Source organism: Panthera tigris, chromosome B3, assembly GCF_018350195.1.
Source record: "Panthera tigris isolate Pti1 chromosome B3, P.tigris_Pti1_mat1.1, whole genome shotgun sequence".
NCBI lineage: Eukaryota > Metazoa > Chordata > Mammalia > Carnivora > Felidae > Panthera > Panthera tigris.
In genome coordinates, this window is record NC_056665.1 from 61423234 (window position 1) to 61484710 (window position 61477).

The 61477-nt window shown below is 41.6% G+C and overlaps 1 protein-coding gene across 1 annotated transcript; it reads right to left on the minus strand.

The window, feature by feature from the left end:
* Positions 1-827: 827 nt before the first annotated feature.
* Positions 828-49674, minus strand: RTF1 (RTF1 homolog, Paf1/RNA polymerase II complex component). The gene is made up of 18 exons (XM_042989116.1): positions 49477-49674; positions 37633-37743; positions 24001-24148; positions 21494-21698; positions 16413-16527; positions 15612-15723; positions 8549-8684; positions 7883-8060; positions 6842-6924; positions 5425-5512; positions 5224-5331; positions 4564-4641; positions 3748-3869; positions 3496-3553; positions 2988-3065; positions 2410-2505; positions 1350-1461; positions 828-1094 (listed from the first exon to the last, which is right to left on the minus strand). The coding sequence occupies exons 1-18, from the start codon at positions 49672-49674 to the stop codon at positions 988-990; spliced, it is 2133 nt and encodes a 710-aa protein (XP_042845050.1). The 3' UTR covers positions 828-987.
* Positions 49675-61477: the final 11803 nt, after the last annotated feature.

The following is a 61477-nucleotide window of genomic DNA, read 5'->3' on the forward strand; positions in this document are numbered from 1 at the left end:
ACCTGCACTGCCTTCTCTGCTACCTGGCCGTGGGCTTCCCTCCCACCTGCCAGGACACAGCCTACAGGGCAGGGGGCAAACTGGGGTGTTTTCTCTGAGGTGGGGGAGGTGGGGGGGGGAGAGGATGTGGGGGAGGATATGTTACACAGCTACAGCAGTCAGGCCTGTTTAGTAAGAAGAATCACATTTAATGAGTTTCTTTCTTGCAGTTTCAGATGCTCATGTACAGCTGAAAAAAATCTGAAACAGCTATAGACCCATGACAGACTGATACAAAGAGTACTGCATTTTAAAAAAATGATAAAAAAATCCACGCACTTACAGACACACACAAACACACACGTACGTACACACACACACACACACACACACTCTCTCTCTCTCTCTCTCTCTCTCAAACAGCCCCCCCTCCCTCCCCACAAATGTACACTTTTTGGAAACTAAATTGGATTTGAAAACCTCTCTTCTGCAGAGATGGGAAGAAGAGAAAGATGAGGAGAGAGGGAGGAGGGCTGCAGGTGCCCAGTCCCCACTCCCTCCACAAGTGTCCGGTGCCAAATGTTCAATGGTTGGGTCCAAGGCAGCCCGCGGAGGAGGCCGCCCAGTGCTGCTGCTGTTGCCCCCAGGGGCTACAGCAAGAATCCCAGCTCCACGCTAATACTGAATGTGTGCAGAGTGGCCAATGAACTGTGCTGGTTTTTTTTTTAAAAAAAAAAAAAAAAAAGGCAAACACAAATCTAAAGACATGGATAAAACCCAAGAGAGCCCAGGCCCACACTGGGTGAGAGGCCTGGGGGGTTGGTGGGAGATGGTGCAGACAAGGGAGGTCTATACAGCAAATGGTTTATATTACAGATGACTGGCAGTTTAGAGTCTCTTCCCAGTTCTACTGCTGCTCCAGCCCAAAGAGGGCAAATCAAAGGAAAAGAGGAAAGGTGGGACACTGTGATGGGGCATGCAGGGTCAGAAGCAGCAGGCTGGGTGCGCTCAAATAAGCCCTCGCCGTTTTTTGTAGTCTTCCAAGTTTAGAGATCTCCTTGGAGCCCCATCTTTGGCTGGTGGAGCCTTGGAAGTGATGGCCAAAGCCTTTGACTCTGTGGGAAAGAAGAGCAAATTGGCATCTGAGGCGCCTACGAAGTCCTTTGAGTCTCCTGCTTCACTCCTTCCAGTCGGGTTGACTGTCCCTGCTCCCTCTCAAAACATGCCCACAGCCCCGCTTACTCTGGCCTCTATAAATAATGATGAGTAGACACCTGCACTTCTTCCCTAAAATCAGGCCTCCCCCTGACCGAGAGAGCCATGTTGCCATCTGGTCCTCAGCCATCACCACTCCCCCCACCTGTACCTACCTGAGCTGGGAACTTGTAAATCAATCTTCACATCGAAATCATGTACTTTGAACAAATCTTCTGAGAGGTCACTGGCTGACTTAGAATTCAAATCTTTATCCTTTCCCTGACCCTGCAATGTGAAGAGAAAAACTAACTATAAAAGCATAAATACAAGAGGACTTCAAGAAGCAGCGGCCACTAATAGTAAAAAAAAAAAAAAAAAAAAAAAAAAAAAAAAAAGCTAAGGCCCTTTTCTGATTCCTTCCCTCAGAGGGAGGACAGGAGAGGCCACTAAGGTGGTTTCTTTTCTGAAGCCTGAAAGAGGAGAGGGAAGGCTCATGTCTGTGGTGTGGGGCAGAAAGGATGGGCTTAAGACAATAAGTTACTTTCTGACCCAAGATTTCAGGAATTCCTGGGACAGTGTGCACTCCACAGGAAAAGACCTAACTTAGGCAAAAATCTGCTTCTAAATTGGCAGTTTCTCTGCTTAACATTCTAGTTTTCTTTTTTTAAAAATTTCTTTAAAGTTTATTTATTTATTTTGAGAGAGCGAGCCAGTGTGAGAGGGGCAGAGACAGGGAGAGAAAGAATCCCAAGCAGCTCCACACTATGAGCCTAGAGCCCGACTCAGGGCTTGAACTCATGAACCATTACATCATGATCTGAGCCGAAACCAAGAGTTGGACGCTTAACCAACTGAGCCATCCAGGTGCCCCTGACATCCAGTTTTCAAAGAGCTTTCACCTTTACAACGGTCTGATGCTTATGTGTCATCAGTTCCTCCCAGTACCCTGCGGAGCAGCAGGATATAGAGTATTATCCCCATTTTACATAGGAGAAAATGTGGCTCAGAGGGCTAGATGTCAGTTGCCTAAAGCTGTAATCAAGGCCTTAGTTAAGTAGTGGTGTTGGGTTTAGCACTTAGGTTGTCTGACTAAAATTCAGTAGCTGTTTATTACATTTGTAAACAATCAGGATGGGGAAAGGGCTGCAAGTGAAAGGCTATGTTCTTCCAGGTGGGAGAGATCAGGCCCCAACGAAGCCAAGCGTCTAGCCCACAGGACAGTGCTGCACTTGCCTTGCTCATTTCCTTTGGAGCATCTGGTAACACTCCAGAACCGTATTTTGCATTCAGCTGGGCCAATATGGCAGCTTGAACAGCCGGGTCTCTGGACTGAGAGAGAAAATCAAGTTATTTTAGAGATTTAAAGCTCACAGAGTCCTACCCGCCGACCACCACTAACATCACAAGCACCACAGTGGACCCATCAGCAGCTCAGTGGGGTTTTCCTCAAGGCAGCAAAAAAGAGGCAATTAAAAGCTTTGAAGCCCAGCCCAGGCCAGCCTGGCCCTAGGTGGCCCAGCCCACACATTCCTAACGTCTGCCACATTGGTAAACCCACCCTGCCAAAGAGGGGTTAGTCCAGACGTTTCTACAAATCCATGCCAGGTTTTCACTACCTATAGGTCCTATAGCAAGATAAAAAAAAAAAAAAAAAAAAAAAAAAGAGAGAGATAGCCAGACCCAAGAGTTTGAGGCAAGCAAATCCCACTAAGACAACATTATTTTTAACTTCCTTATTAATCTCCTAATGGAATTCATTTTATGTCCTAGAATCTAGGTCCTAACTAAAAACGTCCTCTTTAGGCACTCACATTAGAAACGATGGTAGGTTTGCACTGCCGCCTGGTAAAGGGATCCATCTGTTGGTTTTTCATGTTGTGACTTTCAGCCTGAAACAGAGAGCATGCGTTACAGGACTGCGTCTCCTTCCCCGCCTTCACTTATCCTAGCTTACACATACGTAACAGTCTTTGCAAGAGCTTAAAAGAGTCAAAGTCACGTATCATCCTCTTCTCTTCAAGAACACCAGACCAGATATGGGAGCAACAACAAAAGAACAAAACTGGAAACCGAGAAAGACGAACACCTGTGGAGCAGAATCTATGGGATGGGGAGGGATAAGAAGGGCAGAAGAATGCTGCTTTTCACTATAAATCAATACATCTTATGGGTCTATGTGTGCACACAAACACGTGGATGTGAAGAGTACATGTTACTTCAATAATTAAAAAAATTAACTGGAGCAAGATGTATAGAAGATTTCATATCATTTTATTAATTAAAATGTCTTCAGGGATCCAAATAAAGTTGTTTACTCACCACAAGGGCCTTCTCAGACTCTACGATGTTCCACTCCCGGTTCCGCTGGTTGATGTAACTGTGGGTGAGTAAAAGGGTGAGTCAGTCGGTTGGGGAAGGAGGGAGGGAACCACTGAGCCCTGACCCCTGACCCCGGAGCCTCATGCAGCCAGTGCAAGCACAGCATGTGCAAGGCCACGGGCTCACCTGATAACTGTGGCGAGGTCTGTGGGTCCAGGATAGGAGCCCAACCAAAACAGATCAGTAACACACCTGATGGCAGATATGTTCTTGGTCCGCTGGCGGTCCAGGGCCTCTGCCCGTTCCTCTAGCTCATTCAGCTGGTCTTGGATTTGTTTGGCCTTGTCCTGATCCCCCAGGTCCTCAGCCATGGCCTGCACAAGAGAGAAGTGTGAGTTTTTGGCTATGACTGGCTCTGTAACAAGTATCCCCTTACTTTCAGCACAGGCAAGACATAGCCAAGAGTTTTTGGCTATGACTGGCTCTGTAACAAGTATCCCCTTACTTTCAGCACAGGCAAGACATTTGTTCACTCAGTGAACAAATGACAGGAGATATGAAAGAACGCTGAAAACAAACTTTACAAATGCAAGGTATAATTCTTATTACAGTAGTAACACCTTGTCATATAGCTATCTGGCTCTGGGCCCCCGGTTGCAGCGATATCTAACATTAACCTTGGAACCCAGGCCCCATGGGGCTGACTCACCCTAACAAGGCTCACCCCATCGTGATGTGAAGAATGGAAAGCCACCCACCTCAGCTGGGTTTGGCAGTATCATTTGTTCAGACCCAGTGCTCATATTACCCTGGGTTCTGTCTTATTACACACGAAACTAAAGGGACTTTCTAGAAAGTAAGGGGAACAGAACAGACACAATCAATTTCAATTTATAGAAAGGAAAATGGCCAAGGGATGCTGCCTCACTGCTTGGAAAGCCCTGTGTTGCTTATGCTGGAGCCCAGCATTTACCTCCCATCTTGCCACCACTAACTTAGCAGAGGACACACAAGTCTGATTTCTACACCTTTCAGGATGAGGAAAGAGGTTCAAATGCAAGTCCTCACCTTTTCCTTTAGCAGCTGAGTCTTCTTCATAGCATAGTTGGGTGGAGCTTTCCTGAACCTTTCTTTCTCTTTTACAATCTGTACCAGAGAGGAGATACCAGCAGTGAGGTATTCCTAAACTAGTTTTGTAGACAGGCTAAATGAGCCCATTTTGGAGGCAAGCAGCTAGTTAAGAGGGGGCTGCTCTTCCTACAGCAGTGTCATGCCCCAGAGAGAGAAAGCGAGTTCATTCCAAGGGATACTATGCTGCTTCCAGGGTCACGGAGATTCTTCTGGGACAGTCTGAAGGAACATGCACCAATAAACAGCAGCAGCCCAGGGACCTGGTACTGTAAGGCTAGCCACTGTCCAAGAGAACAGAGATCAAAGAATTTTACCAAAATGTTTTGGAGAAAGGAAACTCATGAAGGACCAAGCCTAGCAGAAAACAGATCCTTGAACTCTAAATACACGTCTTTACTCTAGGATTTCAAATGAGAGCGTATAGAGAAAATCTTAATGAATTATAAATAAAGTAGTAATATCAATATTCTCTCATCCTTATTCAATCCTTACGCAGAGTTAAACATATCAAGATATAGGGAAAGAAAAGAAAGTCATGATCTTCTCTAACACTGGTTCTTACTGAACCTCCAATCTCTGGGGTACCAGGTTTCTTACCTCTTCAATGTCCTGATCATTGAATTTATAATTAAGAGCTTCTTTAATAGACAATTCCTTCTTATTGATTTCATCTAGAGTGGGCAACTGCATGCCAGCAGAGAACATCTAGACCAAAACATGATAAAAGCTTATTAAGGGATTTTAGAGACTTTCTCAGGGTCTTCACGAACAATTGGTAGGTGCTATCTATCCACTTACCGCCTCTTTCCACTTCATGAATTCACTTTCAGTGAATTCCTGGTTTGAGACAAACTCTAGGCGGAACACTCGTTGGTCATTGCCATGCCTACATAAAAAAGAGAAAGCATCTCCAAGAATGGGTATGTTAACTGCAGTACCAGCAAAACAACCCTACCAGACTGTGAACCACCTATCTCTGTGGTTCTCAATCCTATCTGCCCCTTAGAATCATCTAGGAAGATCTAGAAATTCCAATCATCTAATCATCTAGGAAGATCTAAAAACTCTAATGCCAAAGCATCACTCTAGCTCAACTGGAACAGAATCTCTGGGAGTAGGAACCAGGCAATGAAATTAAACAAACAATACCTCCCAGGCTGTTTAATGGGCAGCCAGGATAAAGAATCACAGCTACCACTGGAAAAAAAAACAACAACAAAACGACTTGGCTAGTGCTTCAAAAGTCCATTTATAATAAAATGTTACAATCAACTGGCAGTGAGAATATGAAATACTATGTAGATATTTGAATGACAAGGAAATTCCATTCCTTAGAAAGAAACTGCTTTAAAAAAAAATTTTTTTTTAATGTTTACTTATTTATTTTTTTTGAGAGAGAGAGAGAGAGAGACAGAGTGAGAGTGGGGGAGAGGCAGAGAGAGAGGGAGACACAGAATCTGAAACAGGCTCCAGGCTCTGAGCTGTCAGCACAGAGACCAACACGGGGCTCGAACTCACAAATTCTAAGATCATGACCTCAGCTGAAGTCCGATACTTAGCCGACTGAGCTGCTCAGGTGCCCCCCAACTGGCCCTTTTCAAGAAGACCAGGAAAGATGACAGTGCCAGGAGAAGAGAATGGAGACCACAGAGACCAAATTAGGCCAGGCTACAGCTGGGTCTATTATCTGTTATTTTCGGTGATCCTGGCAAACTACTTCTATTCCTTTTCATATAGGGTCTCTAGAATTTTCAGGCTCTAAGAGGGCAGGGATTTTCATGTTTTTACTTTGTTTCTGCCTCTATCCTGATGCCCAGAACAGTGGCGGATAGCAAGCACTCAGCAAATATGTTACTGAAGAGAAACGAAGTCCTGAAAGGTGGCTTGACTTGTCAGAAGATGAGGTTAGTGACAGCCAGAAATAGAAGCAAGCCTCCTGACCACGGTCACCAAGGAAATGCCTGCAGGGCTCTGGGATGAGGGGAGCTTGACATTTTCCTTCTCTACGTCCCATCACGTCTTGTCCTGGATCTCCCCTGTGAGAGGGAGACACCCTACCTTTCCTTACGGGCAAAGGCAGAATATAAGTTTCCCCTCTAAGTCCCCACTGGGCACAACAGAAATTTACTGTAACAAGAAACGTCACACTGGGAGAGAACAACAGCTCCAACAGACAGTGCCTGTGCAGAGGCTGCCACCGCCGCACCTCCCCTACCGTAGCTGTAGCCCTTTGTTTGTTCTGGTGCCACCAAGCTGGTAGACCTTGGCGGTTTCCACAACACCCGTGATCTCAGCCACCTAAGTGAAAGGACAGAGACACCAGTTAAAAACAGACTCTTTCAGAGCTCTCCACACCACTCTCTCTGGCTCTCCTGACCTAACTACAAAGAGTGACCCTGCACTAAGAGGAGCCCACAGCTGCCAGACGTTCTGGGCACCTTCCTCAGGTTTACAACCCAGATGGCCAAGCACCAGGCGCCCCACGCACAGAGTGAGTGAGCGCCAGGAGAGGAGGTGGTTAGCCTGGCAGGGCCCATTAGGAGCTTCCCCTCTGACCCAGTCCTCCCTTACTAAGGGGATACACTTGGGATTTCAGAGGTCAGTGTTATCAATCAAACATGAAGACCATGGAGGTCAGTTTCTGTTTGTCAAGCTTTCCGGGATGTGGCATGGCTGCTGGTCCTCACAGAAGGAGGTAAACACATATTAAAACCATACAACCCAGGATAAAACAAACAAAAACAAAAAGAAAAAACATCAAACAGCTATGTTCCAGCCATCCAGATCACAGAAGCAGTGCCAGAACTCACAAAACCACCTCTATTAGGTCAGAGGGTGGTTTTTTTGTGTTTTTGTTTTTAAACCTCAATATAATTCTGTTTCAGAAGTCTCTTGGTATGTAACATGGAAATTTTTCATTTATTTATTTTTCAAATGAACAAAGCTTCCAGATTATGTAACAACCAATGAATACTCCCTTCTTGCTGTTTCCCTTCTTGCTTTTATATGGAAGGGAAAGAAAATTATTCTAAATCCAAACCCCCCCCACCCTTGGGCTCCAAAGACCGTCAATAGTTCATGAAGGATCTCTGGTCACCTCAGACTGTCATTATTCTATGGGCGTCTCAATTAGAGTCTATTTTCCCATCAAATGGTGGCAGAAAAGTGACAGATCTGTGTCATTCAGCAGCTCCTATTCCAGTTGAGAATCATTATATTTAAAACACGGACAATTGTCCAGGAAAGAAACACCAACCCGGTAAACTGGTTTGCTGTTGTGGTTTCCAATGCCGATCCGTACAAAACATCCTGTGACAGTTTTAGCAAAGAAGGGCATGTGACACCAACGTTCCAGCTTATGCCGTGATAATCGAACCCGATTCAATTCCTCGGGTAAGGAGACGGGTTGTGATTTGGGAGGGATCTCTTCTTTCCTGTGAGGAATAAAGGACACTGAGAAAAGTGTTCCTCATAAAAACAGATCAAGATACATAAATACTACCAGTTTCTTAAGACTTGACTTGACCAAAGTACATGTGATTAACCACCGAAGAAATAAATGAAGCAACAGGAAACAGTGGTAATAGAATCCTGTTCCTAATGGTACTGTGAACTGTCTTCAATGACGTGGTCATCCCAGATAACCTATCAGAGTAAGAAAACAAATGGAAGCTCCAAGACGGTCTGAGGATGACATGAAGTCAGTTCCTACCTGCCAGGCCCAGACAAAATGTCCAGGGGTGCAGTTAGCTAAGAGCCAAAGGCAGGAGCATATTTTTTGGGGAACTCAGCTCTGCAATTGAAGGTGCTAAACCAAATCAAAGTTCACCATCCAAACAAGACGATTTTGGAAACTACACTAAGCTTCTTCCCAAAGAACCCACCTAATCCTGACTACTAGACCAAAATATACACAGCTTACTCCTCTTCTTCATCAGATGACGATGTTCTGGATGAGCGGTCTGACTTTTCACTGGACTTGTCATCCTCTTCCTCTTCCTCATCATCAGAGTACACCTCACTGGTTTTTAATGGCTGTTTTTTAGCGAGGAGCTCGGCTAAAATCAAAGGGGAAATGTTTACCCATGTTCTCTCAATAAGAAACTGAAACATCTTTCATCCCTGAAAAAGAACTGGGACATGGAGCCCTGTCCTCTGTGGATTGCACTGTGATTACTTGGGTTATATACAGAGGCGAGTTAAACTAGAGTTAAATCATTCAGGCACAAGCCTCAACAGACAAAAAAAGGGGCTGGATGCTTGTTGCTAAGTGGGCAGAAAGCGTCACCAACTCTATGCACAGGTGTCTGTTATTACACTCAAGACACCTGAAGACGGGCAAGAAAGATGGGGAAAAATTTTATGATGTCTTTAGAGGGTCTTGGAGAAAAACTTTACTTTCAATTTAAAGTGGTCTTTTGTAACAACCCAAATGTCTGCACAGGGGAATGGCTGAATCACCTCTAGTACAGCCACCCAAATGGACCACTATGCAGCTATAAAAAAGGAACAAGCCATCACACTAAATCCTGAGTCAGAAAATATTTTTTGGAGGGGCAGACAGCAGATACTTTAGGTTTGTGCTTCATGGGGTCACTATTTCAACTACTCAACTTTGCAGCTGTAGATAAAAACCAGCTATAGATGGAGTGCCTGGGTGGTTCAGTCAGTTGAGCGCCAACTTCAGCTCAGGTCGTGATCTCATGGTTTGAGTTACAGCCCTGCACTGGGCTCACTGTTGTCAGCCCAGAGCCTGCTTCAAGTCTTCTTTCTATCTCCTTCTCTCTCTGCCCCTCCCTCGTTTGCACGCTCTCTCTCAAAAATAAACATTAAAAAAAAAAAAAAAGGCAGCTACAAACAATTATGAAACAAATGGGCACTGCTGCTTTCCAATAAAATTCTATTTATAAAAATAGGTAGTCTAGGGGTGCCTGGCAGGCTCAGTCAGAGGAGCATGAGACTCTTGTCTCAGGGTCATTAGTTTGAGCCCCATGTTGGGTGCAGAGATTACTGAAATAAAACTTGAAAAAAGCAAAACAGGGCACCTGGGTGGCTCAGTCGGTTGAGTATCTGACTTCAGTTCAGGTCACGATCTCACATTTTGTGAGTTCGAGCCCCAAGTTGGGCTCTGGGCCTGCTGAGGATGCTCTGTCCTCCTCTCTCTCCCTCTCTCTGCCCCTCCCCCGCTTGTACTCACTCTCTCAAAAAATCAATAAAACATGAAAAAAAGAAAAGTGACCTGAAACAGAAGGAAAAGAACTTTCAAAAACAAAACAAAACAAAACAAAACAAAACAAAACAGGTAGTCTACCAAACACCATGTGACATAAAAACTAAGGAATAACCTCTAAGATCTATAGTTAAGTGAAAAGAGCAAGGTAGAGGAAAGTATGTATAGTGAGCTACCATTAACTTAAGATGGAAGGTGAATCTGTGTTCTTTTATTTAAAAAAAAAAAAAGGAAGTGGGGCGCCTGGGTGGCGCAGTCGGTTAAGCGTCCGACTTCAGCCAGGTCACGATCTCGCGGTCCGTGAGTTCGAGCCCCGCGTCAGGCTCTGGGCTGATGGCTCGGAGCCTGGAGCCTGTTTCCGATTCTGTGTCTCCCTCTCTCTCTGCCCCTCCCCCGTTCATGCTCTGTCTCTCTCTGTCCCAAAAATAAATAAAAAACGTTGAAAAAAAAAATTAAAAAAAAAAAAAAAAAGAAGGAAGAATGTAAAAAAAATTTTTTAAGTGGTTGCCTGTTACAGAAGTGAGGCCAAGGGTGAAACAGAAAGGTATAGATGTTAAACTTCTTTGAATATACCTTGTTTAGTAGCTTTGACGCCTTGATTTGGAACCTTGTATTTCTTTCCTTCTTTCAAATTTTTTTTAGAGAGATAGCATGCACGTGAGTGGGAAGTGGGACAGAGGGAGAGAGAGAGAATCTTAAGCAGGCTCCATACTTAGTGTGGAGTCCGAAGTGGGACTCAATCCCATGACCCTGGGATCATGACCTGAGGAGAAATCAAGAGTAGGACGCTCAACCAACTGAGCCACCCAGGCACCTCCCACTTTTTTTTTTTTTTTTTAAAGTAAGCTCTACACCCAACGTGGAGCAGGAACTCACAACCCTGAGATCAAGAGCCATGCTCTACTGACTGAGCCAGACAGGTGCCCCTAGAACCTTGTATTTCATGTAATCATGGAACAAAATAATAATAAAAAGTTACCTCTACGTATCACGAGCAAAATGAAATACAGTATTCAACTGATAGCACAATCACACAAATAGGAACTGTAACAGGTAACTTTATTTTTTTTTATTTTTATTTTTTTAAAATTTTTTCTTTTTAATTTTTTTTTTTAATGTTTATTTATTTTTGAGACAGAGAGAGACAGAGCATGAACGGGGGAGGGGCAGAGAGAGAGGGAGACACAGAATCGGAAGCAGGCTCCAGGCTCTGAGCCATCAGCCCAGAGTCCGACGTGGGGCTCGAACTCACGGACCATGAGATCGTGACCTGAGCTGAAGTCGGACGCTTAACCGACTGAGCCACCCAGGCGCCCCATGTAACAGGTAACTTTAAAATGAATTCAAAAGACAGACATATAGATCAATGAAATAGCCCAGAAAGAAAACCTTGCATATATGGTCAAGTGATTTACGACAAGGGTGTCAAAACCACTGAATGGGGTTGATACTTTTTGAAAAGTGGTGCTGGGAAAATTGGATATACCATGTGCAAAAAACCCAAAAAACCAAAAAAACAAAACAGAAAGAAAAGAAAATGAAGTTAGATCCTTACTTTACACCATATGTGAATCAAAGGTAAATGTAAGAACTAAAACTATAAAATTTAGAAGAAAGCATAGGGGAAAGCTTCATGACCTTGGATTCGGCAATGATTTCTTAGATATGACACCAAAAACACAAGCAACAAAAGAAAAAAATTTAAGATAAATTATACTTCATCAAAATTAAAAACTGTATCCACTTAAGGATACCATCAAGAATAAAAAGAAACCGGGGCGCCTGGGTGGCTCAGTCGGTTAAGTGTCCGACTTCGGCTCAGGTCATGATCTCAAGGTCCTTGAGTTCGAGCCCCGTGTCGGGCTCTGTGCTGACAGCTCAGAGCCTGGAGCCTGCTTCGGATTCTGTGTCTCCCTCTCTCTCTGCCCCTCCCCCATTCATGCTCTGTCTCTCTCTGTCTCAAAAATAAATAAACATTAAAAAAATTAAAAAAAAAAAAAAGAGTGAAAAGAAACCTAAAGAATGGAAGAAAATATTTGCAAATCATACATCTGATAAGGGATTAATATTCAAAACATTTGAAAAACTTACAACAAAAAACTAAGAACCTGATTAAAAAATGGGCAAAAAGGGTGCCTAGGTGGCTCAGTGGGTTAAGCATCTAACTCTTGTTTTTGGCTCAGTTCATGATCTCACAGGTTTTGAGATGGAGCCCTGGGCATGGACCCTGCTTGGGATTCTCTTTGCCTCTCCCCCATGCCCATGCTCTAAACAAAATGAAACAAAAAATGGATGAAGGACTTGAACAGACACTTTATCAAAAAAAGATACCCTAATGGTCAATAAGTGCAAGAAAAGATGCTCAACAGCACTAATCATTACGAAAATGCAAATCAAAACCACAATGAAACACACATTTTTTATTTTTATTAAAAAAATTAAAAAAAATTTTTTTTGTTTTATTTATTTTTGAGAGACAGAGAGACTGAATGCGAGTGGGGAAGGGGCAGAGAAAGAGAGAGGGAGACACAGAATCCGAAGCAGGCTCCACGCCCGACACAGGGCTTGAACTCACAAGCTGTGAGATCATGACCTGAGACAAAGTCGGATGCTCAACCAACTGAGCCACACAGGCACCCCCAAGAAATTTTTTTAATGTTTATTTATTTTTGAGAGGAAGAGAGAGAGCGCGAGCTGGGGAAGGGCAGTGAGAGAGGGAGACACAGAATTCAAAGCAGGCTCCAGGCTATGAGCTGTCAGCACAGAGCCTGACGTGAGGCTCAAACTCACAAACATCGACATTATGACCTGAGCTGAAATCAGACGCTTAGCTGACTGAGCCACCCAGGTGCCCCTGAAATACCACTTTATACCCACTAAGATGGCTATATTCAGAAAGACAATCAAGTCCTGGTAAAGATGTGGAAAAAGTAGAACCTTTATACATTGCTGGTGGGAATGCAAAATGGTGAAGCCTCTTTGGAAAAGAGTCTGGCAGCTTCTCAAACATAGAGCTACCATATGCTTCAACAATTCTACTCGTAAGTAAATACCCAAGAGAAATGAAAACATATGTTTACCCAATGACTTATACTCAAGTGCTTACAGAAGCATTATCCTTAATAGTCAAAAAGTGGAAAGAACCCAAATGTTCATCAACAGGTGAATGGATAAACAAAATGCATATATTCATTAATGAATCAATGTATATTACAACATGAATAAATCTGGAAAAAATTATGCCAAGTGAAAAAAGCCAGACACAAAAGACTGTATGTCATAGGATTCTAATTATATGAAATGTCCAGAATAGGCAACTCTACAGAGACTGAAAGCCAATTACAGGTTGACTAAGACTGGGGAGTGATAGGTCTGGGGGTGGTGATGGCTAAAGGATACGAGGTCTCTTTTTGGGGTAATGAAACATTGTAAAGTTTATGGAGTTTTATAGCACAGCTCTGTGAATATACTAAAAGCCACTGCCTGGTACACTTTAAATGAGTAAACAGTATACCACCTTTGTTATATCTCAATAACACAGTTATAAACAAAACAAAACAAAACAAACTTCTGCTTTCTGATTCTGAAATGGACTTATCAGTATGAAGCTCACAAGGATAAAATTTATCTTTTAAAAAAGATCCAACCTCTGTGTACTGAAAAGGCTTAGAAATCACCACCAACCCAGTAGCATGAGCACTCATGAGGAGCATAAGTGGGGGAGAGGGGGGAGAGGAGGGAGAGGAGGAGGAGGAGGGAGAGGGAGGGAGAGAGAGACAGAGAGAGAATCTTAAGCTGAGCATGGAGCCCGACGTGGGGCTTGATTCTACAACCCTGGGATCATGATCTTAGCTGAAATCAAGAGTCGGATGCTCAGCCTAGTGAGCCACCCAGGTGACCCTAAGATGGGACAATTTGAGAATACATAATTGCAATGGATTAAAATACACAAAAGTATGTTTAAATCCATTAGTTCACAAGGATATTCAAAATAAGCAAACAAACCTCGTTGGTCACCTCTGGAAGTTGCTGAGGTACTATCTCAATCTGTTGAAAACTAGTAAATAAAGGGGGAGAAAAATCAACCATTTATTCTGCCTTTCCTATACAAAATGTACCTGATGATAACTAAAGAGCTGATAAGTTTACAGAGGTAAGTGAAGAAAGAAGACAATAAATGAAGAAAGAATAACAGATTAGAATATCATTATTTTGTAACTCATAATGAATTAAAACATCTAGGTAATGATTATCAGTGGCTGTGGGGAAAGAATGTACGACTATTTCCAATTCTTCACCCTTCTCTGTACCCATGCCCTTTGCCATATGTCTTGATAGTCCTCCCAGCCATTAATGATGGGCCTGGTCATGTGACATGCTTTGGCCAATAAAACATGCACACACCTGACACTGTGTCTGCCAATTCCAAGTCTAAGGTCTTAAGAAGCATCTCATGTTTCTGCCTGCCCCTATTACACTTCTGCCATCACCATAAGAAGAATGTGCCCTAGGTATCATCATCATGAGAAAAATGTGCCCGAGGTCAGAGGAAAAACAGATAGGTATAACAGACCTGGTCCCAACCTGCAGCCTGGAGACAATCCAGGCTAACTTGTACATCAGGCAACCCTCTCCTGAACTGCAGATGCATGAGCAGGAGCAAATGAGTACTTACGAGTTTGGAATAGTCTTTCATTTCACATTATTGTGGTAAAAGCTAAGTGATAGAGCTGGTAATATCATAAAATGAGACACAATCAGATATTATGTGTCTCCTGATGGAAGAATGTAGCACCACCTAAAACTTAGCCTTCCCCCGAAAAACAAAAACAGACACAGAGCAAGTCTGAATTTGTCCAGTTTTCTAACTAGAAATTACAGGAAATTCAAGAGATTAGAGCAATGCATTTAATACCACCGATGGGATGTACCCAACATCTGAGAAACTATAGAACAAATGACCTAGTTTCTTCAAAATAGGCTGCAAGGGGGAAAAAAAAGAGATGTATAGGAATATCTATACAGATTAAGTGACTTCAGGGACATATTCACAAATCACAATGTGTGGATTTTGTTTAAGATCCTGATTCAAACAACCAAATTCGTATTAATGATATAACAACTGAGAAATTTGAACACTGACTAGATAATTGAGAATACTGAGAGTCACTGTTACTATTTTTTACATGTGATAAGGATATTGTAGTATGCTTAAAACAAGAGTCTTTATCTTTTAAAGCCACATGTGGAAATATTTATGGGTGAAATACAATGATGCTGTGATTTACTTCAAAATAACCCAATAAAAGAGGGGAGTATAGATTTAACAAGATTGGTGATGAGTTGATTGTTGAAGCTGGATGATGGGTTCATGGAGGTTCATTATACTATTCTCTGTATGTGTTCAGCATTTTCCATAATAAAAAGCTAAAACAGGGGGCGCCTGGGTGGCTCAGTCGGTTAAGTGTCCAACACCTGCTCAGGTCCTGACCTCATGGTTTGTGAATTCGAGCCCAGCATTGAGCTCTCTGTTGTCAGTGGGATTCTGCTTGGGATCTTCTGTCTTCCTCTCTCTATCCCTCCCCCCCTGGTTCTCTCTTTCTTTCTCTCTCTCAAATTAAAAAAAAAAAAAAAAAAAAAAAAAAGCTAAAAAGGGGGGGTGTCCTAAAAGGGGGAGACATAAAAATGGGCACCAAAAAGTCAAATCATACAATGAGAGACACAAAGTAGCCATTACAACATTTTCCCCACTGACCTGTTCTGTTCTTTCGTTTTTCTCGCTCTGCTTTTAGCTCTTCCATGGCTTGAGATTTCTTATCTAGTTTCTCATCCCGTTTGGAACGCCGTTCCTTGTTGTGGGATGTTACCTGGGAAGGGAAAAATATGTAGGATGGCTCTTTTTATTAATAGCTAATGACAACATTCTCTATACCTAACGATTAATCATTCCGTTTTCCAATGTGAATCTATACTGGCTCTAGAAACTGAAGCTTGTTTAAGGGGAGAGAGCATCCCCTAGTGGAAAAAGAGAATAGAGCAGTAAAATCAGCCCCCGTCTTACCTGCCCGACAATCAGAAAACCTAAGAATTATAGGAATAAACACTTTCTGGAAGGACGCTCTAGATCACAGCTAATATTTTTTTTTGACACTGTCAACAAAGCTTTTTGTGATGAATGTAGAGACGACTAATTTTCACAGCTACATTTATTACCAAGTCCAGGATGACATACACCTGAGTGAACATCATAACCAATCTGGCTACCTGGGACAGGACATTTATCAACTTTCCCTTAAGGGATGCCCACCCAGCAGTGAGTTCCTTTTTTAAACGCAGACTTGAGTAAACAATTCCTGAGGAATTGAACAGCATAGCTAATGGTGAAATGGTATGTCCAGAGATTAATGAACCTATAAGATGAAGACAAGTCTTGCACTAATTGAACTAGGCTGATTTATATAAAACCATTAAAAAAAATAAAACCATCTTTTACATACACACACACTCAAAGCAGAGGTTTATTTTTTGGGTAAGCAAGAACCACTGAATTTCCTACCTGAGATTCTTGAATCTGTGTCAGCTTTTTCTTTTCCTGCTCCTCTTCTTGTTTTTTCTTTTTTTCTTTCTTTTCTTTCTTTTTGGCTGTTTTTAGTTTTTTCCTGATTTCAAATCTGGTTAAAAGGTATTTGGTTTTTAGATGGCAATGAAATATTTACAAAAACTGATTTCTATTAGATACGAGAAAGGAACTACTAAGGGGGAAGGAGTTAAACTTTCGGTTTCCTCCAAGAAAACTCCAATGTTCCTCATAAGTACATTAAAAATATTGAACCTAAGTACACCAAACATAGTTCAAAGCATTAAGTTGGAATAGACTTAAAATCAGAGAAAATATTTAGGATACTGTTGTATCCTGTTGGTAACACATAGCTCTTCTTCAACCTTCACATAACAGTTGATTTCTGGATAAGTGTAATGATGTCCTATTGGAAACAGAATGAAACCACAGAGAGCCACTGTCAAATTTTAAAGGTGTTCAGGAAAAGGCTGTATCTTAAAAACACCATTCTTGGGATGCCTGGCTGGCCTAGTCAGTAGAGCGTGAGACTCTTGATCTCCGGGTTGTAAGTTCAAGCCCTATGTTGAGTATGAAGATTACTTAAAAACAAAATCTTTAAACAAAAACAAAAGCAAGGGGTGCTTTGGTGGCTCATTTGGTTGAGTGTCCGCCCCTTTATTTTGGCTCAGGTCTGGTTGTCACAGTTTGTGAGTTCGAGGCCCCACATTGCGTTCTGTGCTGACAGTGCAGAACGCTGCTTGGGATTGTCTGTCTGTCTCTCTCTCTCAAAAATAAATAAACCTTAAAAAAGGGGGGCGCAAAAAAACCCCACCACTTTCCATCTTTCATTAGGAAAAATGCCACAACGCCACCTCCATACCAGCAAACATAATGAATAAACATCCTGTTGTCTTTAACAAATGGTAATCTAGGCTCCTTTCCTATAACAAAAATCAGGCTTTTATAAAACAAAACTATTTTTTTGTACGTAAATGTAAGGAACATTATGGAAGGAATAAAGGAATATAAAAAACACTAAACTCTTTCCATAACGCTTTAAAATAACCCCGTCAATTTTTTAACTTAATTTTTAACACAGTACACAAATTTCTTTTGTTATGTCCTTTTCATTCATAATTAAGGCTGTTAATGTACTTTTATAAGGGAATATAAAAGAGAACTGTTAATGAATTTACTGCTTAAGATTCTCTTTCTCTCTTCCTCTGCCCCTCCTCCACTCATACACTCTGAGGTGTGTGTACACGTGCTCTCTCTCAAAAAAATAAATAAAAAAAATTAAAAAAAAAAAAAGAAGATGGTGGCCGGCTGGCTCAATTGGTAGAGCACGTGACTCCTATCTCAGGGTTGTGAGGTCAAGCCCCATGTTGGGTATAGAGCTTACTTGAAGAGGAAGAAGAGGAGGAGGAAGAGGAGGAAGAAGAGGAGGAGGAAGAGGAGGAGAAAAAGGATGAGAATGAGGAAGAGGAAGAGGAAGAGGAAGAGGAAGAGGAAGAGGAAGAGGAAGAGGAGGAGGAAGAGGAGGAGGAGGAGGAGGAGGAGAAAGATTTCAAATCAGTAACTTAACCTGTACCTTAACAGAGTGGAAAAAGAAGAGCAAACTAAATGTAAACCAGGCAGAAAAAAAGAATTAATAAAGATTATGGCAGGAATTAATGAAACATGGAATTGGAGTACAATAGAGATAATCAATGAAACCAGAAGTTGACTATTTGAAAAGATCAACAAAACTGATAAACCTTTATCTAAATTGGCGCAGATAAAACGACAGAAGATTCAAATTACTAAAATCAGGTATGAAACAAGAGACAACACCATCAACCATACAGAAATAAAAAAGATACCATAAGGGAACACTATGCACAACTGTATGGCAACAGTAGGTAATTTGGATGGAATGGGAAAAATCTCTAGAAAGCCAAAAACCATCAAAACCGATTCAAGAAAAAAACAGAAAAATCTAGACTAATCTGTAATAAGAGATTGAAATAGTAATTTTAAAACTTCCCACAAAGAAAAGCTTATGCCCACATGGTGTCCCTGAAGAATCCTCCTAAACATTTAAAAAAAGAATTAACACCAATTCTTCACAAACTCTTTCAAAAAAAAAAGAAGAGGAAACACTTCTCAAATCATTCTGTGAGGCCGGTATTACCCTGACACCAAAACGAGACAATGACATTAAAAGAAAAGGATAGCTTAATATCTCTTACGAATACTGACATAAAACTCAACAAAACAGCAGAAAATGAAACCCAGCAACTTATAAAAAGGATGACATACCATGACCAAGTGGGATTTATCCCAGATATGCAAGGTTGATTCAACATAAGAAAATCAATCATTGTAATATATCGATTATTAATAAAGCACAAAAATTTCGCAACTATCTCAACAGACCCAGAAAATATTTTTGACAAAATCCAACAACCTGTCTTGATAAAAACTCTCAACAAACTAGGAATAGAAGGAAACTTCCTCAAATGGACAAAAGCCATCTATGAGAAACCCACAGGTAATATAACACTTAATGATGAAACACTGAACGCTTTCCACCATAGATCAGGAATAAGACAAGGATGCTCTCACTCTTCCTCCTCAACATGATACAGGAGGACAAGAAAAATAAAAGGAATTCATATTTGAAAGGAAGAAATAAAATTTATTTTTAAAAATTAATTTTAATGTCTTAATATTTATTTTTGAGAGAGAGAGAGAGAGATAGAGAGGGAGAGAGAGGGATAAAGTGTGAGCAGGGGAGGGGCAGAGAGACAGAGAGACAGAGAATCCAAAGCAGGTTCCAGGCTCGCAGCTGTCAGCACAGAGCCTGACTCAGGGCTGAAACTCACAAACTGTGAGATCATGACCTAAGCTGAAATTGGACCGTTAACCAACTGAGCCACCCAGAAGCCCCCAAATTTATCTTTTTTTGCAGATAACATGATCTTATGTATAGAAAACCTAAAGGAATCTACTAAAAACTAATAAATGATCTCAGCAAGTTTGGTAGGGGAAGGATCAATATACAATAATTAACTGTATTTCTATATATTACAAGGAGCAATCTGAAAATGAAACAAAGAAAACAATTCAATTTATAATAGCATCCAAAAGAATACAACATTTAGGAATAAACTTAACAAGTGCTAGCCTTCTACACCAAAAACTGTAAAACAGTGTTTAAAGAAATTAAAGAATACCTAAATAAGTAGAAAGATACCAGGTTCATGGAAAGAGTTAATATTGTTAGGATGGCAACATTTCCAAATTTGATATATATACAGATTCAACACAATTTCCCAACTGTAAAAATCCCAACTGCTTTTTTCACTTTTGCAGAAATGGACAAGCTGATATTACATATTTCATATGGAAATGCAAAGGGCCCCACATAGCCAAAACAATTTTGAAAAAGAAAAGCAAAGTTGGAGGACTCACACTTCCCAAGTTAAAAATGGACCACACGGCTATGGCTACAGTAAACAAAACCATGTAAGACAGACATATAGATAAAAAGAACAGAACTGAGAGGTAACAAATAAACCTATATATGTAAGGACTGATTTTTGAAAAGTGTGTCAAGACTGTGGAAAGGAAGAGTCTCTTCAAGTGGTATTGAGACTAACTGGATGCCTAGATGCCAAAGAATAAAACTGGATGCCTACCTCACAACACATAAAAAAATGATCTAAAAATGGATCAATGATCTAAAACTCTAAGACTCTTGGGGCGCCTGGGTGGCTCACTCCGTTGAGCGTCCGAGTTTGGCTTGGGTCATTGTCTCACAGTTTATGAGTTCAAGCCCCACACTCGGGCTCCCTGCTGTCAGCACAGAGCCTTTTATGCTACCTACACACCCTTAAAAATTTTTTTAAAAGAGGCAGCCCTACAATAGGTGAAGAACCTAACAAGGATCTCATTACTGAACAGAGGATCTCACTACTGGTGCTGTTGGTTATAAAGTGGGATGCTAATGGTGTTTACATATAAAGATCGTTATTAAGATTAAATGAGATCCACATAAAAACTTATTAAGTGAAAAGGAGAAAGTTACTGAGTTACACCACTGCACTGTCATATAGCTAAACAAATGAACTACAAAAAAAAAAATCTCAATTTTCTGTGTATGGCTCTGAGCTTCCATCTTATTTACCATTTCTGTAAACATTTCCTCTAGTCACTAAAAAAAGGCACTGACTCAGTCAATTGCCTCATTCATATAAGGTGAAAAATATAAAAACCAAGCTGGAGATAAGCCACCCCTTACTCTCGAGTTACTATGTGATTTTAATATAGGGCTTTGATGGCCTTATAGAAGACCCTCTGCTCTCTACTGTAAAGAAATACAAACTTTAAGTCATCCCTAACCATCTGGGCAATTCCAGCAGTTTCTTCTGTCCTGTTTGTTCCAAAACAGGTAACCTCAGAAGCATTTATACTCAAAACAAATGTCTATTACTTGCAGCTGACTGAAAGCCAAACATTCTTGCTTAGGATAACTTACTATACTTAATATGGTCTCCACAAGGGAACCCAGGCTCCCAGATGAAATGGAACTAACTGCTATCAGAACAAATTCTGTTTTTCTTTCATGACATTAAGTAGGCAGAAAAGGTTCCTACTTTTGAGGACAATTTTATCTCTAGAGACAAAAAGCACGTTTATTTCTTTAAAAAAATTTTTTTTAAGTAATCTCTACACCCAACATGGGGCTTGAACTCACAACCCCGAGATCAAGAGTCACATGCTCCACTGACTGAGACAGCCAGGCGCCCCAAAGCATGTTTATTTTTACCGTGAGATTCTTTTATGAGATAAGGAAGAACTTTTACCATTTAAATAAGGCAAAAGTAATTCAGAAAACAACGAAGCAGCTTTTGACTATCAAAAAGCAATTTAATGTTTGAGACTTTAAACAAAAATACATAAACCATGCTGAAAAGATGATCAGATATGTAACTCACAAATCATAAGAAGTTCTAAGTCTTGAATCCTGGGATGATGGGCTGCAAATGTGAATTTTGGAGAATTATTTTATCATTAAGAAGTCACAACCTTACCTTTTTTTCAACACCTCCCTCTTCTCTATGCGGTTGAACAGTTCTTGCTCTCGCTCCTTCTCTGTCATCTGCTCCAGACGGGCCCTGTCTTCCTCATCACCCATGAGGTCTTCTCCATAGCCATCATGGAACTCTTCATCTTCTGAAGAAGAGTCTGAATCTGAACTGGAGGAGGAGCTGTTGCTATCAGAGTCCGACACTTCACCTACAAGGCCGAAACGCAAGATTAGGTTATGCTACAGAAGACTAGGGCCACACAGGGGAACCCCCCCCCCCAACCCAGTGTTGATAATCACTATCACCTCTGCTTTCTTCTTTTTTTTTTTAATGATTTTTTTTTTTAACGTTTATTTTTATTTTTGAGACAGAGAGAGACAGAGCATGAACGGGGGAGGGTCAGAGAGAGAGGGAGACACAGAATTCAAAACAGGCTCCAGGCTCTGAGCTGTCAGCACAGAGCCCGACGCGGGGCTCGAACTCACAGACCGCGAGATCATGACCCGAGCTGAAGTCGGACGTTTAACCAACTAAGCCAGACAGGTGCCTCATATGCCATTGAATCTTTGAAGAGTATAAGCCTGAACTATCTAAGAAAATTCTGTGAGGTGATAACGAAAATACTGTCTATCTGAACAGAAGCCACGTGTGGCTACTGAGCAATTGAAATATGGCTAGTACAACTCATTGAAAAACTCAATTTTAAATTTTATTTAATTTTTAACTAATTCAAATTTAAATAAATTCTGTTGTCAAATGTTCTCCAACTTGGGCTGGCTGGTTTCAACAACAAACTATTCAGGTTACGAATTTTTGGCAATAATCCATAAGTGATTTTTAAAGTATCTTTTTAAAATATTTCATCAGGAAGCACCTGACATATGTTTGTTCTATTAGTAGTGGCAGTAATTTGGATTACTTGGTTAGGTAGTATCCCCCAGATTTTTTCCTTTGTAAAGGCACCCTTTTCTCCTTTGAAGTTAAGAAGATACTTTGAGACTGTGTAAACAGCTTGTTCTCCAATAAACTTTCATCCAGTGGTTTTAATACTCACAATTCTTAAGTAAAGCAATTGTTACCATGATGGTTGAAAAACAGTGATCTTCTATCATTTCTTCTACATCTATTAGTTAGTATTAAAAAAATTCAGTGTTTTAATGAGTCATGACACTGACTGGTGAATTCCCAATGAAACTGGATCTTGACAGGATAAGTGGTGATGGAAAAAGGCAGTATACATTACAAATGAGTATAAAGTTAAACTAGCAATTTAATAAGAACTCTGCTTGACTCAATTTGATCAAACCTTCACAGGCATGTGCTTAAAACCAGGTTGGACTAATTCTATACAAGCCAGTTTGTACATACATGTTATTTCTTAAAAGAAATGTAAAGTTTATCATTCTAGTCTTGGAACAAGTTCACCTTCATTCTAGTATTAGCAAAAATTCTGCACTTGATTTCAAAATAAGAACATTAAAAAAAATTTTTTTTAATCTTTATTTATTTTTTAGAGAGAAAGAGAGAGAAAGCAGGGGAGGGGCAGAGAGAGAGGGAGACAGAATCTGAAGCAGGCTCCAGGCTCTAAGCTATCAGCACAGAACCCGACACAGGGCTTGAACTCATGGACTGTGAGATCTTGACCTGAGCTGAAGTAGGACACTCAACCAACTGAGCCACCCAGGTGCCTCAAGAACATTTTTTTTTTTTTTTTTTCAAACAGAGTTTGTATCTGGTTCAGGGATTTTTCTCCCTGGCCAGACTATGCATGTGTAAAGGAAAAGAAATGAAAGGGGCGCCTGGGAGGCTCAGTCGGTTAAGTGTCTGACTTCAGCTCAGGTCATGATCTCGCTGTCTGTGGGTTCAAGCCCCGCATTGGGCTCTGTGCAGACAGCTCAGAGCCTGGAGCCTGCTTCGGATTCTATGTCTCCCATTCTCTCTGCCCTCTCCCGCTCTGCTCTGTCTCTGTCTCTCAAAAATAAAAAACATTAGAAAGGGGAATACACTCAGGGTAAAGTGGGTTGAGACTCTAATGCAGGAAGTCCTCATAGGTTTCCTGGATGGGCTTCAGGGGTCTCACTAACCCTTTGGAATTGTATCTGTTTTCCTTGCTTCATTCAGATTCTCAAAGGATCCATGACCACTGAAAAGGTTATGGACCACTGCAATAAAGACAGGGGCGATGAGGGGCGCCTGGGTGGCTCAGTCGGTTAAGCGTTCAACTTTGGCTCAGGTCACGATCTTGCGGTCTGTGAGTTCGAGCCCCGCATCGGGCTCTGTGCTGACAGCTCAGAGCCTGGAGCCTGCTTCGGATTCTGTGTCTTCCTCTCTCTCTGACCCTTCCCCGTTCATGCTCTGTCTCTGTCTCAAAAATAAATAAACGTTTAAAAAAAAAAAAAAAGACAGGGGCCATGCTGTAATGCAGGCCCCTTTCCCCCCCATTTCTGACTCTGTAGCTTCAACCTGGCAAGAGTGGGGGTTCACCCCCAGGTCTGGGCTGCTTGGCTCACCTTCCTCAGGGGCTGAGCTCTCAGCAGAACTGTCTTTATCCGAACTGCCTGAGGAAGCAGTTTTGTTGGCTTGTTTCTTCATGGTTCCTTTCTTCTCTATTTTTCTGGCCTTTCCTTTCTTCTTATTTTTATTGCTCCCAAATGTCCACTACAAGCAGAAAAGAAAAAGGAAAACTGAAACAGGCACTTTATTGGGAAAAGCTAGAAAAGTCAAGAGTTGAGTCTCTGATATTCATCAAAATGATTACAAGAGTCTCTACTATTTTTGACCCAAAACAAATATACTTTATATGAAGAACGGTATGGATTTTTGAAACCCTGTTTTTAAAACTTCAGAACTCCCAATTTGTAATTTCTGAGAGATAGTAGATAACGGATATAATCAACATAAAATTTAAGTAATGTTATTTTTTTAAAATCACAACAGAAATACAAAGATGTGAAACTTAGGGCAAATCAACTGAACTAACTAAGTTGGTACAAAACACAGCTTCTAATGCTTCCTGTGGCAGAGAGGGAAGTAATTGCTAGGGGCTGGTATGTGCGGGTTTTATACACAGGATGGTTTAATTCTGGAATGGGTCCCAGGAAGGCAGGGAATAAAGCTTGTTAGCAGGAGAAAACTGTACAAAGCACAGAAAGGATAAGGGCCGATCCCTGGCATGGATGGGAGCACTGGTACCAACTGCAAGGAGGCAGAGAGTAGATTGTTAAATATATATACATGTGTTTATTTTTCTTTTTTCAACCTCAATATATAACACTACAACATGATGTTTAAATTGTATCATCCACAGGAGATGTTACGTCTAAATAGAAGGATCTTGAAATTTGTGTTATCAAATAACAGGCAGGTAATACACAATTACCACAAGGCCAATAAAATTGCCTTCATTAAGCACTTTAATTATAAAAGGACTATGTGATTACTTTAAAAATTCACAAATACTATTTGGTTATGTTAAACCATACCTCTTTATTTTATGTACTACAAAAAATAATCCTTGTCTTTCCAGCATCACATTGAATAGATCCGGTATTAATATAAAATGTCTACGTTTACTATTTAACAAAGTCTTTGCTTCTTCTATAATGTAATCATAAATTAATCTCCTACCTCACAACAGTGAAGATCAGAAGTAAATTTATTTTGGAGGTGTATTTTGGGGGCAGGGGGAGGGATAGTTCTGATGGTGTTTCCATCTTAGAAATATTGCTGTGGGTGCCTGGGTGGCTCAGCTGGTTAAGCACTGGACTCCTGATTTCAGCTCAGGACATGATCTCATGGTTTGTGAGACAGAAACCAGCACTGGGCTTTGAGCTGAAAGCGCATGTGTTTGCTCTCGCTCTCAAAAATAAACAAACTTAAAAAGAAAGAAAGAAAGAAAGAAAGAAAGAAAGAAAGAAAGAAAGGAAGAAAGGAAGAAAGAAAGAAAAACGTTCCTTCTGAGCTATTCTTTTTTTTTTTTTTAATATGTATTTATTTTTGGGAGAGTGCAAGTGGGGGAGGGGCAGAGAGAAAGGGATAGAGGATCAGAAGCGAGCTCTGTACTGACAAGGTGACAGCAGTGAGCTGGGTGTGAGCCTCGAACTCATGAACTGTGAAATCATGACCTGAGCCGAAGTCGGATGCTCAACTGACTAAGCCACCCAGGTGCCTCCTTTATGAGCTATTCGTAAGAACCCACACACTGCCAGACTAAAATATTGTGAAGGGGATTTTAATCTTTTGATTTTTTGTTTTAATTTACCCTCATTTTAATTGCTACTTATTTGTGTACTTAAGAGTTAGGAAGAAGGGAAAAGTGGGGGTAAAAAACCCAGCCACATGTTCTAGAATGATATATTAAACGAATGGACAGCAACTCTCCTTTAGAAGTGAATTTACCTCTCAAGCTTTAACATTTCAACACCTACATCACTATTTAGAAAGAAATCCCAATGCTTCTCCTCTGAAGCCTACTTTTCAACCATTTCACATTTTAATCACTCAAGGAAGATAATTTTTAGGTCAGTGTGAAAGAATCCAAAAGAGGCCAAAGGGTTCAATTTCTTAGTTAACTGAGTTAAAATGTATCAACTTCCTATGCTGACAATATGTATCTTTCTACAGGCAATAATGCATAAAACACCTTTTGTACTGTCTTTGGTTATAAGAAATAGCACAACAACAAACATAATAGGTAGTCAATATTTATTGGTTAGTTATGAAACCTCTTCCAGTGTCTTGGCCCTTTGTACTTCTACCACTGAGAATATGAAGAGGCTGAGAGGGTAAAGGTTAGCTACCAACATCACACATGTGTTAAGGGTGGCTAAGTCTTGGGGCACCTGGGTGGCTCAATCAGTTAAGTAACCAACTCTTGATTTCAGCTCAGGTCATAATGTCGTGGTTCATGAGAGCAAACCCCCTATTGGGCTCTGCACTGACACCGTGCAGCCTTCTTGGGATTCTCTCTCCCCCTGCCTCACTCTACCCCTCCCTGGCTTGAGCACACGTGCACATTCTCTCAAAAATAAAAAAGTAAATATTACCAAAAAAAATAGAAGAAAATAAAATGTTTTCACTTAAAAAGGGCTTTCCTGACCTGGCTAAACCTGAGCAAGCAAAGGGAACATCGTTTTTTTCCTTCCTACAATTTCAAAAGAAGTGAGACAATAAAGCGACCTCATCTCCCATGACGCTGACTCAACAGGGTCTGTCATGCCACTGGCGAACAACCAAGTTCATTTATATGTGACAGGGTTTTAGGGGAACTGTAATAACATAGGTGACTTTACTTTAAAAGGTACAAATTCTAGGGGCGCCTGAGTGGCTCAGTTGGTTAAGATCTGGCTCTTGATTTCAGCTCAGGTCATGATCTCACAGTCATGAGATTAAGCCTGTCAGGCTCCGTGCTGATAGCATGAAGCCTGCTTAAGATTCTCTCTCTCCCTTTCCCTATGCTCCTCCCCTGCCGATGTGTGTGCAAGCTCTCTCTCAAAAAAAAAAAAAAAAAAAGAAAAAAAGAGAGATTTTTTTTTCAAAGAACACAAATTCTTACAAATGTGCCTTTCAGGACTGAGAGGCTGGACTAAGGTGTTTGTATATTTACTTTCTAAAAAAGTATCCAATTTTCGATAAATCTTTAAAATCGAATTTTAGGGGCACCTGGGTGGCTCAGTCGGTTAAGCGTCCGACTTCGGCTCAGGTCATGATCTCACGGTTCATGGGTTCGAGCCCCGCGTCGGGCTCTGTGCTGACAGCTCAGAGTCTGGAACCTGTTTCAGATTCTGTGTCTCCCTCTCTCTGTGCCTTTCCCCCGCTTGCACTCTGTCTCTCTCTGTCTCAAAAATAAATAAACATTAAAAAATTTTTTTAAATTAAAAAAAATAAAATAAAATAAAATCGAATTTTATTTTGGGGTACCTGGGTGGCTCAGTCAGTTAAGTGTCTGACTTCAGCTCAGGTCATGATGTCACGGTTTGTGAGTTTGAGCCCCGCATCAGGTTCTGTGCTGACAGCTCAGAGCCTGAAGCCTACTTCGGATTCTGTGTCTCCCTCTCTCTCTGCCCCTCCCCTGTTCATGCTCTGTCTCTCAAAAATAAATAAAGATTAATAAGAAAAAAATTTTTAAACCTATTTATTTTATTTGAGAAAGAGAGACAGCACGAGTGGGGAAAAGGCGGAGGTGTGGGGGAGGAGAGAGAGGGAGAGAATCCTAAGCAGGCTCCATGCCACCTGGCCAGCACAGAGCCTGACTGGGGCTCAAACCCAAAAAAACCACAAGATCATGACCTGAGCTGAAACCAAGAGTCCAACCCTCAACTGACTGAGCCACTTAGGAGCCCCAAAATCTAATTTTAAAAACAATGTATGTTCATTATATGAACCTTTGAATACATAGGAAAGCATTTTTAAAGTTAAAAAAAAAAAAGAAAAAAAACAACAAAAAACACTTGTAGTTCACCACCCAAAGATAAACAATCACTTAAAATCTGGGGGCCAGTCTCATTATTACTCATGTATTATTATTTCATAGAGAAAGACTTCAAATGAGTTCCAATAATCTTCCAAAGATTTTTTTTTTTCTGGAGAATAGATCACATTTATTTTTGTTATTTTATTTTATTTTGATTCCAGTATAGTTAACATACAGTGGTATATTAGTTTCAGATCACATTTGTCATATTTTACATTTACTCTCATAAACCACAGGTTCCTGAATGTTTCCGGTCTAAGCACCTATTTAAAATATTTACTCAGCATCTCTTCTCCCAAGATCACAGTCTCTGATAAACCATAAAGGACAGTGTCAAGGCTTATGGCAAACAACATCAACAACAGCAACATCTGTATTTTTTTAATACAGAAATATCTTAATCCAGTTATATCGCCCAGAGATTGCTCCCCTGTCCCTGCAAAAGCCTTACTCTGTTGACTCTAAGACAGAAGGAATATTCTTTCACTGTCAGAGTGTGGTAGGTAGTAAATGGAAGTCTAAAGAGTAAAGGACAGGATTAAAAGGGATACTTTTAGGCTTTCCCCATCCAGCAGAGAGTACAGGAAATGATGAGGCATTTTAAAATTTGTTTTGGGAACTGTGACTCTACTGAAAGGCAGGCTCTGCTCTGACCCTAAAAATGCCCTAAAATGCACCACACAGAAGGCAAGAACGAGAAGATGAATTCCTGCTGATGGGCATCTGAGTACAAAGGCCAGGGCACCCCCCCAGTGACAGGTGCTCAGAAACAATCTGGGAAAGGGCAAGGATATATATGTTACCAGTCAGGACTGTCATATACATGACTTCCTGTTCTCTCAGGCATTCTACATGGAGGTGGGCTGACACACACCACCAAGAAAGCATCATGTATGCAGGCAGTCAAGAAAACCTAAAACAGAGACTGGAATGAAGGTGTTTTCTGAACTATTAAAAGAGATTAGCACTTTGACTCTCACTGATGTAATAACTACTATAATGGCAGCATTATCTAATGATATAAGGGAGGTTAGTACTACAACCCTGTGCCAGCCTGAGTATGTGAGGGTGGTATAAGCAAGTCCTACTCTGAGAAGCAGCTGACCTCATTGGCACCCAGCTGACAGACAGGAAAGAACATGGGATGGCAAGTGGTTGCTTTGGACTTGGATAGATGGAGAGGCTGAGGACTTTGAACATCCTGAGGCAGAAAAGCAAAGAAACTTCAAGATTTCAGAGAGGCTGGGTACCTGGATGGCTCAGTTGGTTAAGCATTTGACTCTTGATTTTGGCTCAGGTCATGATCTCGTGGTTCGAGAGCTCGAGCCCTGCATCAGGCTCTGCACTGACGGTGCGGAGACTGCTTGGGATTTTCTCTCCCTCTCTCTGCCCCTCCCCTGCTCTCGTTCTCTCAAATTAAATAAATTAAATAAATTAACTTAAAAAATAAATATATTTCAGAGAGGTTATCTCTAACGGGCAAGGAGATCATATTCTAGGTCTCAGAATCCAGAGTAGAAACCACTGCAGGCCAGTTACTCTGAAATGAATTTACAAGTAAAATGAAATACACTGAGGTGAGTAGTATTCAAGAACAGTTGGGCTAGTGATAAACCACACTGAAATTGGGGGTAAATGGAATTCAGCCCTAACCCTCAACCTGAGACTACTTATCTCTAAAGTAGAAATAATAATACTGCCTTGACCACCTATCAGGGTGGTTTGAGACTCAAAGGAGACAGAATAAGAGAAGTACACAGCACACTCCAGAATCCAGGAAGTTCTGTATTAAGGCAGGATACTACTATTTTATGATGGGAAAAGGAAATCAGAACTTCTGTTAGCCTGTTTTCATAAGTGAAATAGGGGAATCCAGATCTCTATGACTGTGTGGGTTTTTAAAGGTGTAGGATTCTTCATAAACTGAGTGTTATACTAAGTCAAAGCAACTGTCTAAAGGATTCTGTAATCATTATTCTAGACCTTGACAGTGGCCAGCAAAGAGGTATATGGGGAGGACATGGTTCCTGATTTATGTTTTTTTTTCCCCCTGAAGGTAGATAAGGGTCAGCAGAGTTGAAAAGTAAATGCAATGTAACAGAATATTAAAGAGTATGAAAGATATAAAGAATATGAAGGATAGCTCGGCTTTCTTTTTCCTTCTACTGTGTAATTAATCCGACAAAGTACAAAAGATACTACTGTATTCTGTAATCAGGCATCACATGTATTTAACTGGAAAACAGAGAATCCCTAAACGCAGTCACAAAAACTTACAGTCTGGTATAGAGACAAAAACAAAAGTGAAACAGAAGTCATAAAAAAAAAAAATGTGAAAGATAATCAGTACCTCCATTCCACTGTTTGGTGGAAGTGTCAGAATGTAAACAAGTCTGAGCAAGTGGTCCATGAAAATCACTTCATTTTTCCAAATTCTAATGATGAGATTTTATGGTGTGTAGATAAAAGAGGTGCTACTGTCTGGTTATCTACATAGCCGAGAACCAAGAAGTATGTTTAAGGGAGGGAAAAAAAAAAAAAAAAAAAAAAAAAAAAGGGTGTAAGCAATCCAAATAGCTGTCGCTAAATTCAAACACTAAAGCAGAGTTTTCCAACCTAAACTCTAGAGGGTCATCTGGTCTCCTGACCCCAGAGCAGATCAGATGCAGGAAGATGGGAGCAGAGAGACTACCAAGAGGGGAGAACGATGGCCACTTCTTACCTACGTTAACAGAGGAGAAAGATAAGGCATAAAATGCATAAACTACACAGCTCAGTTATTTTGGAAGTCCATATTTCACAATACAACTGCCATTCATAATAGTTGACTAAATCAGCAAGAAAAACTTATATACTAATACCTATCAAAAATTTCTTCCTGATCATGGTATCTCCCCTGCCAGGTAAGTATTCAAAAATTTCTTCAAGTATAGTGATTTTATATTTTAAATTTTCAAAGATTTAGTTTCAGTACTGGGGTAATTCGTCTATGTGGAGCATCTTGTTCCAGAGATATGCTGTGTACCAAAACTTCAATAAACCAATATACACACAGGGAAATATTAGCTTAGCAGTGAAGGCCTTTCTTGAGAGCATGTGCTAATTAGGTATTACCTGTATGGTAAAGCGATCACAAAATGCTCTTGGATAGCTAAGTCAACTTCCTAGAGGAGCTGTTACTAAATGAATTTAAAAGTAAATAGTTCATCGTATAGGTAAAAGAACATCATGGGATGCTTGGGTGGCTCAGCTGGTTAAGCATGTGACTCTTGGTTTCGGCTCAAGTCATGATCTTGTGGTTTTGTGAGTTTGAGCCCCGAGTCAGGATCTGTGCTGGCGGCGTGGAGCCTGCTTGGGATTCTCTCTCCCCTACTCACACGGTCTCTGTCTCCCTCAAAATAAATAAATAAATAATTTTTAAAAAAGTAAAAGAACATCAAACTGTTATAGTATAAAAATACTGGAGGGGCACCTGGGTAGCTCAGTCAGTTAAGCGTCGAACTCTTGATTTAGGGTCAGGTCGGAGCTTGCGGGTCATGGGATCGAGCCCCATATCAGGCTCTAGGCTGAGAACACTCTCCCTCGCTCTCTGCCCCTATCCTGTGCACATGCTTTCTCTCTCTCAAAATACATAAACTTAAAAAAAAAAAAAATACTGGAGGAGCACCTGGGTGGCTCAGGAGGTTGAATGTCCAACTCTCAATTGTGGCTCAGGTCATGATTTCATAGTTTGTGGGATCAAGCCCCACATCAGGCTCTGGGCTGACAGCTCAGAGCCTGCTTGGGATTCTCTCTCTTCCCCTCTCTCATGCGTGTGTGCGCTCATGTGTGCTCTCTCAAAATAAACAAGCGTTAAAAAAAAAAATACTGGAACCAGCCAAGAGATAACAGAGTGGGGAAAAAGAGCAAAACTAAATCCAAATGAAAGAACCTGAAAGATCAGATAAGAAAAAAAGAGAAGGAAGAAGCTTCAGAAAGAAATACAGTAGAGCAAAATGAAATGGGAGAAAAGCAAGAAGAGCAAAGTCTTCCAAAAGGCAAGTGGGGGCATAACCACCAGCAGGAAGATGGACAGAAGTTCTGGGGAATAAAAAACAGGTGTGACAAGTACTGAACTACAGGGCTGAGCCAAATGCTTTTATTTCTCAAAAATGTTGAAAACAAGACTATACATGAAACTTTTAAAAATAATTCTTGCTTAGGCAGAGGGTATTAGAAGATAATTCAGCTATCTCCTTACTTTGACTAATGTAGTTTTATTCAACTCTGAATAAAAAAGGATTTTCTTGGTTTTTGATGTGATTTTTACAAGCAAGAAAATTGAAGCTTCCTTATCTAGTTTCAGCTGTTTCTAGGAGATCCACTGTGCTTTTTTAAGATTTTTAAGTAATCTCTACACCCAGTATGGGGCTTGAACTTACAACCTCAAGATGAAGAATCACACGCTCCACCAACTGAGCCAGCCAGGCGCCCCAAGATCCACTATGTTTTTAAAAAGGATTCTGAACTACTTGATTTAGGACTCAGTTCCTCCTAACAAATGGACTTTTTTGTTTGGGCCTTTTTTTTTTTTTTTAAACCTCATCTTGTCAATGAGCAATTGCTAGCTCTCTCCTCCTGACCTTGTTATTTTTCCTCTCTGCCACTCCTGTTTGCACCCTTACTGGCTCTTTCCCTATCAAATGCTTTCAGGGACAGGAAATGACAGCACCCAAACATCACACTATAGCACTCTGACCTACCTACCACTGAGCTGTGCGTTCCAATTTCTCAGCTTGGTCAATATAAACCTTACATAAAGAGTCCTGCTTCTTATTTTTACACGTGCCCCCAAGATATCACTGAGAATAATCTCTTCACCAAAAAATAATACACAAGTATATTCTCTTTCATTAAATTTAGGTTTTCCTCCCTGCAAAGATACTGTATGCGAAACATCTACTACTCCCTCCCTACTTGCACCTTGCACTTAATGTACAACGTGCCCACTTTTTTCTGCATAGGAAATGTCCATAACTTCTCTTTATCCCCCCCGCCCCCACACCTTCCCCTGCCCCAGGTCAATTAGGTAGATACTTTCAGGCTCTAAAGTCAGGGCATGTCTCTTCTTATAACAAACCACCCATTAACCTTCTAACTCAGTTGTTCTTGACCAGTTTTCTGTCTTAGCAAATCTGAGGGGACCAACATACTTCTATCTGTATTCATGGCTTACTAATGACAAGAAATAATAAAAGAGATGGAAGGGGAGAAAGGATGGGAGATGTATTTAAAAAAAAAACTCCAGAGTAGCCTCTGGTACAGAGTTCAGATCATAGGCTCCCCACCTGAGAAATGCCACTCTAACAATCAAATTTCAAAAAAGCTAGGTCATAAGGATATAAGTGCCATAGCAGAAATCAGAAGACATAGAAAATTAGTTTAGTATGTGAAGTAATACAAAGATGTATAAATATTTATTGTGAGAGAGGGAAAAATAAGAGGCTCCATCTCAAACTTCACATTCTAAGGATCTCTCAGAAGTCCCCTACCGACCTTAGAATATCTTTAAGGCAGCCATAAATCTGAGTTCACAGTAATACCACTGAGTTTTCCAGTAGTTGTCAGGATTTAAAAAATATATATTTTAATCTTTTTGGACAGTTCGCTTAACTGTCCAAAATAACGAAATACTCACCCTAACTTTGAGGTGATCTGTGCTAAGCTATTAGCTTGGGTGAAAGACTGATGATAATGCAAACCAAAGTGGCACCTTTCAGAATGACTATGTTATAGAGGCTGCTATTCCCAGTGGGGTGGGGGAGAAAGTGAATGGAGTAGAGTTGCCAGCAGCAGGTGGGCCTGGGACCCGGAGGCAACAGCAAGAATTAAGAACTTTGTGAGGGAAAGTCACTCAAAGTTTCATTCCCCACTGAGCAGGGTGCAGCTTGTGTCTCGGCTTTTTCTCTAATAAGTGCATAAATTGTTGGGTAGCATTCTAAGGTGAGGACATTCAGACTTGGTTAAGGAGCTATGAATGACAAAGGGAACCATAAGCTGTAAAGGTTTTTATAGACGCTGGATGACTCTAGTAAACGTTTTGGACTCCTCTAATGCAGTGGGGTTGACACAGACTCTACCCTCCCGGTAGAAGCAGTTAAAAAGGATAAGGGGACTCCCTACAATAAGTGCATACCTGGGACTCTCATCTAAGACAGGAATATGGAGAACCAAATACCTCAAAGGATAGTTATTGCTTGTATCTTAAGAAAATGCAAAGACCAAAAACATATTACAGGGTATTCCAGACTCAACACGAGTTCAAACTTCACAGGATATTGTCAGGGGGGTGGGGAGTGGAGGTGGGGGACAGACTCACAGAAGCTGACTTTTGAAACATGAAAAATAAAACTAGTTGATGTAGGAATAGTGGGAAAGGGAATTATTTCAGGATTTTCCTGTACTATCTAAATATTTTTTAAGAAAAATGAAAAAGCAAAAACTTATTTCAAAGAGCCCACTGCTTTTCTAACAGATTTATTTTACCAATTTGAGAGGAATTATAGTTCCACCATTAAAAATAAACAGAAAAAAACTCACACTCACTACCTCTTGCTGTGGAAAACAATTTTAGGTCTATTAAATTATTTAAGATTAAGAGAACTTAACTACAGTCGACCAGAATGCAATCATTCCTAATTTAACATATGCAGGGCACTGGTAAACACTGTTCTGTTAATTAAACTTCATTATAATAAAAACATGTTTTACTTTAGTGGAAATTTAAAACAAAGTAAGTACTCCATTAAAAATATTTCCTAGCAGAAAGCAGGAAAAAATCTCTCTGACCTCAGCCGCAGCAATTTCTTACTTGACACATCTCCAAAGGCAATGGAATTAAAAGCAAAAATGAACTATTGGGACCTCATGAAGATAAAAAAGCTTCTGCACTGCAAAGGAAACAATAAAAACTAAAAGGCAGCCGACAGAATGGGAAAAGATATTTGCAAATGACATATCAGACACAGGGCTAGTATCCAAAATCTATAAAGAGCTCACCAAACTCCACACCCAAAAAACAAATAATCCAGTGAAGAAATGGGCAGAAAACATGAATAGACACTTCTCTAAAGAAGACAACCAGATGGCCAACAGGCACATGAAGAGATGCTCAACGTCGCTCCTCATCAGGGAAATACAAATCAAAACCACACTGAGATATCACCTCACGCCAGTCAGAGTGGCTAAAATGAGCAAATCAGGAGACTATAGATGCTGGAGAGGATGTGGACAAACGGAAACCCTCTTGCACTGTTGGTGGGAATGCAAACTGGTGCAGCCGCTCTGGAACACAGTGTGGAGGTTCCTCAAAAAATGAAAAATAGAACTACCCTATGACCCAGCAATAGCATTGCTAGGAATTTACCCAAGGGATACAGGAGGACTGATGCATAGGGGCACTTGTACCCCAATGTTTACAGCAGCACTCTCAACAATAGCCAAATTATGGAAAGAGCCTAAATGTCCATCAACTGATGAATGGATAAAGAAATTGTGGTTTATATACACAATGGAATACTACTTGGCAATGAGAAAGAATGAAATCTGGCCTTTTGTAGCAACGTGGATGGAACTGGAGAGTGTTAGGCTAAGTGAAATAAGTCCTACAGAGAAAGACAGATACCATATGTTTTCACTCCTATGTGGATCCTGAGAAACTTAACAGAAGACCATGGGGGAGGGGAAGGGGAAAAAGAAAAGTTAGAGAAGGAGGGAGCCAAACCTTAAGAGACTCTTTTTTTTTTTTTAATTTTTTTTTTAACGTTTATTTACTTTTGAGACAGAGAGAGACAGAGTATGAATGGGGGAGGGTCAGAGAGAGAGGGAAACACAGAATCAGAAGCAGGCTCCAGGCTCCGAGCTGTCAGCACAGAGCCCGACGCGGGGCCTGAACTAGTGAACCACGAGATCATGACCTGAGCCAAAGTCGGACACCTAACTGACTGAGCCACCCAGGCGCCCCCATAAGAGACTCTTAAAAACTGAGAATAAACTGAGGGCTGATGGTGGGTGGGAGGGAGGGTAAAGTGGGTGATGGGCATTGAGGAGGACACCTGTTGGGATGAGCACTGGGTGTTGCATGGAAACCAATCTGACAATAAACTTCATATTAAAAAAAAGTATTTCCTGGGGTGCCTGGTGGTTCAGTCCGTTAAGCGTCTGACTCTTGATTTCAACTTAGGTTATGATCTCATGGTTCAGCAGATTAAGCGCTGAGTCTGCATCTGCGCTGAAAGTATGCAGCCTGCTTGGGATTCTCTCCCTCCCTCTCTCTCTGCCCCTCCCTTGTGCTCTCTCTAGTTCTCGCTCTCTCCCAAAATAGATAAGTAAACTTAAAAAATATATACATTTTCCTAGACTGCAGGGTTTGAGATTCAACAGAAAGGGGGTATCTGGCCTCTCTCCAGGAAATTACTAAAAGGAACAAAGTACTTACTTACTTTATTTATTTATTATGATAGAGACAGAGCGTGCACATGCAAGTAGGGGAGAGGGGCAGAGGGACAGAGAATCTTAAGCAGGCTCCACACTCATCATGGAACCAGATGCAGGGCTCAATCCCACGACTCTGGGATCATGACCTGAGCCACACTCAAGAGATGGGACACTCAACCAAATGACATACCCAAGGACGCCTGAAAAAAAATATTTTAAATCAAAAGAGGAACATGTAGGAGGGCTTCAAAGAACTTTCCCCTTGCCTCTCTCTTCCATTAAAGTTCTAGATCTTTTAGGGCTTTTTTTGGTGGTAGACAGTTTGGGAAAGTCACCTTGGTTTAAACAATGAACAGCTGGATTTTCTTCCTTAAAAGTTACAACCACCACTCTGAGGGCATCAATTCAATCCATCCAAAGAAAACTTATCTTGCTAAAGTATTTCCCACTAACATATGGCATTCTTTTTTTTCTTTTTTTTAACTTTTTTAAGTAGGCTCCACACCCAACGTGAGGCTCAAACTCACAACCCTAGGATTAAGAGTTGCATGTTCTGCCAACTGAGCAAGCCAGGTGCTCCTAACATATGGCATTCTTGACAGAATTTCTCTTCCAAGGGGGCTCAGTCAGTTAAACGTCCAACTCTCGATTTTGGTTCAGGTCATGATCCCACGATTAGTGAGACTGAGCCTTACACTGGGTTCTGAGAGCACAGAGGCTGCTTGGGATTCTCCATCTCTCTCTGCCCCTCCCCTGCTTGCAAGCAGGCGCATGTGTGCATTCTCTCTCTCTCAAAATAAATGAACACCTAAAAAAAAAATAATTTCTTTTCTAACACGAACATGGAAAGAAAAAGTTGAAATAAATAAATAAATATAAATAATAAAATAATAAATAAAATAAAATAAAACAAAGAGATGAAGACTAACAGGCTGTGCCTCTTCTTTTGCAACAGGGCTAGAAATAAGCAAGTAAACAATGGCCACATGTGCTCTGTAGAGGGGCCCACTAGGTAAATGACAGTACAAGGTAACATGACAATTCAAGAGCTTTCTTTACACCATTTTCTTTCCCTAAGTTCTCGCAGATCTTAGGTAGTAAAATCTCAGGTTAAGGAATAGCGGCTGTCAGAAGCCACCAGATCAGGACCCTCAAATACCACTCAGTCCCTGGGGCCAAGCCCCTGCACACCCACCTCATCATCGCTGTTGGACGTCTCAGAGTCTGAGGAGGCTGCAGGCTGACTCACAGGTGGCTCTTTCTCCTCGGAATCACTGCGCTTCCGCTTTGCCAGGGACAAAAGCTCCTAACAGGGCAGAAGTAGACACATGAATTTTGTTCAACAGAGAAAAACATTCAAGGACAAGAAATGCCCACCTTCCCTAGATCTCTTCTACCTTTTTGTGCTTTCCATCGAAAAATGTCACCATGGGAACTTTTACCACACAAACAGACTAAGTGCCAGTATTCCTAAGCATTAAAGAAATGTTTTCAAAAATCTGCCCCTTTCTTCTTAATGGGAAATGTATGTCTGAAATGGAAAAGTGACTAGAAAACTGAACTGGAGGGTACCCCCAAATTGCAACCTGCTACATAAGCACCAATTCTGAGGAACTGATAGAAGAACCACGTTTTCAAAGGTAATCTGCTCATTGATCTTACTGGTATAGCTAACTAATACTCAAAGCATCCTCTTACTGTAATTCATGCGAAAATTAGCATTTGTGGGCTGTTCTGAATAAGCTGACAAACTCCAAGGTTCTAAGATCATTTCTTATTTTGAATGCTTGAATCAGAAAAAACGAGGTATATTTTTGGTGTTTAACCCCAAGTCTGATAACAAGCAGTAAGTGTGCTGGCTTCTACATGAGAATCCTAATTTGATAACCCAAATGTTTCCATTCACCACCTCTGCCTTGTCCTGGTCATTGTGACAGATTAGAAGGGGAAGGATGGGCCAATAAGTGTCATGACTACAACCAGAATTTGCTCTCTTACATGGTTCCTTTCTCCAGTTACTTCTTGCCAACTCAGACCAGTCACCCAAAAATGCCACGAAAGGAAACTTCTCTGTTTCTTGATCTCTGTAATATCAGTACCAGTCCAATGTTATACTGTACTTACTTGGCGTCAGGTGCTTTTCTAAGTATCTAACATTTAATACTCACGACAACCTTGAGGTAAGTTCTTTTATCATTCCCATTTGAAGATAAAGAAACCAAGCAACAGGAAGGGTTAAGTAACTTACCCAGGTAACACAGCTAGTACATGAGAGAGCCAAGATTCAAACTAGTGGAAGATAGAATCCTAGCTCCTAATTCAGTCAAGGTCTACCAGTCTAAAACATTTTTTCCCTTCTGCCAAAAAAGAGAAAAATACAACTAATAAATACTAGCAGTATTATTTCTTGATGATGATGGTGCTATACAATTATACGTCAAGTGCAAAGATGGATTTTAAAATAATAGACTGCTACAAAGTATCTATTTTCTTCTTTCAGTCTCTTTCTATTTTAGGAGTATACTCTCCTTGGCCAGAATGAGAAAATGACCTTCTCAGATTAACAGCCGACCCGCTCTCTTCTTCATATGCAGTCATGAAATGTTACTCTTCTCATTTCATTAACGAGAGCTAGCATACCAACTTTATGAAAAGGCTGAAGATCGTAAGCACATTCTACTTATTCACTCCAAAACAATAACTTCTATTTACCAAATGCAAATTACAGCAATATGTGTATGTGTTTATGGTCTTTTAAAAAACTTGAGGGGGTGCCTGGCTGGCTCAGTCAGTGGAGCAAGTGACTCTTGATCTCGGGGTTGTAAGTTCGAGCTCCACATTGGGTGTAGAGATTACTTAAAAATAAAATCTTTAAAAAAATTATAAACTTGAGATATAATTTACATAAAGTACACTTTATCCTTTCTTAGGTATACTATGAATTTTGACAAATACAGTTTAACCACTCCCACAATCAAGATATACGGCAGTTCCATCATCCTCACAAATACCACTGTAATTTGCATTTGGTCAACTGGAGTTACAGTTTTGGTGTTAAAAAAAAAAGACTGTTCTTTCAGGAAATTAATGCTCTTTTCAGGAAATTACTGCTCCTCATATCCTTTCCTCCATCCCACAACCACCACAGACCTGTTTTCTGACCCTACAGACAGATCTACCCATTGTAGAATATCATATAAATAGAATCATATAGTATGTAGCCTTTCGAGTCTGGCTTCTTTACTTAGCAAAATGCATTTGATATTCACCCATGGGGCGGTATATATCAATAGTTTATTTCTTTTTATTGTTAAGGAGTATTCCATCATGTGGATGTACCACAGTTTATTTACCAGCTGAAAAACATTTGGGTTGTTTCCATTTTGGCGCAATTCATGTTCATATACAGGTTTTTGTGTAAATGTAAGTTTTTATTTTACTTGGGTATATACCTAGAAGGGGGATTTCTGAGTTATATGGTAATTGGCAGATGGCCTCTACTATTATCTCCCTTGCCACATTACCTTAATGCAAGTTTATAAAATTCAGAAAGATTTCTGATACGTTATCTCTTTCCTGAGGTTCACAAATGCCCTAGAAATCTGTTTTAACACCAACTCACTATAACAGGGATTTGGATACCTAGCAATCAAATCCTACCCTGAAACATTAACTATTACAAGCGGCAGGCATCCATTAAAAGTTACTGTAACTAAAGTGTTAAAATGTTAATACTGCCTTCCTGTTAAAGAAGTTCCACTCTAGAGGCGCCTGGGTGGCTCAGTAGGTTGGGCGGCCGACTCTTGGTTTTGACTTGGGTCATGATCTCATGGTTCGTGAGTTCAAGCCTGGCATCAGGCTCTGTGCTGTCAGTTGGAGCCTGCTTGGGATTTCTCTCTCTCCCTCACTCTCTGCCAATTCCATGGTAGAGTTTATGCTCTTTCATCAACAAACAATTGCATCTGATAGACACAGTCCCTCTTCTCCTAAGACATTCAATACCGTATTAACAATAGTATGGTGACAGCAAAGACCTTCCTAACAGTGTGAAAGACACCCTTTCCACAAGTTAAGAATTGCACAAGAAGTTAATGGGGGAGCACATGGCAAGGCTACTCTACAATTAAGTCCCTTAGTCTACTGAGGGCTTGTCAAGTACAGCTCAACAAACCAAGGTGCAACGGAAAGTCTTTCCAACATGCATACGTGAAGAAACCATCATCAGATTTACTCCTTGTAGGGAATGACGGATCCAAAACATGGACTTAAAAAGCCAATCTAAAACTGACTCATGCACATGCATGGGTCCAGCTGCAGCTCTCTCCTGCCAGCCCGATTCAACTGTACCACGCTGGTTGAGATGTTTCTGTGTGTCCAGTGGTTCTTTCTCACCAATGCCCCTGTGTTTCATCTCATCCAGTGAAAACCTTCCGACTTATCGCAGTATTTGTCTAAGGGGATGGCAGTCACGGGTGCTAGCATGTAATATCAAGTTTAAGATGAACTAAAGATCTGCTTAAATTAAGGCCAATGCCCAACATAGTATACGTATGGCTGTGCAGGATACCACATCTGGCCTCTAGAGCAGTTTCCTCAACTTTGCTTAAAAGCGATATTTAACATTAAATCAGATTGCCAAAACCAAGACACTAAAATAAGGTAAGTCTCACTGCACTAACGTAATGTTTATTAAAATAGCACCATTCCGGTTAAGATTAGAATTCTAATCCATCAATACATGAAGACTCGTAAACCTTAAGATTTCATTCCCCAACCCCATCACTCACACTGCATGTTTTGTGATGTTATGCTGGGATCGATCAGTAACAAAGCAACTTAGCTCTCTCTTACTTACTTAAAGGAAATTAAATCTCCTCTTTTTAATCAAATCTCCCATGATCACATGAAAGTGGGATACATAGTCTGCACCCCACAAGTGAGAATAAAAGCCTACAGGGATAAGCCTCAGAGGTTTTTATGGCTAATTAGCATGCTGAACTCTTTCTCACTTATTCATTCCACAAATATAACTACTGTAAACAATTACTACCGGCTAGTGTGACCAAACATCTTGGTTTGCTCAGGACTGTCGTGGTTTTAGCACTGCAAATCCTGAAAACTCAATTCCTCAGTCCAGGCAAACAGGGACACCCTATTATGAGTACCTATTATGTACCACCAAGCCCTGTAGACAGTCATCAAAAAAGAGGGGGCACTTGGATGGCTCAGTCGGTTAAGCGTCCAACTCTGGCTCAAGTCATGACCTCGTGGTTCCTGAGTTCATGTCTTACATCGGGCTCTCTGTTGTCAGCACAGAGCCTATTTCAGATCTTCTGTCCCCCTCTCTGCACCTCCCCTGCTCTCTCTCTCAAAAATAAGTAAACATGAAAAAATTTTTTTTTAAGATATATAGTCCTTGACCTCATGGAATTTAAAATTGAGTGAGGGAGACAGACAATAAACAAGAAACAATTCACTATATCTTATGATAAGTGCTAAGAAGGAAGTGAATCAAGTGAATGAGGAATGTATCAAGATACGGTGATCTGTGGAGGCTTCTCTGAGGCAATGGTATTTAGGCTGAGACTAGAAACTCTGAAAGAGGAAACAGAGGGGCAGTTTTCTGGACAGAGATCTCCAGATGGAATAGCTAAGGCCCTGAAGCTGGCAACAGCTTGGTGTATTTGAAGAACTGAAAGAGAACCAGTGTGACTGGAGCTTAGCAGGCAACAGGGAGAATGGAGTAGGACTGGTGAGAGGTAAAAAGAAACCAGATCATTTCAAGGTTTATAAAGCAGTATCAGGAGCATGCATCTTATCTGAAGGCAATGGGGAGCCATCAAATTGTTTCAGGGGGAGTAACCATCTTCAGACGGTTTTTAAAAGAGCACTCTAAATGACAGAGGAACAGACCAGAGGGGCCAGGGTGGAAGTGCAGGAAGGAGTCAGAAGGAATCCAGAGCAGTGTGATCAGAGTGGATGGTGACCTGGATAAGGACAGGGAGAAGAGGGAGGACTAGAAAGATACTGAGGGAAGAGTGGTAATTCACACAGGTTTAAATTTGCGATGTTAATTCTTATTCTTTCTTTCCTATCAAAACTGTAGGTAGAATAAGATTCCAATGGTGACACTGGTTTACTTTTCAGGAGTAAGAAATGGAGCCATTGTGTGTATGTATGTTTTTGAGGCAGGGAGGTATTTCTGGTTTGTTGGAAGTGTCTCAACAAGCATCTACCATTTTTTTTTTTAAGCATCTACTATTTTTATTGAAAGAAAACAAATTAAAACAATGAACATATACACCAAAACCCTTCTGAAGTAATTCCAAAGTGGGAGTATAACAATCCTTTATGTTTCTCATGATTGGCACTAAATGTGGCAACGTATCCTTCATATTTCCAGCCAAGTAATTATAACTGTAGATAAAATACTGAGTTCCATATATGTCCACAATGTTATAAAACTAACAAAATCACTTTTCAGCCTGTTCAAAATGTACATTAAAAAAATTCTATTGTTACTTGTTCTTATCTAGTTCCCTCTTCTAATATACTTTCTAAGTAATGCACATTTCTTCTACCCCTTAAAGGGATATTAGTATTAAATCAGAGGGGTTGGAGCAAGAACTCCCAAACTGACACTATCTCCTGTCTCTAACTCTTCTGTAACCAGAAAAGTCAAAAAACTTTCCACTGTGGATATGCCAAGAAGCATTTGCATATTCAACAAAGGTTTATTAAGTGCCTACTCTGTGTCAGGCAGGCATTAATATTATTATTTTTAAAAACCTTCTCTTTAGTGGCACCTGGGTGGCACAGTTGGTTGAGCATCTGACTCTTGATTTCAGCTCAGGTCATGTATCTCAGTTCGTGGGTTCGAGCTCCACATCAGGCTCTGTGCTGACAGTGCAGAGTCTGCTTGGGATTCTCTCTCTCCCCCTCCCTGCCAGCCGGTGTACATGCTCTCTCTCTCAAAACAAATAAACTAAAAAAACAAAAACAAAACAAAAACCCAAAAACCTGGAGAGACGGGAATATAGACAAGATTTTTTAAAATGTTTATTTATTTATTATGAGAGTGGGGGAGGGGCAGAAAGAGAGGGAGAGACAATCCCAAGCAGGCCCCACGCTGTCAGCACAGAGCCCAACGCAGAGCTGGAACCCATGAACCTCAAGATCATGACCTGAGCTGAAGTTGGACGCTTAACTGACTGAGCCACCCAGTTGCCCCTCCAGCTTTTTTTTTAACGTAGGCTCCATGCCCAACATGGGGTGTGAACTCATCACCCCAAGATCAAGAGTCGCATGCTCTACCGACTGAGCCAGTCAGGCCCCAAGCACACATTATTTTCAACTACCCACTTGACATTTCCACTTAAATATCTCACAACTTTAATCTCTACATCCAAGAGTGAATCCATTTCTTCACCTTTTTTTTTTTAACGTTTATTTATTTTGAGAGAAATAGAGAGAGAAAGAGTGTGCCCACGCAAGTTGGGAGAGGGGCAGAGAAGGGGAGAGGATCCAAAGTGGGCTCTGCACTGACAGCGGAGCGTCCCATGCGGGGCTCAAACTCACAAACTGTGAGATCATGACCTGAGCCAAAGTTGGACGCTTAACCAACTGAGCCACCCAGGCACCCCCCATGCTCTTTACCTTTAAACCTGCTCTTTCCCAAGGTTCCCCATCTCAGGCCAGAACCTCCTCTTCCTCACCTTCAACATTCAATCATCAAGTCCTCTCATTTTATCCTTAATATTATGTCCAATCAAATCTCCTTTCTGCTGTCTCTGTAAGTACCATACCAGTACAAGTCAAGCATTCATTTAACAAACATTGACAGGGTATCTGCTGCATACCAGGCACTGTCCTAGGTGCAGGAATACTACAGTGAACAAACCACCTTGCCTACCTGGAACTTCCATTCTAATTGAACTTCTGCTCTACACCATCTCTCACCTGAACTCCTCTCTCTACCACCTAACTGGTGTCCCTTCTCTAGGTTACTCTCCACGTAACAGCCTGAGGAAACTTTTTAAAAGACGAATCTGAACACCTCTTCTGGCTTAAAATCCTTCAGTGATTTCTCATTACATCCTCAGAAGCAAGTCCAAAGTCCTTAAAGTTGCCAACATGGCCCTACCAACAACTTTAAAACTTTTTAACCTGTAAGATCAATGATACCTCATGAGCCAGTATACAAGAAACATAGGTTTCAGAAAACAATACTCCTTTTTACTAAGTCTGACACATGATGTTTTCTTTTTAAAAAAATTTTAGTTTTTAAAAGTTAGTATCTATACCCAACATAGGGCTCAAACTCACAACCCCAAGATCAAGAGTCATGTGCTCTACTGACTGAGACAGCTAGGTAACCCTGATGTTTTCCATTTGATTCAATTTCATTTTCATTTTTAATGCTGGTTGTGATTCATTAAACTGACTTTTCCATCTTCAAAGGGTCCAAATAGAGACTACTGCAGCTTCATTTGTACCTTCTCTCTCCAACTTGTTATATTCCAGTCACTGTGTGTTTCTTTCAGTTTCATTAGGGTGCTAGGTCCTTCCTGCCCCAGTGCTTCTGTGCATGCTGGTCCCTCAACCATGAACACTCAACATGTCTCTGTGCTCTTTGGTCTCCTAATCTTTTCCTTAACACATATTCCAGGTTTCAATTTAACTGTTGCTCCCTCCAGGGTCACACTCTCACAATATCCTTGCTCTTCCCTCATAGCCTCTAGCAAAACTGAGGAAGTGACTCTGAGTGAGCAGTGTTTGCTCTGCCACAGGCTCAGCCCTGCCCTCTCCTCTCCTCTCCTCTCCTCTCCTCTCCTCTCCTCTCCTCTCCTCTCCTCTCCTCCATCCCCCCACCCCTCCCACCCCCCACCTTTCTCTAAGCTCCCTGAAGGTGGAAACTGTTTCCATTTTGTTCACCCAGTAATTGCTCTGGTGCCTAGCACTGTCTAGCACATTTATTGAAAGATAAACAATCTCTGCCCTTGAGGAACTTATAGTCTAGGAAGGGAGCAATAAGTGGTACGCCAACAGATTTGGGGGTGAAAGATCTGTTTTGAATTTTTCTTAAAAGCCTCTCTGTTAAAGCTCCCATGGGACTCTATCTTCTCTGCACAGAAAAGGTGAGTGAAATTAGCAAAGGAGTTACATCAAGCTGAATGCAACACTATGACACAAATTAAAAAACTTCAGTAGTCAACAATGACACGTCTCACAAGTTCTTCATCCTAGACTTCTACCAAATTCTGCTCTAATATAAAGAAGACTATATGAGAGGCACAACTTTTAAAGTTCCCAACTTTTATGGGGAAGGTTTACGGAAGGATACTTTATAACAATGGTATTTTTTACATATGTCTAAAGATAACTCCTTAGAAAATACTTAGGGGCCTATTCTTTCAAAGACAAACAATTATTGCTACTTCAAGTATCATGAGCAGAGAAAAAGAGGACATGACAACATAATCACCATTTGAAACAAGAAAGGAAATTATGAAATAAAGCGTTCTAGTATGCATGTAGCTCAATTTTTTTTTCTTGAGAAAGGCAGAGTAAAGTTTTTATAAATACTGAGTTGTATTGATCTGAATAAAGAACTCTTATTACTTTATTACCTTTGGATACTTTCCATTTTCTAAGACCCACTGCATAAATATTATTCCATTAAGAGTGACACACATTATTTCCATGGAAGTACATGATGGGGTAAACAAACAAACTAGGTTTGTCTCAAACTCTTTTCCAAGAGGTGCCAAAACCAAGTATCTTCAGGATTTGCAATTCTAAAATGTTGAAGAAAGGGTGTGCCCAACATAAAAAAAATAAGGTCACTAACAGGTCATGTTAAAAGAAATCCTTCAAATTCTCAAAGGTCTGAGTTTTTAAAATCTTTTAAAGTTAAAACAATTTTAAACTACTTCGATTCAGTTACTACACACCTTCCTTCCCATCATGAAGAAAGGAAAAAGAAACAGGCCTCAACAAAAAGTATCCCAACAATTCAAATAGCTTCAGAGATTTAGAAAAGCCAACAGCTTTGCCATCTCAAACATCTCTGTTGAGTTTCTTCGGTTCTGCACACACTATGGCCGGGAGAGGAAGCTATTTCTCTCCCAAACAAACTACTTAGAGTGTCTTATTAAAAAGATTAACTGCACGTAGACAGCGGTCTCAATCATTCACAAAAATAAGTACCTGGGCTGTTCCTAATAAAAATGCAGAGTCAAGGGCTCTATCCAAAGAGGGTCTGATGGGAGCCCCTGCAAAGTACATTTTAAATAAGTAACTCAGGCAGCTTCTGACACAGGTGGTCCTCCTCCCACCACCAGGAAGAACCTGTATAGAAGGCTCACCTGCCTCAGTTTCAGCAAGGACTAAGACGGATGTAATATTTCTAACATAATGGCTTAGGTTCCCACCGGGAAAACCCAGGGACAAAGGACCTCCTTTCTAACTGTGCTTCACTCACACTAGACCTCAGATTTGTAGCAGTATGGTCTTTTCCACAAGAACCTTACACTAGACAGCAAACATGATGTTACACCCCCAATGAAGAGCCAGAACCAGACGGAGCAGCCCAAGGTTATCTTGGTTATAAAGGCCCAGGATGCATTAATTTTGTTCTGAGGATTCCAAAGACCCCCAAACCAGCCTGACTTGGGACTTCTGCTAAAGGTCTCTGGTGATAACTTATGGAAGGCAGAGATCTTTGTTTTTGATTCCTCTGAGAGTCTGACACAGCACTGAATAGATAGATACAAGGCACTGGTGCCTCTGTTAGGATGTGCAGGGAAAGGGAATTTTGATCTGGTTCCCATCTGATAAAAGAATGCCAATGAGAGTGGTTGCAGAGGAAAAAGTTGAAATTGCTGTTAAATTGTATTAGGTATTACTTAGAAATGTTACGCTAATTTCTTTTTATAAATAGATAAAGCTGGATTTAAAGTTGCAATCCCTTCCAGTGTCCACTACGGATAGGCTCTTTGTGGATCAGGTAGAACCTCTCTATCAGAAAAGGAAACTCTCAATTCATTTCATTTGTTAGAATTCTGTGGAAAATCTCTACGGACAGAGTAATTTGCAGCTTAGTTCATTCATCATCAGTCTCAGAGCGCTTTACTAAGGAAGTGCCCAAATAATCTTTTTAAGTGATGTAACAATATCCTCCAAACTATTCAATGGACTTTACAAACATGGATTCTAGCAACATGGAAAATGATCATGAAACATCATTCTCATTTTGCACTATAAAAAATTAAAAGACTAACAGATTAAGTTGGTATAGTGAAGAGTATGGGCTTTGCAGTCATGCAGATACAGAGTTCAAATTTCAACTCTACCATTGTCAAGTTGTGTGAATCTAGGTAAATTACTTCTTCAATCTCCATTTTCTTCATATGTAAAATTGAAAATATGGTACCAACTTCACCATCATTTGAAAACGTGACAATGTAAATAAACTACTCAATTGAGGTTGACTAGTTCACCCCAAACACTATGTAAATGGTAGCTGATGTTATTATTAGAAATACCTACATTTCTAGATCAGGAAAAAAAAAGTTCTAATCCTAAGTGCCAGTCTAAAATTATCAACCAAACTTTTCCAAACCAAGAATATATTTTTTTCCAAGAATATATTTTTTATATTTTTGTAAATTTCAGGAGCCTTTCAGTTCCTACCCCCAAACAGGTTTTCCTCCTTTGATAAAGCCCCACTACTTTCCCACCTCCTTACCACCATTTTCAAAACAGTCCTCTTTTCAATACATTTTCAGCCCCCCCCCCCCAAAAGTCCACCCCTTTCATGCCTTAATACTTCGGTCCTGAGACCTGTGGCCTAATACAAACCCCCCAACAAGCCATTTATACAAAAGCCTTAGTTTGCAAGTGCTTGTACCAATATTAATTCTTACAAATACTTGATCCTTGTAATAGCCCAATTAGATACTCAAGGTTAATGTTGTATCTAGATTTTACAGTTACAGCCAAAAGATACATAGCTAAAAAATAGCATGGCCAGCCTGGAACTCAAAATTTCAGATTCTAAATTCACTACTCTCTCTACTCAACTTATAAAGCTACTACTTCTTGAATATTCTTTCTTCATACCATTTGTTCACAAAACATGGCAAGAATCCTCTTTGAATCTTCTAGTATCACTAGAGCACTGCTATAAAGGACAGCTCCTCCCTACAGTATTTTCTAGGATATAAAAACAATTCAACCTTAAGACAGTGAGACCAAAAGTTACTTTCAATGGCTCCTGCACAATCTTCAAATAAGAAAGAATTCTGGGATGTTGCATGAAAAGAGCCCGGAGGCCTCAGCCATAGTCCTTCCATATCCTTCTATATATTTCTCCACTTCTGCCCACTTTCCTCCTCCCAGGAGTTTTCTTCGGTCTGACATCTCAACAAGGACCCTTCTCAACCACAAACGACCCTAGTTGCCAAATAGATTTGTGCCTACAGCTAAGTCTTTCTCGTCAAGCACGGCAGAGGTTCCCCGGAAGGTTTAAGAGTGTCTCTACTCTCGGTCTACACCCCTTGTCTGAAAAACTTCATCTTCCAGAGCCCACACCTTCTCGCCCCCCACCCCCACCACCCCACACTCACCCTTGCACCTCCTCCCAAATCTCCCAGGCTCCTGGGTTGGCGGGCAATACTTCCTATCTCTCCGGGCTCGGATCGCCCGGCCTGCAGCCCGCCGCCCGCCGCTCCGATCTGGCCCCAGCAGATCACGGACCGGTCTGGTTCCCCAAGCCAGAGGCCCACCAGCCTGGTCCCTGCCCCGCCTCCCGGCCCAAGGCGCCAAGTCCTCGGGGCTCCTTCTCCAGGCCCCGGCCGGACTCCGAGGGTCCCGGGCGCTGCGGGGAACACAAGAAGGAGGTGGCAGCGGAGGTCAGGGCACGGGGCGGGCCGGGAGCTCGGGCCGGGAGGCCCCGGGCCCGGCCAGCTCCCGGCTCCCGTGGCCCGGACTCAGCCCTCCCGCTCCGCCGGCCCGCGCCTCCGCGGCCTGCCCTCACCTGATCGAGGTTCTCATCGCTGCCGCTGTCCTCCGTGTCCGAGTCGATCACGACGCGGCCTTTCCGCTTCTTTACCATGGTGGTCCCCCGGCTCCCACGCCGGACGCCGCCCGGACTCCCCTCTTGCCCGCCTGCCAGTGGGACCGCCACTGCCGCCGCCGCCGCCGCCGCTCGACCCACACAAAGGCGACCGCGCATGCGCGCTCCGCTCCGCCCCTGGCCCCGCCCCCCGCTCGTCGCACGCCGTTCGCCGGCGCCCGGCACCCCGCCCTACCCCACCCCCGACGCAGCGTGGGAGGCGGAGCCCCGTACAGGGCTGGGTTCCGGGCAGTGGACAGCGGTCCCATACCCTGCGCGGGCGCCGGGAAACCTTGGGTGTGTCTCTTCTACCCGCCCGAAGATTGGTGTGCTACGTACCTATCGTGGACGGGGCCTGCGAGCATCTGGGTCCTCTCTGACAAGTCTTTCAACTGGCCCACACTGATTGAATGTCGGGGCGATGTCAGGGACCTCCCGCCTGTTAGACACAAGTTGGCTGGACCATCTAGAAGGCATCCGTCGGGGATTAAGCCTGCCTACCTGGGTTGTGCAAATGACACCTGTGCTGGAACCTGGAGGATGCATCCGAGTTACCCAAAAGAAGACTAGAAGGAAAGATGTTCCAAGCAGAGAACCGCGTGGGCAAAGGCCCGTATATAATTGAAAAAAAAATTGGGTTCAGGGATAAAGTTCATTATGGAACACAGAATATGATGTATGTGGAGGAACGCAGCGGCCACATTATTCAGTGCCGAATAAGCTATGATCAGAATCCTGAACTTCAGTATTGAAAAATTTTAAACTGAAGGATGACGTTATTAGATTTGTGTTTTAAAAAGATTACTCTGAACGCAGTTTGATGAATGAATTAGAAGAGAGAGAGCCTAAGGGCTAGGAGACCACTTAGGCTGTTGGCATTATGGCAAGAGATGATGGTGCCCCAAACTAAGGAAGAGGCAGTGGAAATGGAGAGAAGTGGATGGATTCTGGATAATTTGGAAGACAGAATTCCCAGGAATTGAATATTAGTTGGAAGAGGGGTAAGACGAAGTCCAAAACAAATAATGCTTAGAATTTGGCTTAGGAATCTAATCTTATTGGTGGTGAGTGGGTGCTTCATCAAGATAAGTAACATAAGTGTAAAGGAAGTTTGGAAGACTGGTGTATGCAGGAAATAAGTTCAGTTTTTTACCTGTTGAGGTCAGCTGATTAAAAGGACAACTTCAGAGACACCTGGCTAGATCAGTAGATAGAGCATGCGACTCTTGATCTTGGGGTTATAAGTTTGAGCCCCATGTTGGGCAGAGAGATCACTTAACAAAAAAGGGCAATTTCAGAAGTGATTTCTTTGTGGGATTTTGAATATAGGGTAGAGAGCATAAGCAATAAGAATTTGAAAATGTTCTCAAAACTTTTTGGGAGACCATTAATTCTTTATTCTGGTAGTGAATTTAGGAAGTAGACCCCAGTCTTTTCTAGGCATTACTGGGCACAGGCAGGTTGATGAATCCTTGCTCTCTGGCTCCCTTTTTCTTTTCCCTTATACTGTATAAATTTTATTTTCTCCCATAAGCTACAATACATGTCACAAACATGCATGCCGTAAAGTGATAGTAAAAGAAAATATACCAGACTTAGAGGAATCCCTGGAAGTAAACACATACCTAAATGTCCAATTTGCTTCCAGTTAGCTTGAAAATGTGTTCAGGATTAAGGTAGAGAAAACAACCTAGGGTCCAATTACCTCTTTACTCCAAAAGATTTTGAATAAGATATAACCCCTAGGCCACTCTCCTCCAACATATCCTTGGAACTGAGCCCATGGCCAGAATGACTCAAAATGACCAGGCTAGTTTCTAGCCACCCTGAATTTCGGTGGCTTTCTGTGAGGACCCTCTTTAAATGTGTTAATAGAAGAAGACCAGGAGCCCCTGGGTGGCTCAGTTGGTTAAGCATCCAGACTTCTGCTCAAGTCATGATCTCATGGTTCATGACTTTGAGCCCCACACTCAGTATGGAGCAGGGCTCCATACTGACAGTGGGGACCCTGCTTGGGATTCTTTCTCTGCCCCCCTCTCTTTCTCTCTCTCAAAAAAATAAACTTAAAAAAAAAGTCAATGTCCCTTGACTGCAATTAACAAACATATGTTCTAGGGCACCTGGCTGGCTTAGTTGGGATAACCTGTGGCTCCAATCTTGAGTTCACGAGTTCAGGCCCCATGTTGAGTGTAGAGATTACTTAAAAACTCAAGAAAAAAGGGTATGTTCTTTCTTTGAGTGAAATCTGTTGATTTCAATCTTTCTGTAAGGGATCTTCTTTTTTTTTTTTTCTTTTAATTTTTTTAATGCTTATTTATTTTAGAGAGGGAGGGGAGGGGCAGAAGAAGAGGGAGGCAGAGAATCTGAAGCAGGCTCGGTGCTGACAGCAGAGGCTCAGCGGGACTCAAACTCAGGAACTGTGAGGTTACAACCTGAGCTAAAGTTGGATGCTTAACCAACTGAACCACCCAGGTAGCCCTTCTAATAATTCATGGGCTGGAGTTGGTCCATATTGAGCCTAGACGGTGTCTAAATTGAATGAATAAATATGCTGTGCTCTAAACTTCCTCTTCATTTGGTTCCTGGAGAACCCAACCTGTGAAAGTTTTCCCTCAGTAAATGAGAATAATGATAATACCTGCCTCTTTGGGTTGTAATAAGGTTTAGGTTAGTTAACATATGTAAAAAAGTGCTGAGAATACTTCCTTGCATCAAGTAAGCCCTGGCATAGAGTAAGCCCTCAATAGATGTCAGCTAGAATATTTTTTCCTGATTGTAAAAATTATTCCTACTGGGGAACCTGGCTGGCTCAGTCCATAGAGCATGCAAATCTTGATCTCGGGGTCATGATTTCAAGCCCCACGTTGCATGTAGAGATTACTTTTAAAAAAAGTATTCCTACTGGGGTGCCTCGGTGGCTCAGTCAGTTAAGCATCCTGAACTCCGCTCAGGTTATAATCTTACAGTTGGTGAGGTCAAACTCCACATCAGGCTCTCTGCTGTCAGCACAGAGCTTGCTTTGAATCTTGTGCTCCCTGTGCTTGCTGCCTCTTCCCACTCATTCTTTCTCTCTCTGCCTCCCTCAGATAAATAGATTAAAAAAAAAAAAAAAAAAAAAACTTAGGGGCACCTGGGTGGCTCAGTCAGTTAAGCAACCAACTTTGGCTCAGGTCATGGTCTCGTGGTTTGTGTATTTGAGCCTCACACTGGCCTCTGTGCTGACAGCTTGGAGCCTCGGGCCTGCTTCAGATTCTGTGTCTCCCTCTCTCTCTGCCCCTACTCTGCTTGTGCTCTCTTTCTCTCTCTCTCTCAAAAATAAGTAAACATTAAGAAAAAATTTTAATAAAATAAAAAAAAATTTACTTAAAATATTCCTATTTATTGTAAATAAATTGAAGGACAGAAAAGTATAAAGGAGGGGTGCCTGGATGGTTCAGTCAGTTAAGAGTCCGACTCAGGCTCAGGTCATGATCTCATGGTTCGTGAGTTCGAGTACTGCATCTGTGCTGACAGCTCAGAGCCTAGAGCCTACTTTGAATTCCGTCTCTGTCTCTCTGCCCCTCCACTGTTTGTGCCCTCTCTCTCTCTCTCTCTCTCCCTCTCTCTATATATATCTATATCTATATCTATCTATCTATATATATATCTAGATATAGATATATAGGTATATAGATAGATAGATAGATATCTCAAAAATAAACATTTAAAGAAAAATTTTAAATAAAAGTTAAAGAAAAGTATAAAGGAAAAAGAACTATGCAAAATTCTACATCCCAAGATATCCGCCCACTCTACCAAAACAACTGTTTGCATGTGCATATATTTATTCAACACATACTTACCAAGTACCTACTATATGCCTGACCTCAGGCACTGAGCTAGATACTGAACAAGATGAATAAGTGATCAAGACAAGATCCTTGCTCTCAAGAGCTTACCTTTATACACACGCACACACATTACAAAAGGCATGCACTTAAAAAAAATTTTTTTTAATGTTTATTTATTTTTGAGAGACAGAGACAGAGCATGAGCGAGGAAGGGGCAGAGAGAGAGGGAGACAGAATCCGAAGTAGGCTCCAGTCTCTGAGCTCTCAGCACAGAGCCTGACACAGGGCTCAAACTCAAAAACCGTGAGATCATGACCTGAGCTGAAGCTGGACACTTAGGGGCGCCTGGGTGGCTCAGTCGGTTAAGTGTCCAATGTTGGCTCAGATCATGATCTTGCAGTCCTGTGAGTTCGAGCCCTGTGTCAGGCTCTGTGCTGACAGCTCAGAGCCTGGAGCCTGCTTCGGATTCTGTGTCTCCCTCTCTCTCTCTGCCCCTCCCCAGATCACACTGTCTCTTTCTCAAAAATAAACATTAGAAAACAAACAAAAAAGAATACTGAAGTTGGACACTTAACTGACAGAGCAACCCAGGCGTCCCAGGCATGCACTTTTAAAATGCTCGGAGAACCTCCCTTTTTATGGAGACCACATCAGAGCACAAAAGACATTTTTAACATCTGTTGTTTAAGAAAATGCATAATGACAAAAACTATGGATTCACTAACAATTTTAAATGAACTTGTATTCTGTTCCTTACAACCATATCTAAAAATATACTTGAAAATGGTGATACATAGGGTGCTTGGTTGGCAAAGTCAGTGTGACCCTTGATCTTAGGGTTGTGGGTTCGAATCCCACATTGGTTGTAGAGATTACTTAAAAGTAAAATCTTTAAGGGGTGCCTGGGTGGCTCAGTCGGTTAAGCGTCCGACTTGGGCTAAGGTCATGATCTCACAGTTCATGGAGTCAAACCCCGTGTCAGACTCTACACTGACAGCTTAAAGCCTGCTTGAGATTCTCTTCTTCTCTCTCTCTCCCTATTCCCTGCTCTCTCTCTCTCTGTCTCTCTCTCAAAATAAATAAATAAATAATAAATAAAATCTTTTTAAAGAAAAGAAAGACAGAAAATGGCCATGTATGTATGTGAACGTTGAGAGAAGGACGGGGGAAACCATTACTGGATATGTTTGCTATGGTGTTGCAAGGTCCTCCTTTTGGTTACCTGACCATCTCTTAATTAATGAGTTCAGGGTCTGAAAACTGGCTCAGATCCAAAGATGGGCAGGAGTGTCACTTTTCTTTGGAGCAACTGCCCTCAGCCTCTGATCACCCAATCTTGATTTCTTCTGATTGAAAATTGAGGAGAATCCCTGATAGTCCTTGCAGATGCTGTATTCTGTTAACCATCTCCATAGTTCTTTGAGGCTCAGGACTCCCTGGCTGGCACTGCACCCTTTATGCTTATTATAACAATTGCATCTGCCTGGTTTCTGGTAGTTAAGTGCTGCCATATGCCCTCTTGTTTCAAGTTCCTATCACCCCATTGCTGTTAGTGAGCCTAGTTTTCTAACAGTCTCTTCTGTCAGTGCTGGCTGCATTTTTAGTATGCACTGAACTTTCAGTGATGCCCGTGCACCTTTTTACCATCCCATTCCCTATGGCCTTGGTAAGTGGAGTATCCTCTTAATCTTCCCATGGAACGTCATCATTCAGTGGGATTTCCAATCTTCTCCAGTACATCTACTTCACTGTTGTTCTCTAAGTTTTTAAATCCCTTTCTACACTATCTTGTGTTAGCTTTTTTTTTTTTTACTTCGTGTGGACTGTAGTTTTCCATGTTTCTATAGAGTCATTCTCGTAGCACATTTGCACCATTTCCTGGGTCCTTGGCAGAGTGATAAATGCTGTAACTCAGGAGAATGCTCCCTAATCAATAAACTCTCCCTAATCCAATTTTATGATCTGGTCCTCGTGATCAAGCACCTGCAGAATCCAGTCCCTTGCTACCCTCCTAGCTCCTGCCATTACATGCTTGGCTAGTTCTTGCAACTTCTTTGGGGGATAGTGCCTTAATGTGTTCCTCCCTTATGAGGCCCAATATGTCCCCCACTGGGTTATGTAGTGTTTAACCCTGGTTATCTACCTAGTATCCCTGAGGGAGGTGAGAGCAGATTTTGAGAAGGGTACATGCAGTCTTACATGTACAGGGTATAGTCTTCTGCATTGTCTACAAACAAGAGGGGAGTGCTGGGTGATGGACTATTTTTGCATGTTCAGAGGGTTCAGGAGAATCTAGGAATTCAAGATCTTCAGGGGCACCAATCAGATATCTCCATCCCATATATCATGTCCCATTATTTCCCATTGTGGGTCTTTAGCCAAATTACCTTACTTGGGAGTTTAACATTATTGGATCTTAGACTATTTTGATGATTATTCTGGGCCTCAGCTTTCCCTGCCCTCCCACTATAGGTGTTGAAGCCCTCTTCATACGCCATTAAAGAGGCCCTCTGGCTTTCACACTTGGCTTTCCATAACAGTGACCCAATTTCATTATTCTTATAGTTAGTATGGCCCCCATATTTTATCTGATACCTCAAACCAGCTAGCACATTCCCTTCTGCCAGCATAGTATCCCTATTCAACAATGATAAAATATTTAACAATTGGACCACCAGATGTTCACTTCCAGCTGTGTGGTAAGTGACCCTGTTTCTAAACATTTTATTGCCTGCTTTCTCAGATCACCCCTACCAATCATTGTAAGTTGGGTTCTCCGAAAAGAAGACTCTGAGATGGAGTTTAGTGTGCAGAATATTTATTAGGGAGTGTACCTAGGACTGACAACCATAGAAGGAGGGAAAAGTGGGAGAAGTATAGCTGCAGTGTGTACCTGACAAGTGTCAACCAATCACATGGGCAATCCAAAGCCAAAACAGATGGTCAGTTGTCCCACACTGGGTTGAAATGGCCAGAACTTTATAGCCCTGCTTTAGTCATTCATTAGATGTAGGCCATGTGGAAAGGCTGTGACCTTGAATACAGGGTCTTTATGGAGCATAGCCAAATGCTGAAGTATCTGAAAGCTACAGGCCATTTTTGGGCCAGCAAGTCCCTCCTTACTGGATATCAAATCTCTGTGTCCTTCCAGAAACTGAGGCATGGAGAGGTTCCCAAAGCCACACAGTTAGTAAGTAATGGAACAAGTCTGACTCTAGGATGGTGCTCTTAAAATTTTTTTTAACATTTTTATTCATTTTCAAGATACAGACACTAAGCTCCAGGTGGGGAGGGGCAGAGAGAGAGGGAGACATAGAATCTGGCTCTAGGTTCCAGGCTCTGAGCTGTTAGCACAGAGCCGGACGTGGGGCTCGAACCCACAAATCATGAGATCATGACCTGAGCCAAAGTCGGACGCTTAACCAACTGAGCCACCCAGGCACCACACTAGGATGGTGCTCTTAACCACCGTCAGCAGTTCTGTGCCTCTCCCTGGTCGGGTAGACAAGCAACTACAGCCTGCTTACCTAAGGCAATCAGAACCAGCACAGTGGAAATAACTTTAGTGTAAAACAGGTGGAGGAGTGAGATCATACATGTGGTCAAGACGGGGTAGGGAGGTATAAACATAGTAGCCAAAAGTGGGTCTAGGGATGGGAGAGTTTTCTAATGCCTTCCCAGGGCCGCAGGAGAGGGGCCCTGAGCCCCTAGTCACATTCTCCTGCAAGCCCGCGAGTGACATTCTAGACTTTCATAGTTTGGAGAAAATGTCACTTCACAGCCTCCAAATCCATCTGCATCGAAGCCCCTGTTCTCTAAGCAGCCCCCTAATCCAAGAAGGCTTTCCCTCATGGGGATAGACTGTATTGCTTGGCAGACAGACATACTGCTCATGGTAAATTGTTAGTCAATATTATAAATCATTCTGTCTTTGGTTAGTAGGACTGGTTTACCAGAGCCTGATCACTTTTCAGTGATAAAATGAGCAGGCAGACTTTGAGGAGAGGTGGCCATCTGGGGAGACTCTGAGCTCAGTGTTCCCTTCAGCATAATGCCATGCTTTTCTCTCATGGCTCCTTCCTCTTTCTCCCCTCTTACTTCTCTGCCTTGGACTGGACGACTGTCTTTTTCAACCTGAAATCATCCTCCAATACCCCATTGTGTGAATTAAATCATATTTTCCTACCCACTCCTCTCATGTACTTCCGTGTTTCTGTATTACTCCAGGAGTGTGGCATGGTAAAACTCCTTTGCTGCACTGTGGATTGATTGATTGATTTAGAAGAAGAAGAAGAAGAAGAAGAAGAAGAAGAAGAAGAAGAAGAAGAAGAAGAAGAAGAAGAAGAAGGAGGAGGAGGAGGAGGAGGAGGGTGATGAGGAGGAGGGGGAGGAGGAAGGAGAAGAAGGAGGAGGAGGAGGAGGAGGAGGAGGAGGAGGAGGAGGAGGAGAAGAAGAAGAAGAAGAAGAAGAAGAAGAAGAAGAAGAAGAAGAAGAAGAGCCTAAAAGAGGAGGAGAGAGAAAAGAGGAAAAGATGAAATCAAAAGGGAAGGAAGAAGGTAAATTCCTGCTGTATTGAGGGCAGAGCTTAAGTGTCTCCTCTAAGCTCTTTCTTTATTCATTCAACAAGTGTTTTTTTTTGTTTTTTTGTTTTTGTTTTTTTTGTTTTTTAATATTTTTTTAACGTTTATTTATTTTTGAGGCAGAGAGAGGCAGAGCATGAACAGGGGAGGGTCAGAGAGAGAGGGAGACACAGAATCGGAAGCAGGCTCCAGGCTCTGGGCCATCATCAGCCCAGAGCCCGACGCGGGGCTCGAACTCGCGGACCGCGAGATGGTGACCTGAGCTGAAGTTGGACGCTTAACCGACTGAGCCACCCAGGCGCCCCAACAAGTGTTTTTTTGGATGCCAGGAAGTGCTACATCTGTTTCTAGGTTTTGTTCCCTTGAGTAAAATATAATTTGGAGAGTTGCGGGAGAATGTGAGCCAGTTTCAACCACTCCCAGGCCGTTTAAAATTTTTTTTTTATTAAAAATTTTTTTAATGTTTACTTTTGAGAGAGAGAAACAGAGAGACAGAGCATGAGCAAGGGAGGGAGGGCAGAGAGAGAGACAGACAGACAGACAGACAGAATCTGAAACAGGCTCCAGACTCTGCACTGTCAACACAGAGCCCAATGCAGGGCTTGAACTCACAAACCGTGATATCATGAGGTGAGCTGAAGTCGGATGCTCAACCAACTGAGCCACCCAAGCACCCCTAAATTTATTTTTTGAAATAAAAAATTAATGTATATCGATTATAAATAAGAAATATAAATACAGAAGTTTATAAAGTAAAAAAGAAGCTCTCATCCTCATTCCCCTTCTCTTCCAATCTCATTCCCCAAGAATAACCCCTAGGACCAGTTTGGTATATATTGTTCCAGGCCTTTTAGGACACATATGTAAGCACATCCAAAAACAGGATCATGCAACATGTACTATCCTATAATGTAACCTCTCCCAGCAGTGTTAGTCTGGCCTGACAGCCAGGCCAAGGGGGCATAAAGGAGTCAGAAAACACTATGTGAGACTACAAGTTAACGTCTACCTCCGTCAGCCTGAGCACATGACTAAGTTGTACATATCCAATGAACCTGGGACTTCCTTGCATGTAAGTGTTCCCTCTGGTGAGTGAGAACTGATTTTAAGATGTTATGAGTCCAGCCCTCTCTCTGGCCTCTCTCAGTATAGCTGCATGATTAATAACCTTTTGTTCCTACCTTAGCACACATAACAGATGTGTATATTTGATATGTACATACCCTGATGGGTCCTTTGTACTCAAAAAACCCCCACAAAACCCTCTAGAAGGCATGTCAGAATGCCAGGAAGTGAACAGTATGTTTCCATAAGGATAACCTTATATCTTTAAATTTTTTTAAATGTTTATTTATTTTTGAGAGAGAGAGAAAGAGAGAGCACGAGTGGGGGAGGGGCAGAGACAGAGAGATACAGAATCTGAAACAGGCTCCAGGCCTGTCAGCTGTCAGCACAGAGCCTGACATCGGGCTCGAACTTGGGAAGAGTGAGATCATGACCTGAGCCGAAGGGGGATGCTCAACTGACTGAGCCACCGGGGTGCCCAAACCTTGTATCTTTAAAATTATTTTTATAGGGGTACCTGGATAGCTCAGTTGGTTGAGCATCTGACTCTTGATTTCAGCTCAGGTCATGATCCCAGGGTCATGGGATCAATCCCTGCATCAGGCTCATGCTGAACATGGAGCTTGCTTAAGATATTCTCTCTCTCTCTCTCTGCACCTGGGTGGCTCAGTCAGTTAAGCATCAAACTCTTGATTTCAGCTCAGGTCATGATTTCGTGGTTCCTGACATGGAGCCCCATGTCAGGCTCTGTGTGACAGCATGGAGTCTGCTTGGGATTCTCACTATCCCTCTTTCTCTGTCCCTCCCCTCCATGCACATGTGCTCTCTCTCTCTCTCTCAAAATAAATAAATAAACTTAAAAAAAAAAAGATTCTGTCTCTCCCTCTGCCCCTCTCCCCCATTTGTGCTGTCTCTAAAAAATTTAAAAAATAAAATTATTTTTGTAATTATTTGCCAACTTTTTTTAGTATGATTATTCTTGAGACCTATATCATAAGTGTAATTCAGAAACACTAATACAAATGAATTCCATAATTTAAATTCTTTATCAAAAGCCAAACTTGTGGCTTATTTAGCAACAACCAGGATTCCCTGACTTATTACATTCTGGTGTCAATCATTCAATTGAGCACCTGCTCTGTGCCAAGCACTGAACTGGGTCCCAAGGAAACAAAGACGAACAACACATTATCCCCATTTATGATCTAATAGAGTGGTTACTGAACTTTACTGAGAAGCACAGCCAAGCTTACTTTCACTTGTGCAAAGTCTGCTGTGGATCTCAGAGACGCTCTGGGGCAACTGTCCTCTTCTTGTTGGATTAGTGATGCGGGTTGTTTCGATGCTATGGTGCATCAATCTCAGTATACACTTTCACAGTAACTGCAGCAGGGGAAGAGAACGTTGGATAGTCTTAAAACTGAAATGAAACACTGGCCTGAAATTGATAAATGTCATGTCTGTTCACAATCCATTGGCTAGAACTAGTTGTATAGTATGGCTGCCTAATTGTAAAGAGGCTGACAGGTATAATCCTCCAATATGCCTGGAGGGGTAGAAAACCTGGATGGAAAACCCTGGAAAATTCTACCTTATTAATATGTGTGTATACACTTGCTCATAACAAATTTAATTTCTTTTTTTTTTTAAGTTTTAAAATTTATTTATTTATTTTGAGAGAGACAGAGACAACACTAGTGGGGAGGGGCCGAGAGAGAGGGATACAGAGAATCTCAAGCAAGCTCTGTGCTACCGGCACAGAACCTGATGTTGGGCTTGAACTCATGAAACCATGAGATCATGACCTGAGCCGAAACCCAGTGTTGGACACTTAACTGATGGAGCCACCCAGGCGCCCCGACAAATTTCATTTCTTACTGTGGGTCACAGTAAAAAAAATCTTTGAGAAACTACTTTACTGCTTCCTTCCCTCTGCAGGGTCCTCACCACACCCTGCAATCCAAAGAAGTGCATAGAGTTGCCAAACTTGCATTCAGAGGCCAGTTCTACCACCTCTCTGCTTCTGTGGACTTAGTCGGGTCACCTAACTTCTCTGAGCTTCATTCTCCTCAGAGGTGAAAAAGTATCTGCCTTACAATATTGTGGTAAGGCATAAAAGACATGATATAGTAAATATCTGGGTCTAGGCTTGACTGTGGGTGTTAATTTAGTCAATAGAAATTGTCACCGTTCTGCCAAGCAGAATTCTTACATTTCTCCAGATATAATGTCTGTTGCATAATGCCATGCCTTTGCGCATGTGTGCTTCCTTCTCTGGGTTGATTTTCCTCCTCTCTGCCTGTTAAATGCTTTATCATTCAACACTCATCATGTCCTTCCCCTCAGAACTGTTCCTTAAGGTGAGCAAATAAGCAGATGTGATACAAAGTAGTGGATAATGAGCATGTACCCTGGAGATAACTGGCAGTCATGGTGTGAATCCCAGCT

Excerpts from the sequence above, each read along its gene's own strand:
- RTF1 (XM_042989116.1), bottom strand. The coding sequence starts at position 49,674 with ATGCGCGGTCGCCTTTGTGTGGGTCGAGCGGCGGCGGCGGCGGCGGCA. Across the intron at positions 16,528-21,493 it reads AGGGAGGTGTTGAAAAAAAG|ATTTGAAATCAGGAAAAAAC; the intron begins GTAAGGTTGTGA and ends CCTTTTAACCAG. Across the intron at positions 5,513-6,841 it reads AACAAAGGGCTACAGCTACG|GCATGGCAATGACCAACGAG; the intron begins GTAGGGGAGGTG and ends TTTTTTATGTAG.